At 36.8% G+C, this 72,089-nt stretch overlaps 3 protein-coding genes and 1 non-coding gene across 4 annotated transcripts; 3 read left to right on the forward strand and 1 right to left on the reverse strand.

Moving 5' to 3' along the window:
• Nucleotides 1-14,688: 14,688 nt before the first annotated feature.
• Nucleotides 14,689-17,217, reverse strand: LOC145164636 (uncharacterized). The gene is made up of 2 exons (XM_079083346.1): nt 15,373-17,217; nt 14,689-15,216 (listed from the first exon to the last, which is right to left on the reverse strand). Exons 1-2 carry the CDS (start codon nt 17,215-17,217, stop codon nt 14,689-14,691), a joined length of 2,373 nt encoding a protein of 790 aa, XP_078939472.1.
• On the forward strand, nt 16,583-16,689 carry LOC145168253 (small nucleolar RNA R71). Its single transcript, XR_013741820.1, has one exon. It is a non-coding gene; the product is annotated as a small nucleolar RNA R71 (small nucleolar RNA).
• A 10,989-nt stretch (nt 17,218-28,206) lies between the features above and the next one.
• On the forward strand, nt 28,207-29,648 carry LOC145167244 (nuclear transport factor 2B-like). The gene is made up of 2 exons (XM_079086377.1): nt 28,207-28,629; nt 29,351-29,648. The coding sequence occupies exons 1-2, from the start codon at nt 28,333-28,335 to the stop codon at nt 29,423-29,425; spliced, it is 372 nt and encodes a 123-aa protein (XP_078942503.1). The 5' UTR covers nt 28,207-28,332; the 3' UTR covers nt 29,426-29,648.
• An 11,734-nt stretch (nt 29,649-41,382) lies between these two features.
• LOC145162982 (uncharacterized) lies at nt 41,383-42,597 on the forward strand. The gene is made up of 2 exons (XM_079081925.1): nt 41,383-42,280; nt 42,374-42,597. Exons 1-2 carry the CDS (start codon nt 41,383-41,385, stop codon nt 42,388-42,390), a joined length of 915 nt encoding a protein of 304 aa, XP_078938051.1. The 3' UTR covers nt 42,391-42,597.
• Nucleotides 42,598-72,089: the final 29,492 nt, after the last annotated feature.

Below are 72,089 nucleotides of genomic sequence, written 5' to 3' on the forward strand. Positions count from 1 at the left end.
CTAAGGATGTTGATTGCTTCTACTGCCAGAATAAGGGGCACTGGAAGCGAAACTGCCCAAAGTACTTGCAGGATGTCAAGGATGGGAAAGTGAAACCATCCCATGCAGGTATTTACACTATATTTTCTAATAACTCACCATATTCTAACTCTTGGGTCCTTGATACAGGTTGTGGTATTCACATATGTTCTGATGTGCAGAGCCTAAGAAGAAGTGAGGATGTGGAGCACGGGAAGATAAACCTAATCATGGGGAATAGGAAGGCTTCACCTGTTACCAAGATTAGAGTTTATACTTTGTTGCTAAGTAGTGGGTTAAAGTTAGATTTGAATAAATGTTGTTACTCGTCTGAAATGGAAAAGAATATTATTTCTTTTCATGGTTTGTACAAATAAGGGTTTACCTTTTCGTTTGATAATGAATGTGGTGGTATTAATACTTTCTTTAATAATGTTCTTTATTTTAAAGCATTACCTTGTGATGGTGTGTATGAAACTGTGTCGGTTGTACATAACCTAGGAAATAATGTGTTGTGTATTGATTCATCTACTAGCTTGGATAAAGCATCATTGTGGCATTGTTGTCTTGGACATGTAAGCAAGAAACGCATAGGCCAACTCCAAAAGGATGGAGTCTTGGAGTCATTTTACCTAAAGTCAGATGATAGTTGTGAATCTTGTTTGCTTAGAAAAATGACAAAATCACCCTTCACTGGTTCTTGTGCAAGGGGTGAGGGTTTGTTGGACCTTATACATACAGATGTATGTGGACCCTTTTAAACCGCCACAAGGGATGATAATCGCTATTATCTGACTTTTACTGATGATTACAGTAGATATGGTTATGTCTACTTAATCAAGCATAAGTCAGAGACTTTTCAAAGGTTTAAAGAGTTTAAAAATGAAGTAGAAAATCAATTGGGTAGGAACATTAAGATGCTTCGATCCGATCGAGGTGGTGAGTATCTTAGCACTGAGTTCCTCGACTATCTTAAGGAGTGTGGGATTGTCTCACAATTGACACCTCCCAGGACACCACAGCTGAATGGTGTGGCTGAGAGGCGTAATCAGACCTTGTTGGACGTGGTTCGTTCCATGATGAGTCGAGCTTCGCTACCAATCTCTTTTTGGGGGTATGCCTTAGTGAATGCCACCCATATCCTTAATATAGTCCCTACAAAGAAGGTTGCCAAAACACCTCATGAGATGTAGACTGGGAAAGTTCCCAACTTGGACCACATCAAGATTTGGGGTTGCGAGGCTTTTTTGAGGCGCGAGACTCACGATAAGATCGAACCTCGAAGCGAGAGGTGTATTTTCATCGGCTACCCACATAAATCCTTTGGTTACCTCTTCTACAGACCCAGTGAGAAGGTGGTCTTTCTGGCAAGAAGAGGGGTCTTTCGTGAGAGAGATTTCATGAGCCAAGGAAACAGTGGGAGGCAAATTGACCTTGAAGAAAGAGTCAAGTGGTGAAGGAACCTCAATCCCTAGCAATCAACCTGAGGAGGAAACTCATGTTGATCCAACTGACGAGTCTGTACCTCTGAGGCATTCCACGAGAGTTAGGAATGTACCTGAGCATTAATATGGTTTCCATATTACTGCGGAAGGTGATACACTTATCAGTGATAGCACACTGGTAAATCTGGATGAACCTAACAGCTACACAGAAGCCATGGCAGGCCCTGAGGCTGCTAAATGGAAAGAGGCTATGGACAACGAGATACAGTCCATGTATGACAATCAAGTTTGGGACTTGGTTGACAATGTACCAGGTCGTAAGACAGTCGGGTGCAAATGGATCTTCAAGAAGAAGACCGACATGGATGGTAATGTACACACTTATAAGGCACGACTGGTTGCAAAGAGATTTTCTCAAACTCCGGGATTTGATTATGATGAGACATTTTCACTAGTAGCGAAGATTAAGTCTATTAGGTTTATGTTAGCCATTGCTACCTTTCATGACTATGAAATATGGCAAATGGATGTCAAAAATCGCTTTCCTTAATGTAAAGTTGGCTGAGGATGTTTACATGAATCAACCAGAGGGTTTTGTCAGTACAGAGTACCCGAATAGAGTGTGTAAGATTGAGAAATCCATCTATGGATTGAAACAAGCACCTCGCAGATGGAATCTTTGTTTCGATGAGAAAGTCAAAGAGTTTGGCTTTTCGAGAAGTGAAGATGAGTCTTGTGTATATGTCAGAGCTAGTAGGAGGATAGTTAGCTTCTTGGTGTTGTATGTGGATGACATACTGCTCATAGGAAACGACATCCCAACCTTGCAGGAGGTGAAGTCCTGGCTTGGGAAGTGTTTTGCTATGAAGGATCTTGGAGAGGCTGCCTATATCCTAGAGATAAGGTATTAAGAGACAGGAGTAAAAGACTAATTGGACTTAGTCAGAGTACCTACTTGGACAAGGTGTTGAAAAGGTTCAACATGCAGAATTCCAAGAAAGGAGAATTACCTATCCAAAGCAATGCCAAACTGAGCAAGGCTCAGAGCCCGAGTACAGAGGCTGAGATAGCTGAGATGAGTCGATTACCATATGCTTCCGCTGTTGGCTCGATCATGTATGCTATGACTTGTACCCGTCCTGATGTGGCCTTCGCTTTGAGCATGGTCAGCAGATATCAGGGGAACCCTGGCAAGGCTCACTGGACTGCGGCAAAGAATATTCTCAAGTACCTGCGGAGGACTAAGGATTGGATCCTTACCCTTGGTGGGAGTGATGACTTGAGAGTAGTTGGGTATAGTGATGCTAGCTTTCAGACTGATAGGGATAACTTCCGCTCTCAGTCGGACTGGGTCTTTACTGTAAATGGAGGGGCAATCACTTGGAAGAGTTCCAAGCAGGAGACGGTAGCTGATTCGACCTGTGAATCAGAGTACATAGCAGCGAGTGAAGCGGCAAAGGAGGCGATATGGCTGAAGAACTTCATCGGAGACCTTAGAGTTGTACCAACTATTAAGGAGCCTATGGAGATTTTCTATGACAGCAATAGTGCGGTTGCCTTAGCCAAGGGACCGAGACATCATGGCAGATCCAGACACATAGACAGAAAATATCACTTCATAAGACATAAGATAGAAGGACTCCTCGTGGCAAAGAGGGTATCATCAGAAGAGAATCCTGCAGATCCCCTCACGAAGGGACTGACAAGGGTTAGGCATTTACAGCATGCGAGGCGCATCGGGCTGAAGGATGATATTAGTTTTACAGATTAGATAGCTATTTCTGAAACTTGTAAAATGTAATCGACATTTGATGATGAATAAAAGGTGTGTTTATTTATGAGTAAGGTGTTACTGTCTTTTGTCAATTATTTACTATTGTTTCAGCTTTGCATGTTTTGACTTCGAGAATAAATTACTTTATTCGAACTTCCACAGTCGGTCATACGTCGGAAGTAGGTATGAATTAAGACTGTCATGAATTGGGCTTGTAGATGACTAAAGGTGTTTAGCCATAGCAATGGTTGCTACAACATTCATGAGTGCTCATAAGTTCTGAGTATTGGAATAAATCCACGCTCACTTGCATCACTTCATGGAATTTATCTCGAGTGATCATGAGACGGTAATATCATATAAGTCTTCAAACCTAGAGATATGAGTTGTTGCCTATGATTTGGTTGTGCATTGATTGCACGAAAACGCATCAGTAACTTGATGTTATAAAACGTGCCTTTGTGTATAATTCAAAAAGTAGTAGAACAAGTATATGCGTCGAAGTTTATCTGTTCCTTCTAGTCCTTGGAGGATTAAAAGCGATATTTGGGCCCCTCGATGATTTTGTTTTGACCTATGTACCGGGCCCGGTCAGAACCTAATTGATGTGTTCAATTTAGTTCTATGTCAAACAAGTCGGAAATCGGGAAACAAACTGCTGGACAATAAGTACGACGTTGTTCCATGTATTTGTCCGGTTGATATCATGAGAACAGAGGATTATATGATCACTTATCTAAAATGGCGCTTCATAGTTCAACAGAGTTTTAAGAGCTACGATTGCCGGTTGGTTCCTGAAGTAATATAGGCAAATATAGTTATTAGACTTATCTAAGGGGTAGACTGTTAGATAAGGTGTCTAAGTCCATAACTTTATTTGGTATATACTTGACCCGACCCGGCATGGTCCATTTGGGTTGCACTTCACCCGAACTATTTGTATGGTTAATCCTTTGAGAATTGTATGTTTATGATTTGTTAATATATTATAAGTTATAATATATTAATATGAAATCATATTATTTAATTAGTATTGATCATAAATTAATTTAGAATTAATTTGGTGATCAAAAAGGTGACTAATTAAATATGGGCTCTTGTATTTATATAAGTGTGGGCTAATACTCATTTAAAATGGGCTTGGCATGCATGGGAGTCCATGGATAGTCCATGGAGCTTTTAACCCATGGATCCTTGGAAAGGAAGAGTCATGGGTATTAGGGTTTACATGGATGTAACCCTAATTCCCCACACTATATAAAGGAGCTTATGATGCTTGAAATGGCACTAGTGGTGTGTGTGTAAGAAGGTGACCGATTTCTACAAGCAAACATACCCTCGTTTTTCTAAAGTTTGTGGTGATTTGTGACTTCCATTTGAGGCATCCACATTATTGGTGGTTGGCTCTCAAACTCCAAGGAATCAACTCACTATTGAAAGGTATGTAATTCTTCTAGCTTTTATGTTTAAAGTTCCCCATGCCATGCTAAATAGGTTATGAACCTTGGAAAAACAAATTTGCATGTATTCATAGTAAAACATAGATCCAAGGTTTCTAGGGTTGCATGTACACCATAGGAGTGTTAGGATGCTCAAAACCCAACAGTGGTATCAGAGCCTAGGATAGTTTTCTTGAATACTTGATGCAAACTGTTAAAAAATCAAAAAATTGAGCTGTCTGGACAGTGGACTCGCCGAGTCCATGGGGGGACTCGACGAGTCCAAGTGCAAATTCATCCTACCCTAAATGGAGGAGCAGTAACATGGAAAAGTTCCAACACAGGAAACAGTAGCTGATTCAACGTGTGAATCAGAGTACATAGCAGCAAGCGAAGTGGAAAACGAGGCCATATGGCTGAAGAAATTCATTGGAGACCTTGGAGTTGTACCGGCGGTAAAAGAGTCTATGGATATTTTCTGTGACAATGAGAGTGCAGTTGCCTTAACCAAGGAACCGAGGGATCATGGCAGATCCAGGCACATCGACAGAAAATATCACTTTATACGACATCATGTAGAAGAATGACTTCTCGTAGTAAAGAGGATATCGTCAGAGGAGAACCCAGCAGATCCCCTTACAAAGGTAATGAGTTGTGATAAGCACTTGCAGCATGCAAGGAGTATTGGGCTGAAGGACGATATTAGTTTTAGTGATTAGATAGTTGTTTAGAAACTTGTAATAGATAAAATGTAATTGACATTTGATGATTGAATAAAAGGAGTTTTATTTATGAGTAAAGTTACTATCTTGTGTCAATTGTTTACTATTGTTTCAATTTACATGTTTTGACTTCTAGAATAATAAGATTATTCAAACCATCCACAGTTTGTCATACTTTGGAAGTAAGCTATGAGATTAGACTGTCATGAATTGGCTTGTAGATTGTCTAAAGAGTTTAGACATAGCAAGAGTTTGCTACAACATTCATGAGTGTTCCTCAAATAAGATTTGAGTATTTGATTAAACCCACGCTCACATGAATCACTTCATGGAATTTATCACGAGTGATTGTGAGACGATAATATCGACTAATCTTCAAACCAAGATATATGAGTTGTTGATTATGATTTGATTGTACACTAATAATGCGAAACCACATTAGTAACTTGATGTTATAAAATGTGCTATTGTGTATGATTTAACAAGTAATTAGTATAAGCATATAAGTCGAAGTTTATCTGTTCCTTATATCCTAAGAGGATTAAAAGCGATATATTGGGCCCCTCGATGATTTTGTTTTGACTAATGTATCGGGACCAGTCAGGACTAAATTGATGTGTTCAATTAAGTTCTACGTCAAACAAATCAGATATCGGGAAACAAAATGCTAGACAATAAGTATGACTATGGTCCATTTATTTGTCCGCATGATATCTTGAAGAACAGAGGATTATATGATCCCTTATCTAAATGGTGCGTCAGGATTCGACAGCGGCTTTAGAGAGCTAAGATTGCTAATCGGATTTTGAAGTTGCATTTGCAATTATAGTTATTAGATTTATCCAAGTAGGATACTGTTGGATTAGGTGTCTAAACCCATAACTATAATTTTTATGTACTTGATCCGAAAGTAGCATGGTCCATTTAGATTGCAATTCACTGGAACAATTTGATAGGATGGATATTTGAGAAAGAGGTTATTTGTGATTTATTAATATATTATAAGTATAATATATTAATTGAGAAATCACATTATTTAATTAGTATTGATCAAGAATTAATTTGGAATTAATTTAGTGATCAAAAGAGACTCACTAAATTTATAGGTACTGATTAGGTAAATCAGTAATACTTATAGTTTGGACCAATGATCCATGTTGATTAGGGTTGGACTAAACCTTTATGAGAGTCCATAAAGGTTTAGCCCAAAATGCCTATGAAATGTGAAGAGTCATGGTGAATTAGGGCATGGATGAAACCCTAGGCTATAAAAGTAACCCCTAACTCCCTAAAATGGGTTCATGCACTCTAAAGAAGAATACTAGCCGATTTGTGTTTCCTAGCCTCTCTCTCACAAGCCTCCTTTTGTTCTTGGTGTGTTGTGAAACATTTGAGGCATCACATTTGGGGTGCTAAGCTCCTAAAGGTCAAATACCAACAAGCTACAACAGGAGGTAATCTTCTAACTAGTTTTTATGATTCATATATCAAGTTGTATGCTAGTTTAGGCTTCATGCTTTGGAAAAACAATATTGCATGTATAATTAGAGAAAAGTTAGATCCAAAGCATTAGGGTTGTATGTGCACCATAGGGATGTTAGAGTACATAAACCCATCAGATTGATGGATCGGAATGTCGTTATCTATATCAGGGATTATGCCCTTTCTGTTTTTCGAGTTCGGAGAAGGAGTGAGCGAGCTTGTGACTTTCAGAGTTGGGATGTAAACCCAACATGGGGCCAGTTGGTCACAGTGTTCGACGACGGTATGTCAGAGTGGGAATATGCAGGAGGATTGATATGGTATGTATGTTTTGTGATACGATCAAGGTCCGTGTTCTTTGGATATAGGCAGGCTAGGTACCAGATTGACGGTCAGGATTGCAAGCGAAGGATGTATGTTTTGGATAGTAAGTTGGTGTTTTGCTTTTGCATTTGCATGAAATCCTTAATGTTAAAGTGGTTATGATTGGGAATTTCATAGGTCTTCAGCTAAAATCCAGAATTATGTTAGGATTTGATTGGTCCTTATCTAGAAGATCACCCTGAGTGTGTTATGCATTCCAAGAGCTAGGGATGGTTTGTGCCCGGTTGAGCCGGTTGGAGACATGGTTGGCTTCAACAATAGTGGGTGGTAGTTTGAACCTTAAGTGGGGGAGAACTGAGTATTCTGCTTAGATGATTATCGACATGTTCGAGTTCATGATGTTGGAAGAATGGCTCTTAGGGATCTGCAGTGTGGGTATGTGGAATTTCGGTTCAGGATTTGGTTAAGGCAGGGGTATGGAGTAAGTGGCGATCGATGTATATGTCCAGGAGGTACATGGGTTGTCTCTCAGCAGAAAGTAGTTGGTCAAGAGCTTGTTTCAACTATGGGTTCCTTTTGGGGGTGCCAATGAATAGATAAGGAGTCGCTAGGATCACTCAGGTTGAGTATCGGTTGTGGAGGGAATTTGTCAGCTCGTTGTATGGATTTCTAATTATAATCTAGCTTGGGCAGAGGTCGATCAGGAAATCAGTTTCAGAGTTGGGTACGATCAGCTCCGTGCGGGTTTTGGTTCATTAGATCTAATGTCAATGCGTCATCGATTATTGGTCGTTTCGTTCATCATTCAGCGGAGATTCTCCGAAAGTTTGAAGCTGTGACAGTTGAAGTTCATGGGATATGTCAACCTATCATCAAGTTCAGTATGTTTTATGTTCCTTTGGTCTCTGGGTATGTTTACCCTTAATGGTGGTGTGGAATTTTGGTTCATAGCAGGCTCAGGTTTTGTTAGCATTCAGGATCACCTTGGAAATCTTCTTGAGCTAGTTGCGTATTGTTGGAATCTGTTTAGTCTCAATCAAGGTATGGGGTTAGGTTCCGATCGTTCATGAGGATGTCTTCTGTTAATAATTGAGGTTTGTTGTTTCGATATAACTCTGGTATTTCTTCCTTTTTGTATGAGGTTATGGGTTCCCTAAGGGTGCGCATTGTGGTAAATTCATTATTTTGCCGAGAGGGGTGTATGTGGGTTGGACAAGATAGCATTGGAGCACTTGGTTCGAATTATATGCATGGTTCTTTTTGGGTTATAGCCTTTGAATTGGAACAATAGTTTGACCTTTTATCCTATTCTCGGGTCGTGTGCGACCATGATTTCGTAGGGTTTTGCATTGGTAGCAGTTTGTTCTGTGAAAGGAATTGTGTGTGGTAAAAGAATATGGCATTGTTGCGCTCGGTTAGCGTTGAGAGGGACGTTGATTAGGTCCCTGCACGGCGATGGAATGAGGTGAGTATCTTTAGGCCCCCAGGGTGCTAGTCGTGAGTTTCCAGGCGAATGATGTAATGTCGACAAGATCGGTGTAATACTGGGGGCATTCCAGACTCATGTTGTAGGCTCGGAGGCAATCCAGACCTATGATGAGGACCTTGTAGGGTATTACAGATATAGGATGTGGGCTTAGTGATCATGATTGTTCTTTTCTTCCGCTTGTGGTACTTTTGGTGTTGGCGCATTGATGGAAGTCGGGAGACTCACGAACCAGGTGTTTTGGATAAAGTGAGCAGTTAAGGGTTGTTGAGAGTATCAGTCGTGCATTAGAAAGTCTTTGTGGAGTGTTTGCATTATAAATCTCATTGTTCGCAAGCTGTTATGAGGGGTTTGGTTGCCAAGGTTGGGTTTCAGTCATGTAGTGATGAGCACAAAAGTACCCACTAATTTTATAATTTATAACCTAACTAACTTAACCAACTAAAATGCACCTAGGCAGTGTACCTAGTCGAATTATAGAATAGTTGGGTAAGTTGAGTGTCGATCATAGGGAACGGTGTTGACTAATTAATTTACTTACTACCAAATTAACCTAATTATTAACAGCTTAAAAGGGTTTTATCTGATTTTACAAGATCAGATGAACTTTACTCAAATTCAATCAATTACTAAAAACACTCATGTTTAGTTCGAATCCACTTCTTCCTTATGGTTAGTTAACAATTATGGATTATCAAGTTGGTCACCAAATATTATATTATTAGCAATTTAAGTCCAAATTTACTAATATTTGACTAATTCATGTAAAACTATGCATGGTCACACATAATCAAACACAGAACCAGTTATAGATTATGGGTATGCTATGTAAGATTTATTATGCAAACACAATTATGGTCATAATTTATGTTCTCTAGCACAGCTAAATTTATTCACTTTAATTACAATCTAAGATTTTGGTCGATCCTAGCTCTAGTAATTTAGTGTTCACTAAATCACTAGGTTAACAAGTTCATGCAGTTTAATGATCACTAACTACACAGAACATGAATTCAAGCAACTAAAGAAACAATATTAACATGCTAGGTAGTCACAAATCGAACACAAGCAAATTACCAACTAACAATCCATGATAAATTAAGCTAAGCCATATATCAGAAGCTTCATCTAGCTAAACAAGAGTTGCTAGATTCAGCTACTCATAGTAGCAAAGAAACAAACACAAATCAAAGTATAAGACATGTTCAAGTATCAACAATTAAACTAATTATGAACCTCTACTCTTTTGGTGTTGAAAACCTTTTTCCAAGACTTTTCTTCTGCTAAAATTCGTCTTCTGAAACCCTTTTCTCCAGCCAAAAGCCCTTTAAGTTGTAATGAGCAAGAGAATTTATAATATCTGATTTTTCCGAGTTCACGTCGTGAACCATAAGGATTCACGTCGTGAATGCGAGTTTTACGTATTGGACAAGGACTCTTTCACCCGGATGCATATCTTCTAGAACACTCTGCTCACGTCGTGAATCATGAACTATTCACGTCGTGAGTACGTTTTTTGCTGAGTTTTTCATCCTTCTTCCCTTCAAGCCTCCAAAGTTCCAAGTATTGTCAGTTCTAGTCCCTTTCTTCGAAAATGCTTTATTTTGGCTGCAAATAACAATTTATCCTTATAAGTATCATTATTCTATGCAAATAACCAAAATATTAATAAAAATGTAAATAAATATTGCCTAAAAATATGTATAAATATGGCAATATCAAAATACCCCAGACTTGTTCTTTGCTTTCCCTCAAGCAAATCTAATTTTTAATTCAAACCTTAATCACCAACATCACATAGATCGATCCATCTCAAACTCAGCCATTATGCCAAGACCTCAACGCGTGCATTTGTGTCTAAAATGTTTCCTAAATAACCCCCCTCAATTCTAAATACTCACAATCCTCATAAACACGTGCCCACTTCTTTTGAACAATGCTCATTTTATGCATCCCTCCGAATCCATCCGCAGAAAACTTTCTAACCTCAAGGTATTTTTTTTGTAAAGCTACCCAAGCATACATAAACTAGAGAATTACAACTTTTAAGATACCACACTATGGAACTCTTGAATTCTTCACTTCTTGATATTTCGATCTTTGATTTCTTTCAATTCACCACCTTCTTTTTTCGATTTTTGGTATCTTCAATTTTTTTTTCTTTTGGAATTTTGATCTTTTGATCTTCATACTTGATAGCTCCAAAATTCTTCAACTTTTTGGTAATTTCTCTTTTTTTTTCACATGTATCTCACTTTTTTTTCTTAAATCCTACATGCTTAACCAAGGGTGCTTAACTTCAACCCTTATTGGTTAAGATATTAGTCTATGTGCAATGACTACATAAGCTTTCCTGGATACATTTCAAGTACATGCTGCTAAACATATTGCATTCCTCAAACAAAGCGAGGTTATGTTTTTGTCACATGATTTCACTAGAATAAAGGAGGCCACAAATGCACTATAACGTGTTTTGGCTTAACTAAACATTTGAGCTCTCATCAGATCATCCCAATGCAACACTAGCAACTTAAGTTCAAATTATTATTACTAGAACTAATATTAGATTATTATTTCAAACCTATGAAAAAAAAATTTAATTTCCTAAGATTTCTAGCAGTTTACTTTTAGCAATCTAAGCAATTATTTTTTCGACCTCCCACCCCACACTTATTACATACAATACCCTCATTGTATGCATAAACTAAATAAAAGTGATAAAAAAGGAGAAAAAGGAACAGACTCCCCTGGGATAGTGGCGTGATCGAACTCCATAAGTGTGGACAAAATGCGCATCTCGAATGTGAAACTTCTTCGAAATATGAACTTGAATCTTGATCATTGCGATATATAATAAGCGTCAATAAAATATGGAATCGAGGCTTCAAAATTCAACAAAGGTGGTGTAAATCTCCAAGCAAGACGAATAATGTGGGAAAGCATGCTCCACATAAAATGGTAAAGAAACCGAGCCAAAGTAATCTTCATAACAATCCCAAGAAGAAAAGTGGTGACCCATGTAGTAAAATGCATCAATGGGCTTCATCTTTGTGGAACAACATGATTCACGTCGTGAACTCTAAGTAGGACCACGACGTGAAACCGAGAAATCGTGGAAAGTAGAAACTCGTGAAAACTTGACTCACGACGTGAATTTTAGGGAGTCACGACGTGAGTACTGGACATACAGAAAACTGTTCTGTCTTCACCTCTTAACTTCAAACAAATGTCTTAATTGATTAAGACGTTGATTTTATGACTCTTCTCTACACTAATCCTCTCTCTTGACTCACCCCACACTTATTTTTAATTGTGGGTCTCGACTCTTAACTTCTCAGACTCTAACGACACTTGTCTAAACGAACACGGTTCTTGACTCGACTTTACTCCCTTCCCAAAACTTCTTAGCAAGCTATAATCAAACAACCAAAAGAAAATAAAAGTAACATAATAATAAACCAACAAGTATTTCAAAGTTCTCAAACAAATTAAAACCAAATAAACTAAAAACTAAAAACTAAATAAAATAAACAAGATAAGATCAAATCAATCATCCTCATCATCATCATCATGAGCTCCACTTGTACCCACTCCATCTCCTCCTTGGTTTCTATATTCACTCCAACGAGGGCAAATCGGGTAATGATTCCCCAAATGAGGAGGTTGCTCAACATGGAAATGTCGGACCATATTTTCCATTGTGCCCCCAATCCAATTCACACTAAGTGAAAGCTGATCAAAATAGCCTGTCATATCACCCCCAAAGTTGGGTCCGCCAATGGGTGCTTGTTGGTGCACCGGCTGTTCTCTCTCACCTCTCCCTCTCACACTCCTTCGCCTTGGCCGTGGTTGTGGCTGCTGCTCGGGTTGGGTCACCACCCTTATCATCTGATGCCAAACTACCCCAGTGAGATCCAAAGTTCTTAACAACCCGCATTGTCTCCAAATAACCCATGCTAAACTCATTCCCATTCATGCAAGTCATGGAACGAGTGATATCAGGAACAAGCAAACCATACGATCGGGCCAAACGTGTAATGAATTTCCCTCCACAGATAGGGCTCCCAGGACGAGAACTAGCAGCAGAATCAGCCAGAAAGCGTGCCAAAAAGTAAGGAATGTTGCAACACACTCCCGGCTGTAAGATACACCATAAGAAGAAGAGATTCTGCTTCGTTACTTTATCCCCATGCCTCCTGTGGTTGATGGAAAACGTGATAAATCGGTGGAGTAATCGGTGGATAGGGGACCGAATGCTGCTCTCCGGTGACACTCCGGAATTGAATATCCCGGATGCAATATTGTGCCAGAAATTAAACCCAGTAGCACCATCTGCATAACTTCTGACCGCCTCCCTCAAGAACATGCCAAACTCAGGAGTCATTGCCTCTTGGGGATTATATATCCCCACCCTCCAAGAAAACTCCACAAGGATGCATTCATGGTACTCTCCCCCGAGACGGAATACCAAAGCTCGCTGAAAATGAGGGTCTTGGACATTATCTTGGAATGTCACTGTCGAGAAGAACTCCACATAGAATTCCTTATAAACCCTCTCTTGAATTCTAAACAAGTTGTGCCACCCTTTACACGTAAATGAAAATCCATTTCCCAAAAATATTTTCGTGAGATACTGGGACATTTGATCAACAAGCCCAACCTCCCTTAACCTTGCCCAATTAACTGTAGGGGCAACAGCAAACTCACGGTTGTGTAGCCACCCCAAACGGTTGTTCCAGCGGTTCAAAATTTCTTGGGACATTGTTGTTCGGAAATTGTAGAACGGATGTAAACTTGACACCCCTGTCGGAATTTCTCTCTTGGGAGCCATTGCTGCAAAAATAATCATAAAACATAGCCAACAAAAACATCCCAAAATATTAGAATTAAACAGAACATGAAATGTCAAGTCCCAGGATTCACGTCGCGAATCCTTAAGAATTCACGTCGTGAATTCGTAAACAGAAGTTAGAATCGTTCAAGGCAGAAATCAAATCGGGCCAACAATGTCAATGGGGTTTACTCCTAGGGCGATTTCAAACTCATTACAAACACATGCAGCAAGAAATTCATAGATTTAGGGTATCGATTTTTAAGATTCAAGTGAAATGCAAACCCTAACCCCTAAATCTAGTAAATAAGTCAATAATAAACAATGTAAAGAAGATTAATTTACCTAATTCGGAGGGTTACGTAAGCAAAAGATGAATAAATAATGGAATCGGCTGCAATCGCGAAGGGGGGGACCAGAAAACAGCTTCTCACTTCGTGGGAAATAAAGAATGAAGTAGGTCAATGAGTTTTCTATCTTTAATCTGTGGTCCCGTGTGTTCAGGATTCACGTCGTGAATTCTAACGGGTTCACGGCGTGAGTCCGTTTGGGCTGTACAATTGGGCCATTTAATTACATCCAATATGGACTAAACTGAAAAATTGGGCCATTTAATTATATAGGACTGTGACATGGAGTGGGCTGGACTAATACTGTGCTAAGGAATATATTGTCCGTTTAAACCTGGACTCACGTCGTGTATCATAATGATTCATGGCGTGAATACTGTCTGATCATGAAATTAATTATAAACTCCAAATTTGTCTATTAACTAGATTTTTTAATTATAACCACTTAATTTTTAGGAACCCCACACTCAGTGTTATATTATGTATAAAGTGATTTGGATGATATGATCGATTTCCCTAAAACTAAAAATGCAAAAACTAAAAAGAAAACGCAAACCAAACTCGGGTTGCCTCCCGAGAAGTGTTTCTTTTTTATGGAGTCGTGAGTCGGACTCCGTCCCTCCTACGTTGAATCTTCAGATGAGTCCATCACCAGTTGGACCTTTTGCTCCTTGAAACGTCTCTTGTAAGCTTGAACTCGACGAATATACGCCTTTTTAGAATTCTCCTTTTTAGCCTTGACTTCGTCTCTGTCGAGCTTGCGTTTTATCCCTTTAGTCTCTAATTTGTATTCACACTTAAGCTCCATATTATCCTTCTATTCCTTCACCACTGGACTAGTCACCTTTGATGTAACTGCTTCTTCATCACTCGACATTTCATCATTTTCCTTGCTCACCCAAGATGTTGGTGTTTTGTAAGCAAACACCTCGAACACAAGTGGAACAGAAGCTCTTGGCTTAGTGCGCTTGCCTTGCTGAATTGTTTTGATTTCTTCTTCCATTAATTTCTCTAATTCTGCAAGCTCATCATCATCTTCTATATTGAACACTTCACCTTGAACGTTATTTCCTTGGAAACCATCTTGTATTCCAAAAGTCTCCTCTTCATCACCAACCCTCAATGTGAGCTTGGATTCACGAATATCAACAAGAGCTCTAGCAATATTCAGTAGAGGGCGACCAAGAATAATGGGGACATTAGCATCCTCCTTCATATCCATAATGACAAAGTCAACTGGGAAAACAAATTTCCCAATTTTAACCAGGATGTCCTCTACAATCCCTCTTGGGTGAGTCACTGAACGATTTGCCATGTGGATGGTCATCTTTGTTGCCTTCATTTTCTGAATATTTAACTTTTGGTAGAATGAAAAAGGCATCAAATTTATGCTAGCCCCAGAATCGGCTAAAGCATAAGTCTTCAAATTATTTCCAAACTCACATGGGAGAGTGAGGCGTCTAGGATCTCCCATCTTCTTAGGTATCTCTCCTAATACAACCCTTGAACTTTGCTCACTAAGAATCACTTTAGAATTCTTCTTCAATTCATGTCGAGTGTCTATTAGATCTTGTAGGAACTTCGCGTATTCTGGAATCTTTGAAAGTGAAATAATAAAAGGAGTATTAATAGGAATACCCTTTATTTGTTGAATAAACTCCAGATGTTCCCTTTCCAGTGGACTAAGATGTGCTCGAGACGGGAATGGCAAAGGCGGTTTATAAGCTGGAACAGATAAGGAATTTTTCTGTTCAGACCGGGCCCACGACGTGAGCATAGCGGGCTCACGACTTGAACAGGGTATTCCAGCAGATTCTTCGTTTTCGAGTTTTGTTTTTTTTGGCTTTGGATCAGATGGCTTTGGGTCCTCTTCTAAGGCTTCTAGGAACTCAGAGATCGCCTCTTCTTTAGTATCAATCACCATGACATGGGATTGAGTCTTCTTTTCAGGATGTTGGGGAAACAGCTTCTCATTCACCAAAGTTGTAAGTTGGCCAAGTTGAGCTTCAAGGTTATTGATGGAGGCTTGCTGATTTCTTAGTGAGTATTGCTGGTCAGTCATCATGGCTTGATGATTTTTCATCAAGGTCTGCTGTTCCATCATCATTGTTCTTTGATCCTTCAATGTTGCATCAGTATCATCATGTCTCTTCTCTGAAGCTTCCATGAAACGAACCAACATAGACTCCAAATCAGCTTTCTTCTCAGCTGGTGGTTGCTCTTTTTGGTAAAAACCCTGGCCCATCTGTCTGAATTTCTCCTCTTTATGTTTCTTGTACTCATCATAAGGCAACCACTCCTTCTTTGGCTTTCTCCAATCATCATCGTATTTATCTCCACTTGAATAGCAAACTTGAGCCCTTTTGTTCCCATACTCATCCAAGTTGCAATCGTTAGTCAAGTGTGGACCATTACATCGTTCACAACCTACTCTAATTGCATGAATTGATTGGTCCATTTGGGTCAATCTCCGGTCCATAGTATTGAGCATCGCCATCATAGCAGCCATCTCATCAGAATGTGCACCCCCACTGCCTTTTGCTCCATCTTGTCTTGGGTTGTGGTACTCACGAGAGTGTCTTGCGAATCCTTCAACTAACTCCTTGACCTCCCTTGGATTTTTCTTTGTCAATGGGCCTTGAGAATCAAGGAGTTGTCTTGTCATTACATTGACCCCATCATAGAAAATAGACATCTCTTGTTGAACATTGAGATCATGTTGAGGACAATTCCTCAACAACCCCTTGTAGCGCTCCCAAGCTTCGTATAGTGACTCCCCCGGCTGTTGCTCAAAGTTGGCTATTGCCTTCTTGAGTTTAGCTATCTTGGAAGGTGGGCAAAACTGATCTAAAAATTTCTCACGCATTTGAGCCCAAGTAGTGATTTTTCCCAAAGGAAGTGCTTTCAACCAGTCCTTTGCAGCTCCCTTAAAAGTAACGGGAAGCATCCTTAATAAGACGGTGTCGCTATTCACATTCGGAACATTAAAATAATCTGCAATGTCATTAACTTCATCTAGGTGCTTAAAAGCATCCTCATGATCTTTTCCATAGAATGGAATATCCTTCAGTGCAGTCAAGATATGTCCCTTCAGCTCGAATGTGGCAGTGGCAGGAATCGCGGGTTGTACTAAACCGGGACCAACATCGTCTCGAATTCGCTTCTTATAAGCTCCCATGGACATTTCTTCAATGTTTGCCATCTCGTCTCCTTGCTCGTCTTCGGGTTCACTTGTAAATAGTCCAAACTCGGTCTCAGATTCGTATTCGGATTCGTTTGGGATCGGTATTTGATCGATGCTCTCAACTTTGCTCTTGTCCTTTAAAGATGAACTTGACTCTCCCATTTTCTTCCCCGACTTCTTTGAGAACACTGACTTGAGTTCTTGTAAGGGTGTCTTCTTTGGTGTTTGATCTTCTTTCACGTTCTTATCTTTATTTTTGTGAAGGGCAGACTCTGGATCTTCAAGAGGTGGTACCAAAGGTGTGTTAGAGCCTCTGGTCATGAACTCCTACAAAATAAACAAAATAAAAACGTAAAACTGAACAAAAACTAAATAAAAATTGCTTACTGACTGTCCACCACGACGTGGTAAAGGCTACCACCTCGTGTTGTCGCAGAAAAACAAGCAGAAAAGAAAAACGAAAATAAAAACAAGAAAATACTCAACTCACGTCGTGAGTCAAGTACTGTAAAAAAAACTAAGCTGGAAAAGTAACTTTTTGCAGGTTTTACCCCACAAAAAGGATCGATTAATCTAAAGCAAATAAATAAACTATCAAATAAGCCGCTCCCCGGCAACGGCGCCAAAAACTTGATGTGCACAAAAGTACCCACTAATTTTATAATTTATAACCTAACTAACTTAACCAACTAAAATGCACCTAGGCAGTATACCTAGTCGAATTATAGAATAGTTGGGTAAGTTGAGTGTCGATCACAGGGAATGGTGTTGACTAATTAATTTACTTACTACCAAATTAACCTAATTATTAACAGCTTAAAAGGGTTTTATCTGATTTTACAAGATCAGACGAACTTTACTCAAATTCAATCAATTACTAAAAACACTCCTGTTTAGTTCGAATCCACTTCTTCCTTATGGTTTGTTAACAATTGTGGATTATCAAGTTGGTCACCAAATATTATATTATTAGCAATTTAAGTCCAAATTTACTAATATTTGACTAATTCATGTAAAACTATGCATGGTCACACATAATCAAACACAGAACCAGTTATAGATTATGGGTATGGTATGTAAGATTTATTATGCAAACACAATTATGGTCATAATTTATGTTCTCTAGCACAGCTAAATTTATTCACTTTAATTACAATCTAAGATTTTGGTCGATCCTAGCTCTAGTAATTTAGTGTTCACTAAATCACTAGGTTAACAAGTTCATGCTGTTTAATGATCACTAACTACACAGAACATGAATTCAAGCAACTAAAGAAACAATATTAACATGCTAGGTAGTCACAAATCGAACACAAGAAAATTACCAACTAACAATCCATGATAAATTAAGCTAAGCCATATATAGAACCTTCATCTAGCTAAACAAGAGTTGCTAGATTCAGCTACTCATAGTAGCAAAGAAACAAACACAAATCAAAGTATAAGACATGTTCAAGTATCAACAATTAAACTAATTATGAACCTCTACTCTTTTGGTGTTGAAAACCTTTTTTCCAAGACTTTTCTTCTGCTAAAATTCGTCTTCTGAAACCCTTTTCTCCAGCCAAAAGCCCTTTAAGTTGTAATTAGCAAGAGAATTTATAATATCTGATTTTTCCGAGTTCACGTCGTGAACCATAAGGATTCACGTCGTGAATGCGAGTTTTACGTATTCGACAATGACTCTTTCACCCGGATGCATATCTTCTGGAACACTCTGCTCACGTCGTGAATCATGAACTATTCACGTCGTGAGTACGTTTTTTGCTGAGTTTTTCATCCTTCTTCCCTTCAAGCCTCCAAAGTTCCAAGTATTGTCAGTTCTAGTCCCTTTCTTCGAAAATGCTTTACTTTGGCTGCAAATAACAATTTATCCTTATAAGTACCATTATTCTATGCAAATAACCAAAATATTAATAAAAATGTAAATAAATATTTCCTAAAATATATATAAATATGGCAATATCATGTAGTCTCGAGTCATGAAGTTCATTGTGAATGTCTCGAGTGATTTACCAGGTGGGGATACACCTGAGCTGATAAGGGAAGGATGCAAATGTGAAAATTCTTGGATTTCTCATCTTTGCTCGTAGGAGCAGTGGTTGGAAATGGTATGTGAGGGAGTCAAGGGTTTATTTAAGGCTTTTGGTACATCTTATGGACTTGGAATTGTTGGAGATTCGCGATTGATGTGTTTGAGTTCTTTTCCACGTGTTTGGTAGTGATCATACTCAGAGGACAAGGGTGGATTCAACGAATGGATGAATGTCAGTCCTGGAATATGAGTTCTGAAATTTAGATCTAATGGGTTCCCGGACTCGGGAAGTACATTGATAGAGTTGATTCGGTGTTTGTGGCCTTGAGACTCCCTGACTTTGTGGATCTCTCCAAACATTCGGTTTTAGACTAGAAGTTGTGGATTATGTTTACGTTGTCTGTGCCTCTCTGCAGTGGTTACCTAGCTGAGGCTCATGTGTGGAGCAGCCTTGTTTTTGGGTGAAGGGTTCAACAGCAGAGAATGGTTGTGAGTCCTGATTCCCCAGTGGAATCAGTAAGGTAAGTCAAGGTCGGAAGGGTTCCATATGGTTCGGATTGGGAGAGATATCGTACGATCTGCATTCCGAGATGGTTTTGTTGCATAAGAGTCAGTTGAGGTGTTGGATTTCCGGATTTTCGGAAGGTTGTGATGGCTTCGCCAGTGATTAAAGTTAGCAAGTCAAGGATAGTATGGGTAGTCAGCCGCCTGAATAAGCCAACTTTTAGTTCGGATCATGTTTTGGGGAGGATCGTTTGAGTGACCCGAGGTAGAGATATGGAAGCACTACCCTGGGTTAGTTACTGCAGCAGACTTCAAGGACGAAGTCTAAGTCAAGTGGGGGAGGATTGTAATATCATGGTTTCCAGGCATTTACTCTTTTAACCTTGTTGTGTTAATTTTTGGCATTTTGGTCCAAACGCTAGGCGTTTGGCATAGGACGCTAGGTGTTCAAACACTATGTGTTCTATGATGGACGCCAGGTGTTTGCACACAGATACCAAACCTTAATTTTTAAAGTTTTCATCCTATTTAAAGAACATTATGGCCTCAAAACCCTTCACCACTCCAGCCTCCATCCTTATTTCGAAAACCCTAAGTGTGTATGAGATTTTGAAGCCTTGGTTCATGGTATCATTTAGTGTTCTTGATAAGAGAAGGAAGATCTTTGGAGTATTGTGGTTTCTTGCTAGCTTGCGGATCTGGACTCTTGACATATTGGAGCATCATTTTGAGGTATAAAGTTCAGATCTTGATGTGTCAGTAGTTAGATCTTGATTTAGGGCTAGTTTATGTTCTTTTTAGTCCCAAAGACTTGATCTTTGTGAGTTTGGAATACTCCAGAGGTTTAGACTGTCCTTTCAAGCATAATCGTAAGTCTATAATAAAAAAAATACAATCGTGGGTCTTCATAATCTCCAATGCAAGAGTTTTGGAGCCTTAAAGTTGATTTTGAGTTAGGATCTTGGTGTTGGGCTCATTGTAGCCATGCATGACCATAAAGTTTGCAACTTTATGGCTTTAGACGTTCCATTATGATTGGATATGAAGTTTAGACATGAGATCTTAAGCCATTAAGATATTGGTTTGGAAGTTGGTAATTAGCGAGCAAACGCCATGCGTTTGCATGGGAACGCCCGACGTTCGGATGCCAGGCGCCATAAGGTGGAACGCCAGGCGTTCTCAGCAGAAGCCCAATAGGTCAAATTTGGGCCTTGGGCCATTAGGGGTTTTGGGCTTAGTGTAGTTGGGCTTGTATATTAAGGGCAAAATGGTCTTTTTCCCTCATCATGATGATAAATGGACTAGACCATGTAGGTTCCCATATTATCGATTGGATCGGTGCAGAAGATATTACCAAGAAGATAATCGTGTATGAACATGATGAACAAGATATGTGAGTAAAACTGTAGTAGATAGATAGAGAGATATAAAATATTACAAGAACACTCATAGGTTGGGAAAGATAACTCTCCCATGGTGGGAGAGATCCTACCACACTCTCTCTACCATACAAAGTCTACATAGTGAACACTTACTTAACAAATGACCATCACCTCCACTTTATATACTAGTGGAGGGAATATGCTTTCATACAAGGGAATATTCTAACCTAATAAACACTCAACATTGTAGAGCATTTCCATGCTCCAACAATCTCCCCCTAAATGCTCGGAAACGGTGAGGGTAAAGCAGTGATAAAAGGCAGAACATCCGACAGGCAAGTCCGGTAGGTCTGGTGCTGAAGCGTCTCGGAAAAGTTGAAGCAGTCGTGATCTCGGAATATGGCAATAGAATCTATAGCATCAAAGAACAAACAGAGAAACCCCAATCTCTAAATAAAAGTATGAAATCCCAATCTTCGAATGTGATCAGTCCCCAAAAACTAATAATGTTCACAGTCTCCCCCTCGATTGTAGAATCGAAGAGCACAATGTCGAATCACACAACGTCTTCAATATTCCAAAATCGAATGATAATGCACCAAATAATTTCTGAAGAATAACATGTTGAAAATGTGAAGCACCCAAAAATAAAGTCCGAATGATAAATAATGTGAATCTGAAGACATGGTCTAGCAATGCCAAAACTTTGATCGGAAGATCAAAAATAAGTGCCACGCCGCATCGCTAAAATAATCATCGTCTTCAAAATATCGCAAATCCAAACGAGCAATCATAATATCTGAACCGGATGCAAACACAAATGAGACATCCCAAAGTGTAGAGTCTGAAGATAAATAATCATAGTCCGAAGAACATCCGGTAATACCAAAAATTCGATCTGTAAAGATCAAAAATCAGTGTCACATCACACTACTAAATGAATCTTCGTCTTCAAATTTCTCTAACGTCAAAACTCCAATAATAAACCAGAATGGATGCTCATGATTCTCCCCCTATTTTTGATCGACCATGCAATAAGATAAAAAATGATCATGAAAGCGGGCAAGAGAATATGTCGGATATGATGGAGCATCGCACGCTCCCCCTTGATGTGAGCATCTACCCGTAAAAACGAGGATATAATTTTTCGGTCATGGGTAGACATGGTGATGTATCGCCAAACTGAACAAACACTGTAGAATATGTATGATAAACCCACTGCTGAAGAATCATAAATGCTGAACCGAAGTAATGCCGAAAACCGAAATGCAAACTCGAACTCCCAAATAATGGTACGAAACCATATATAAATAGTCCGAAGGGAGTAAAAATGCGAACCTCAGAACTGATCAATCTCTGAAGCACATAAATATGAGGCGGCAAATGCGAGTTGCTCGGTAGAGGTGAGACACAAATAATAATCTCTGAACCAACTGTGTCGTCACTCATAATCAGCAAGAAGAATGAAGCCTTGAACCATGAAGTTAAAATTGGTGTTAAAAAAAATAATTGGTTTTAATAAAAAAATGGTTTTAATAAAAATAATTGGTATAAAATAAAAATAATTGGTTTTAAAAAAAATAATGGGTTTTAAAAAAAATAATGAGTGTTAAATAAAATTAACTGGTTTAAAAAAATAAATTGGTTATAAAAAACTTGAAAATAAATGGGTTTTAAAAAAAATAATATAAAATAAAATGAATGGGTGAGTTTCTGAAGTTAAAAAAGTAAAAAGTGGGTAAGGTGGATCCACAATGAAAGTGGATTTAGATAGGAAAATGGGTTAGGAGTGGAAAATGTTAGGAGTAAAAAAAAAGGTTAGGAGTAGAAATTCTGGAGTGAAAAAAAATAGGGTCAAGAATGAAAAAGGGTAAAGATCCGAAATTTTATTTATTATTATTATTATTATTATTATTATTATTATTTTTCGGAAATTGTGAGTCCGGAGTGAAAGGGTGAATCCGGAATTTTTGAGTTCGGAAATTTTGAATCCGGAATGGTTGATTTCGTAATTAAAACGGAAGATGGGACAAAAGGTTAGAAGGGGTTGGCTCCGGAATGGATTTGCTATTGGAATGTGGATTCACAATATGGGTCCATATGGATTCAAAATGAAAAAGGTTCGGTTCCGGAATTAAAAAAGTTCTGAGTTCCGAAGCCAAAAAGTAGTTCCGGAAGGTGGGATATTTGTCTGGTCTCGGAATCAAAAGCAAGTGCGACAAAAAGGGATGAGACAAAAAAGTAAGCAAATGGCGGTGATAGGTATAATTAATAAGGAGAGAGAGAAAAAGCTGGACTGACAAAAGCTGGAATGGTGGACAGGTGTTGAAAGGTGGCAGATGGCATGCATGTGTTGGACATTGAACAAAGAGTAGATGAACCGGTGCTGTGAGCTGTGAATTAAATGCAGGTAGGACCGGAACTTTGTAATCTGTCAACCAATCCATGAATCTCGTGGACTACACTCGTTGACGTGTCGTTGCATGATTGTTGTGTGTAAGGCACGCGTGATTTGTAGAAGTGGTGCACTCGGTTCTCTGCAGTCTCCAAAAGTAAATAACTTTTAACGTATCTTGTTTGTCTTTGGATTATCCATTTTTACTGTGCACATAAATCAAAACAACCTTGAATCGGTCCGGTCCAAACCATACACCCGACATTTTCCAATATTCTTCTCGAAGATAAATCATGCAACTCACGTTTGTACCATAGCACATATTACTTGTACTCTCAGAGTTTTTATACCCAACAACACTAAAAGCCATTTCATCTTGGAAAAACAACTCCATAACACCTTTTCATCTCGGAAAATACATGCATCTAAGCATTGTAACATAGCTCAAATAACTTGTATATTCCGAAATAAGTATCCCAACAATTCTAAAAAATAATGTATTCCGAATCCATGACCGGTTGTTCAATCTCTTACCCCAAAATCATATTTTCGTCTTATTCTAAACACCTTTTTGCATGAGATAAAAAGATCAAACACCACCTTTTTAACATGAGACTTCATCTTCTTCAGCAAACATATTTTTCTTTTCATAAACTCAAATTCAACAGCAGCAAAAGTGTAATGAACCGTAGCAACAAATTTTTTATTTTTCTAGCAACATCACCAATAAAACAGTAAATAACTCACAGAAATTTTTTCAGTTGCGAAGGCTGAGAAAATCTTCATAAATGACCAAAATCTTCAAGATAATAAACCAATCGGGATCGTTCCCTTGAAATAATTGTGAGATCTCCAAGGTCTCGCTTTGATACCACTTGTAGGTTCCCATTTTGTCAATTGGATCGGTGCGGAAGATATTACCAAGAAGATAATCGTGTATGAACATGATGGACAATATATGTGAGTAAAACTATAGTAGATAAATAGAGAGATATAAAATATTACAAGAACACTTATGGGTTGGGAGAGATAACTCTCCCATGGTGGGAGAGATCCCACCACACTCTCTCTAATCTACAAAGTCTACATAGTGCACTCTTACTAAAAAAATAACCATCACCTCCACTTTATATACTAGTGGAGGGAATATGCTTTTCATACAAGGGAATATTCTAACCTAATAAATACTCAATATTGTAGAGCATTTTGGGTTTGGGTTAAACCCAAGTTATTGATTGGGTTTATTTCTGGTTTTAGTTTAGCGTGAGGAGCAGTGTTCGCCGCGGATCGAGTGTTATTTCAGTTATCATCATTAGAGGTGAGTTTTCCTCACTGTACTTATGGGTCGAAGGCACCAAGGCCGGGCCAATGGATTGATATCCTGGTTACCGCATGTTACTATGTTGTAGTGATTTGTTAGATTTGTATCCTGGTATATAAGATGTTGCTATGCTATAATGATTTGTTAGATCTGTATCCTGGTATATAGGATGTTGCTATAATGTAGGGATCTGTCAGATCTGCTTGCTGTCTGCTGAGTGGTTATATGTTATCTGATATGTATATGTCGACATATTATGTGTGGTTAAGTTGAGGCGGACCAGTGGAGACTGAAGGCCAAAAGACCCAGGGCAGCCCGGATAGACTGAATACATGTGAGGCGGACCAGTCAGGCCGAAGGCCCGGAGAATGGTCCAGATAGGGTGAAGGTCCGGTGAGGCAGTCCAGTCATGTTGAAGGTTCTGTGAGCGGTCTAGATAGTCTGTAGGCCGGGCGGCGTTCTATACAGGCTGAAGGCTCTGTATGCAGGCTATTGTACATTATCTGTTTGTGTGGTTGTACTTTGGGGGAACTCAATATGCTTCGTTCTTACAATTTTAGTTTATGGTTTCAGGTGCTTCAGATGATTGTGGCAAGGTGAAGGCATAACCGTACACATCCTTGATTTTACGACTGATTGGATCTTGAGAGACTCTGATTTTAAATAATGTTTTAGAAACAATGGTTTTGTAAACACTTCTTTTAGTAAATGGGTTGTTTTGAAAAGTTTAAATTTGTTGTAAATTTTACGATATTACATACGGTAAGCTTTTCAATCATGTCTTGCGAAGGTTCAAAACCTCAACTTGGAGTTGCATGACTTCGTAGCCCGACTCCACAATTTGTAGTAAGCTTTTTAGCCTCGTATTGTCAAGGCTTGTAAGGTTCATATGATCGACACGTCAGACTAGGGTACTTGATGAACCTCTACTATAAACCTCTCCCCACCAAGATGGTTCTCTCTCTCAGCCAAGAGAAACCATCTCCATCCTCACATACATATCTAACTTGATCGTCAGAGGCTGCTCTTGGGGCATAATCCATGGGGCGGTTCTAACAATTTTGTTACTTGATGGTAGCATAAATCAATTCTTAAACTCGCTAATGGAACCACTCTCTGATCTACGATCTAGATCAGACATTAAGACCCGCTGACCGTATTTCGAGTTCGCATCATAGTGAATAGTTAAAAAACTAGAAAAAAAATTACATAATCTCTCCCCGTGCTTTACAAAAGGTCACATGTTGAGTCCTTTACCTTTTTCTCTTGATGAGGATGCTCCTTATGTTTTCATTTTATTATGTGGCCGATCCCTAACTCATGTGAAAAGACTTTTATACCTTTTTCATATTAGTTAAGAAATTTTCACTAATTTAATTAAACAAAACAAAGAAAATAAATTAATCCCCACCCCACCTATAACCACTTCCATTCATTTCTAGATTGCCTCCCGTCACGCCTTCCACTCATCTTCATCAACCTTTCTTCATCTCCTTCGAAGTTGAACCAGACATACCGCTCACTTTCCTATTTCCTTTCGCTACATCGTTACTTCTAATAAACAAGATTCCCTCTACCATAAAAGATGACATATTAAGGGTTTCATCTCTATTTCCCTCACATAGGGATTTATCTTCGCCGTTGTAATCACCCAACCTTCAAAAATTATAGAAAACTAAATCTTTCACTGAAATCGAAAATTAATCCTAGGAAACCGATTTTGAGCACTTATGCCTTCAACATGCGGATTGATGACTCATCGGTTTGATAATTTTTCAACATTAATAGATTTTATAAAATTTATAGTTTTGAGGACTCGTCAATTTTATTAGTTTTGTGCACACATCAATTTTATTAGTTTTAAGCACTCATACATTCAACAAACCTTTACTTTTATCAGTTTTTGAGGACTCATGATCGATGTATTTATGTTTTGGTTTTGATATTTTAAAGTTTTGATTGTAGGTTTTTTATATGTTCTAGTTTTTCTTGTCAGTTGATTTACCAATTTTGTTATCTTTGTAGATTTTTAATTGCATGGTTTTGATATGATCGGATTAACTTGAAAACCAGTCATTTTAGTTACAGGATCTCCCATCCCTCCTCTCATTTTTAGGTTTTGAGGATTCATCTTTTTTCTTCTGGTTATGTAAATCTTTACGATTCATGTCACAAGAGTGCATCATTTTGAATTCTGTACTTCATCTCATTTTGTGGTTTAGTTTAGCTGGAAGGAGTGGCGCCACAGAAACCACACTCCCTTCATTGTCACGTAAGCGTGACACCAACTTTTACCACAAAAGTGTGGTTTTTTGCCACACCCAAGGAGTGGCGCCACACTTTCTTTTAATAATGTAATTTAAATAAAACTTCATTCTTATTAAAAAAAAAACATAAAATTTCATTACTTCAAAATAAAAAGAAAAAAAAACATTACATTGCATTGCATTACTTAAAATTAAAAAAAAATGAAATTAAAAAAATTGTACAAACTAAAAAAAGCCACACATGAAACGATTAAAATAACTTAAAAAAACACAAATAAAATAACTAAAACATACTACATGAAGTCGTCATCCGAGAACTCGTATTCCGAGTCAACCAGGGAATCCAAATTGAGGTTAATGTGTTGAATCCATAAATGTGTTCCACGACGTCTGTGCGAAGATTGTAAAATATTTTAGTGCAACATATCTCTACTATTCTATCCATGTACTCGTCACCACCAATTTCTATTGGTTGTGTCTTGGTGATGATTTCCTGCTCATCATACGCACATATCGTTCTTCATTCGTCTTCAATAATCATATTATGCAATATGATACATGTATACATGATTTCTTGAAGTTTTTCCTCTCCTAAATAAATTGCTTGTTTTTTCAATATGTATTAACGCTTCTTAAGAGTTCCAAAAGCCCGCTTGACATTCTTTTTAGCTCTTTATTAAGCTCTGTTGAAATTTTTTTGTCTAGAACCATGTAGACACGAAAATGATTTAACATACACAACATACTCAAGATCGATCCCATCAACAAAATAATAACAATACTTATATGACGTTCTATGCATTCGAAAAGAAGAATTTGGTGCAGATAAGTTATATATGTTGTTAAATATAAGTGAACGATTAAAACAATATTCATGTGTTAATCGAACCGGAAAAAAAAACATGTTAAATCCAGAGATCTTGAGTGGAGTCAAACCACATACCACTAAGAATTATGAGATGCTCAATTTGACTCTATTTAGGCTGTACCTCAATGAGCAAGAATAATGTGGTGTGATGGTGGGGCCTATCTAATTTTTGGCTTTTGTAATTAAAAAAATATAAAATAAAGTTTTAATATAAAAAATTAAAATGATACTATTCACATAAATTAGATTAAAGAAAAAAGTTTATGACTTTTATAAATCACATTAATCATTTATGTCAAAAAATATTAGAAATAAATTACAAATAAAAATAAAAACTATAAGAATCCATTTCATTATATTGCAACTTTTGGCTGGGCCCAAGCATACCCGGCTCATTGTAGCGTGATTTATCAGCTGGGTTGAGACTTGAGAGAGGGCGAAAGAAAGGGATAGAAACACAAACAGAGTGAAACAGAAAGAGGTGAACGAAGGCGGAGAAACAAAAATGGATCCAGACGCTTTATCGAAAGCATTCGTAGATCATTACTACTCGACGTTCGATAACAATCGCGCTGGATTAGCTAATCTGTATCAAGATACTTCCATGTTGACCTTTGAAGGCCAGAAGATCCAAGGCTCTCAGAACATCGTCGCCAAGCTGACCTCCCTCCCTTTCCAGCAGTGCAAACACAGCATCACCACTGTCGATTGTCAGCCATCTGGACCTGCTGGCGGTATGCTTGTTTTCGTCAGCGGAAATCTCCAACTTGCTGGAGAACAGCACGCTCTGCGATTCAGTCAGGTATTTCTTCAAACACCTTATTCTCGCAACTTAGTTTCAATTGCTTCAATCTGGATCTTAGTTTGTGCTTTTGATTCATATAATATTGAGAATTTAGGGTTTACATTACAATCTTAATTGAACCGTTTCGCGACCTAGATTTTCTGTCGTTGATTGGAGAGCCTCGATTAAATGTTTACAATTACAGATTGGTGATGATTAATACAGTTTCACTTCTATGATGAATGTTGATCTATCAAGTGTTAACACATAGCTAACAATTGTTTATATTTTCTTTCAAAATCTGAAGCACAATTTTCTCTTTATTTGAGTTCAGAAACTCAGTTCCATTATCAATTCTAATAGTTTTAACAACTTTCCCAAACTGATTTCTTACAAGATTGTAAAAAACCAAATTGTTAAAACCCTCTTCTCTAGACTTAGAAAGGTAGATCCACACAAGTAATTTATCAACATATGTTTCAAAAACTTGAAACCTTCATGGCTAGGAACTCTATAATAAGCTCCCTACACATCAATGTGAACTAACTCTTTCTACTCACAAGACTTATGCTCATTGACATGAAAGGGTTCCCTAGTGTTATAGAACTTGAAACTTTCAAATTTCCATTAGGGTGATCAATTTTTAAGTTTAAATCACTTATGTCATGAATAGTTGTACAAAGTGTTTGTTGAAAGTTTTTTGATAGTTGTTGATTGATTAAGTTCTTATTTGATTCAGATGTTTCATTTGATGCCTACTCCACAAGGAAGCTTTTATGTGTACAACGACATATTCCGCTTGAATTATGCATGAGAAAAAGATGTCATATTAAAACCCCAAGTGTGTTTTTTTAGATTTTCAACATCCATTTCTTGTCAAATTTCAAATATACTTTTTTATTATTATTAGAGTATTAAGATGATAATTCAATCATTTTAGTCTCTAGATGTTGCTTATCTTTCTAAACTTGAAGATTATGTTTGTTTTCATATGAAACTTGTTCTTATAATTGTTATCAATTGGGGTCTTGAATTTACTTGAATCATATGAAACTTGTTCTTATAATTCCATTGCATTTAGTGTTCTTCAAGCAAAAACATGAAAAAAATTCAATTCCTTCATGTTTGAAATTTATTAAATCTCATTTTCTTTGCAAAGGCTATCATTGTATTTACAAACGTTTTTATTATATGATTAAAATCACATTGATTTCATATATACGCTTTAAATGGATTTTGCCATTTTTGATTAAATACTATTTTTTGGACATAAGGTACACTAAACCTGATAATTACTATTTTTTTTCCATTAATTGTATTTGGCTCAATTATATATATATATATATATATATATATATATATATATATATATATATATATATATATCCCTAAAGTACCATGTAATTGTGCATTTATTTGCATCAATGAGAGATCAAAAATGTAATGGTGATAATTAAGCTCTAATATCATGATGATTAATGTTTTTCTGTTAATTAATCCTTCATTAATCTAAATATATACACCATTATAATCAATATTTTTGTATTAATCACTCGTTAATGCAAATACATGAACAATTAATTATATATGGTACTTTAGGGTAAATGTGAACAAAATCAGTTGCGGACTAGTCAGCTACTTTTTTTGGGCTGCTTTCGGTTAGAATGGTTTGGTCTGATGGTCTTTGCAGCACCCGAAAAAGAATATCAATCATTAAAATTATACAATATTTCATCAATATAAAATCTTACAAATTGTTTTTTAACATTATCTAAATTGTATACCATAAACATATGATTGAACAGAAATATCCGGTGGGAAATTCCAATAATTGTAGTTATCATAGTTGCATGTGTATTCTTGGTTGGGGATGTATTTACTTGCATAATTTGTCTGGAAAGCAAAAACGTTAATATTTGAAAGAATAGGTATACTCAAAATACCAAACTAAAAACACCCCTTGTACGTGCGAGTAGGAATTAGGTTATTTCATAAAAAATCTTTTTTAAAAGTTTGAAAGTTTAATGCGGAATTATTTCGTCCCAATTACAAAATATGGTTTAAAATTTCACAGTTAATTAGTACGAGGGTTTTTTTAGCATAATATCATAACAAAAGCTTAATTGAACTATACATGTATCACCTTCAAAATGTCCAATAGTGTGTTAAAAATCTGCAAGTACATGTCAAAATGAGTTAGGCTTAAGGAACCTAGTCAGTAATACCATAAAGTAATCATGGAATGGAAGTGGGAATGTCGATTCCCAATCCCTAAGTATAAATATTTTCGAAACTTTTTTTTAAAAGCATTTCTTTATCTCAAATCATTTCCAAAACATTTCAAAGTGGTAGAGGTAAAGATGGAATTAGTCTACTTCATAAAAGTAAATATGCATATCCATTAGGTTCACTTTCCTACATAAGTCCAATGGTCAGTTGTCGATGGCTAATCACCATCCTCTATAGAAGGTTTAAGATAAACACATGACCATTAAAGGTGTTTTGTTGCAAAGCCTATCCTGAAGCCATGAGCTCCCATAAGAATATTGAATCCTTTATAAGCGAATTTCACCATCTACCTATCAAAAGAAAATTTCATTCACCCTCTATTAAGTCATGGGGACTCTCAAACCCATACCACTTGCAATGCACAAGAATGTTTCAAAATTATATTTTTAAATCATATAGCCGTTTGCATTTCCAAACATGTCCAAAATAGATTTCATGTTATGCACATATATATGCTATAAGGCCAGAGAGCAAGTAATACATATAAGTACCAGTAATACTTTTAAACATGTAAAAACATGGTTTAGGGGACATGTACTCTAGGTATGTAATCATCCCGTTTCAATGTTAAGCAAGCAACACACTCCTTCCTCAATTCTAAGTTTCTAAAATACCACCTAGTTGCATATAGCTATGTCCCTTCCACCTCAAGTTTATAAAGGTTATATCGCTACTCCTTTCTACACATGTATATAGTTTAATATTTTCAAAACACATAAAAAGTCTATTAAGTCACTTATTAAGTTCTTGTTTCCAAAACATAACGTATTTGCGTAATTTGGGTCGAAAGTAAAAACATGAATACCGGAAAGAATAGCTATACTCGGACTGAAAGCTAACATTTTAGAAATAATGCTTGGAAACATGAAATACTTATAGGAAAAGTTACTAGAGATTTAAAAAAATTGATTGTTTGGGCCTGTTTAGACCGACTTAAAGATTGAATCGAAATTGACTCAAATTCAGTTTTTCAAAAACCATTTGAAGACTGGTTATAGACAGATTTGGGACCGGTCCTATCTTGTTTGAAGTTTTAAATTTCGGGCCGAACCGAGACTGCATGTCTAAACTGGTTTTCTAAATTGGGCCCAACATGGCCGAATACATAGGATGGCGGCTAATAACATATATTATAGGATTATGCTCTAAGAAAAATCTCCATAAATATTAGATAAATTAATAATTTCAATTAAAATAATAGCTTATCAAGTTCATATAAAGTTTGTATACGTATTTTCTAAGAAACTTAATTTAGATTTATATTTGTCTAGTGTAGTTGCTTTCTTCTTGCATGTTAAGTAAGTTCAATGTTATCTTAACTTTTTGGAAAGCATCAATCACATCCAATATATTTATATAATATATTTATATGTTGTAAAGGTACATGTTCTAAAAAACTTGTGTACGTACACATTTCAAATGAGAAGCCATGGAAGATATTAACTTTGATACATAATCTGATTAAAATGAGAAATGTAATCATAAGCGAAATTAATATAATTTCCTTTGCAATTGAAATTGCTAGACAAAATTTGAATCGTTTTCAACCCTATTCATCTTCATTGTGTATGATTCTATCTCAATCGGACCAACTTATGTTAAGTTTGACCTTGGTTATATAAAGCCCAAAATAGATAAATAATTAAGTGAAATTCATAAAATCAAAACTTAAGCTATTAGGAAACATTATTACATGACTATATTATATAAGTGGCCCCTTAGCTTTACAAAACGTGATATGTTTAATCCTCGATTATTTTCTTGACGAGCTGGTCACTGTGGTTTTGTTTTGTTCTGGTTGGTCCATAATCTACATAGACTATCATTAGGGACGAAGCCCCTGAACGAACGGAGGTCCGGAAGCAGAGCCCCTGGAAGCGGGGTCCAAGGGGCAGAGCCCCTAGATGGGGTCGAGCTGAAATTTGTTTTTCCTGAAAAATAACTCGGTTTTTTACCCTTCTTGTTGAACCCGAATTTATGACAATTTTGTTGGTCGCTAAAATTGTTTAAGACAGTTTTGATAGTTTTCAGACAAAAAACTACTTGGTGGCAGTTTTTGGATATAGATGGTTAATAACCATTTTTTGGTCGGAATTCTAGAACTAACGAAATTATATCTTCTCATTCTTTATTCTTGTTCTCTATCATTTTCTAAGTCTTATCTAATTGAGGATTTGGAAGTATCATCCAAATACTTCAATTTGAAAGTGATAATCACGATTCTCAGAATTCTAAGTGCTATTCTTACCCTAAATTTCTAACATGGCCAACCAGGTCTCGGTTCATGCATGCATGCAATACGGACAAGCCCTAAGTTGGATTTGATGAATTTTAAAGGTTATGTACAATTACTAAAGCCATGAAATTAGTCATCATCCTGGTTTCCTCCATAAGACAAATAGTGGTTGGAAGAATCAAATCTCATAAATGGAATAATTAAATACCAAACCAATTTCGGGCAATCTAATTTTGATCTTAATCTAATTTTGATCTTGGTAAAGATAAATCAATTTTATTATTATTATTATTATTATTATTATTATTATTTTGCAATTAATTTGATCACATTTATCTTCCTCATTACCATTATTCAATAATTTTGGATTCAAACGAAGTGATATGTGGATTACACTCAACAATCGATTTTATGATGATACCCACAAATTAAATTCGAATTAATACATGCTTTGAGTGTTTATCAAAATTAGCCACAAAATAGTATGTGCACATTCGAATTAATACTCGTTGTGTTACTATATAAAGTCAGGCTTGCTCTATCAGACCGACAAGTAAAAACCCATTAATGACAAGTTTAATTTTTGATTTGTCGGTCTCATATGCAATTCTAGTTCTACTTGATTTCGGTGAGCATATGTAACCTTTATGTCATTTCATTTTGTAACATTGTTATAAATGTTCGGGAATATCTATGTCTCTCTTCATTCTACACTCTCACTTTCTTGAAGACCATCGGTGGAGGCACATGTTTAACAATGGTGAAGGGAGAAAAGAAGATGAAAAGTGTGAAGATGACTAAGGATGGCAACACATTTTTACAATGGTGAAGGAAGACAAGAGATAAAAGCGTGACGATGAATTGAGGATGGCGTAGGGTTTTGTAGTAGGTTTAATCAGGTATTTTTAAAATTAAATTAAACTATAAGTAATTAAATGTAATAAAAAGTATAGTTAGGTGTAAAATAGTAATTTTAAATCAAATTTATAACAAAATGAAACTAGACGGACAACCCATGCACATAATTGAAACAACAAGAAAAAAAATGAATGATTGAAGGACAAAGTCATGTCTGAAAAGGGACTAAGGCGGTTAAAGAAGTTCCAACATAGAAAAAACCAAATAAAATCGAGGTAAAGATAACTATGCCCTCGTACCCTTTGAGACTAAAGAACACATAATAAGATATATATATATATATATATATATATATATATATATATATATATATATATACACACACATAGAAAGGGGGGGGGGGGACCTAGAAATCATGGAAACATTTTGGAAGGTAGATGTACAAATTCATGTACTTGATGTTATAAAATAGGTTCTTTGGTATGCAAATTTTCTCAAGGAACTTTACATCAAAGAAAATTCTAAAAGGTAACAAGACAGTAAATATTTATGACAATATTTCTACAATAGTAGAAAAAGAGGATTCCTCTAAAGTGAAAAGATCTCGGTATTTTCATGGTTCCTTGTAAATTGGGAAACCTTAATGTCCCGAGAGCCATGATACACCTCGATGCTTCTATATATGTCATACCATATTATGTTTATTTAAACACTCATACTAGCACCATAAGAACCAAGACGACCATTCAATTACTTGACCGTTTTATAGTACACCCAGAAGGTGTACTAAATGACGTTTTGATTCAATTTAATGAACTAGTATTTCCGATTGATTTCTATGTGCTATGGGGGATGATGATGCCCCCTACTTTAGCTCTACTCCTTTAGGTAGATTATTTCTAAAAATTGTTAAAACAAAATTGATGTTTATAATGGTACACTTTATATGGAGTTTGACGGGGAAATCATTAATTTAAATATTTTGATTCCACGTGTTACCCGACCGATGTTTCATCTTTTGAATTTTCTAGATGTTCTTGAGCCTTTAACCAAGGAATGCTTTAAATTGTATAACCTCGATTTGCTAGCTATAATGTCAACACTAATTTGGATGAAGAAACAATGAATAAAGTTACTAAAAACTTCAAAATGGATGATAAGATTTTGAAGATCATCGTGTGCTTAGTTCAAAAGAATAAAGCTAGGCATTATATCCTAAAAAGAAAATTACTAATTTCAAAGAAATGATTATCTTTCCATTATGCAAGCACAAGAAGTTAGAGTTGAAAAAAAATTCCCCGATCACTTAAAGTACACTTATTTAGGTCAAAAAGAAACATTAGAATTCATCATTTCAACCAAGCTGACAATAACATAAGAAGATGACGAATAGTCATAACCCTACAACATTATAAATAAGCGATCATATGGACCATTTCATACATAAAATGGTTGATTCCAACATTATGCATACATAGAACCATCATGGAGGAGGACTCCAAACCAAATCGTGAAGCCCAAAGAAGATTAATCCTTCCTATGATGGAGGTGGTGAAGAAAAAGATTTTGAAGTTATTAAATGCATAAGTGATATACGTGAAAGATCTTTATGCCAAAGATTCGTTATAGAATGATATTTGCTAATGACATATGATCCTATAAGGTCACAACTTATAACAAGTTACTACTAATTGATTATTTATTAAAGTAATTTGATTATTAATAAATATAATCAACACTTGTATTTAAATGGAAAATTATTATTTTATGAAAATAATATTTTACCAACATGTTTGGAATTGTTGTTTTTTGGAAATAATAATAAAAGCGAACAAAAACTAATTATATTAATATGATATGAATGTATAAGTCATGTATAATTAAACATACACTTTGAGTAATCATCTACTTATATATGTAACTATCTAGTTAGGGTAATAATTTATTTAAAGACAATCTAGTTTTGACTTTGCTAGTCAAAACCGTGGGGTTCATAAGCCTATGCTTAGATTGTGTGTTGGTTTTTGTTCTTACAAGTCGTGCTTGTTAGAAGAGATTATGCCTTCTTTAAATGAATGGCTTTGACTTAGTACATATTTGTATGCATATAAAGAGAGATTAGCTAGTTGTTTTGGTTGCTCTTTTTCTCTTTATGGTTGAGAGCATGTAGTGCTCCTCCTTTCTCAATCTATTACATTGTATAGTGTAGTTTTGGGTGATTAAGTTTCTTCTCCTTTTAAGGTTTATTTGGTATAAACTTTTAAGGCTTTAGAACAACTTATATACATGTGAAGACTAGAATGTTTTAGTGGTTTACTATTGCTTAGTGGATACTTCTAGAGAGCTTCTACTTTAGAGCTTTCGCTACACTTCATCAACTTCCAATCTCCCATAATAATCAGAGTCTTCAAAGGTTGTAATACTTTTCCTTCTATAGTTGATTTAATCTTTCCATGCTTTGCAAAATGATCCTTAGTAGGTTAAAATGGTTTTAGGTTTATTCAAATCTTAAAATGCTTATGTTGTTAATCTTGTAGTTTTGACTATATAATTAGACTATTTTTGAATAAAACCCAACAATACGTGATTTCCGATAGAAAGTGGGTAAGTATCATTCAAGTGACACCAAAGATAATTTTTATAATCATGTCATAGAACAAGCTAGGTTAGTTGGTCCCTACCTATTTTGTAAAACAGGTAGAGAGTTTTTATTGATTGCATGAGGCTCAACGCCTCAACCTAAAAGACCATTTCCTACTTCCTTTCATTGATCAAATATTGGAACTGTTGGTGGTTAAGTTCCATTATTTTTTCGAAGACATGTATTTGGGTTCCACCAAATACCTGTCGTACCAGATGACGAAGAAGATACATCATTCACTTGACCATTTGGCATATTTGTGTACCGGAAAATGCCTTTTTGGGCTTTATAACTCCCTCCACTTTCCAGTGGTGTTTGTTAAGCATTTTCTTGATACATGGAGGAGATAATTAAGGTTTTTATTGATAATTTTATTGTATATGACAATTCGTTTCAAGAATGTTGGAAAAATCTATGTAAATTTTAGAAGTGTATTGAAACAAATCTTGTATCAACTATTAAAAATGTTGTTTCATGTTTGATACAAGGTTTGTTTCAATACACTTCTAAAATTTACATAGATTTTAGTTATTGTCTATCCTTTGAGCCAAACAATCAACGATGATGAATTTATTTCCTTGAGTGATTCCTTCCCGAAGTAGCATATTTTCACTTGTCAAGCAAGTACCATGTGGTATGTCGATGTTTTAAATTATTTGGTGATGAATACCCTTCATTATTGTTTTTCCCCGTTTAAAAATATAAGATAACTAAGGAGTGAATATGGTACATTTGGGATGAGTCATATATTTGGAAATATTACTCCGATCAAAATTTGAGAAGATGTGTCAACCATAGTGATGTACCTTCTATTCTAAATTTCTACCATGTTGATGCATGTGGTGGACACTTTGACCCAAAATGAGCTTCGTTCAAGGTACTTGACTCATGATTCTATTAGACGAGTATATTTCTTGATGTTTACATGTTTTGCAAAGCATGTTAGCGGTGTCAAAAAGTCAGAAATTTGAGATAAAAAACCACATATCACTCACATCTATTCTTGTTTATAAAAATTTTGATTTATGGGGCATTGAATTTGTGGGAAACTCCCCTCCTCCTTTGAAAATGTTCTTATTCTTTTAGCTTAGGACTAATGGGGTTTGATACATAAAATATAGATTTTTTCACAAAAACCGACAACAGAAGCTTTAAAATTTCTTATAAATTTCAAGTATATGACAAAACCAAACCATCAAGGATCCTTTTTAAGAGGTTAGAATGATATTAAAACAACCATAGAGTGTTTAGAAATAACAACCTTTGATGCCTTTGTACCCTTTTGTATTTGGGGTGTTAAAGTATATGGCAAGAACAAGAAGCTTGATCTTCTCTACAAGTAATCCACCAACAAGAATAAGGTACCAAAATTGCTAGATTTCTTCATGTATGACATTGTTCTTTAAGCCTTAAGTGCTTGAACAATTAAGCACTAAAAGGAAGACAAAAAGTAAAAACCAAAATCCAAGTAACAACTTCAAAAGTGGAGAGAGCTTCTAGCTTGGATGCTCATGGCTTTTAGAGAGAATGAGGAGAAGTTGAAGACCAAAAAAACTAGAAACTTTTTCATGCATAAGAACCTCTTTATATATCCCATGCAAAGTAAAGGCTTTTGTGTATAATACTCTAAAGTATTGGCTACTAAGAGGGGTATGGGGGACAAGAGGATGAAGGTTGAAAAGCAACCTCCATCCTTTTATAAAGTTTCAGCCATACGGCCTAAAGAGGACAAAAAATGTTTTCTAGCTTTTAAACTATGGTAGATTAAGTCTTTGATTTAATCATGGTTAACCAAAGTGTCCAAAACTTTGTAAATGACTTATTTATTGATACCATATCATATAATGACTAGTTTTCTACTTCTTATAATATTGTTTTCATAAAACAATAATTTTTCTCTAATTAAACACAAGAGTTGAATTTATTTATTAATAACAAATTAGTTAATAAATATTCAATAAGTACCAACTTGATTAAGGTGTGACCCTATAGAATCATATGTCATTAGCAATGTCACTCAATAATGATTCTTGAGCATATAGGTCCAACAATCTCCCACTTGCATAAGATTCATTAAAGACTTTCATAGACAGTAGTTGACGTCTAGCAACGAGCTATTGCCCCTAACAACACACGAATGGGTACCATTAATAAACATCCAATTCTAGGAGCTCACTAGCTACAATTGAAGTATGAGGTAAATGCATCAATATTCTATTTGTTTCAGACATCATGTTGGATATGAGACATGGAACGTAATCATTCTCATTTGACATCCAATTTTAAGTAAGGCGCCTTAGATGTCTAACTCTCAATACATAGGACGAACAAATCCCATCTTGACTGCATACACACTCTCATATAGTTCATGTTTTACCCAACGAAAGGTTTTATAATTGTACAATGACGAACAATGTTTAACCATGTTAAAGTATAACAATCTCCATACTTAAGTGTTGGATAAGGTGTCTAAGTCCATAACGTATTTGGTATATACTTGACCCGACCCAGCATGGTCCATTTGGGTTGCACTTCACCCGAACTATTTATATGGATAATATTATGAGAATAGTATGCTTATGACTTATTAATATATTATAAGTTATAATATATTAATATATGAAATCATATTATTTAACTAGTATTGATCTTAAATTAATTATGAATTAATCTAGTGATCAAAAGGTGACTAATTAAATAATGGGCTATTATATTTATATAGTGTGGGCTAATACTCATTAGGTAATGGGCTAAGCTTGCATGGGAGTCCATGGGTGATCCATGGAGCTTTTAACCCATGGATCCTTGGAAAAGGAAAAGACATGGGTTATTAGAGTTTACATGGTTCATAACCCTAATCATCTACACTATATAAAGAGGCTTGTGGTGCTTGAAATGACACTATGTGTGTGTGCATAAGAGTGGCCGATTTCTAGAGCTTGTATACTCTCTCATAAAGTTTTCCAAGTTTGTGGTGTTTTGTGATTTCCATTTGAGGCATTCACATTATTGGTGCTAGGCTCTCAAACTCCTAAGGATTCAACTCACTACTAAAGGTATGTAACTTTTCTAGTATCTTTTATGTTTAAAAGTACCCCATGCCATGCTAGATAGGTTATGAACCTTGGAAAATTATTTTGCATGTATTTTAGTCAAACATAGATCCAAGGTTTCTAGGGTTGCATGAACACCTTAGGAGTGTTAGAATGCTCAAAACTCAACAGTGGTATCAGAGCCTAGGCTTGTTTGTTTGATACTTGATGCAAAATAGCTGAAAAAGTCGAAGTTTTTGCTGTCTGCACAGGGGACTCGTCGAGTCCCCCAATGGGGTACTCGACGAGTCCAAGCACAAATTCATCCTACTCGTCGAGTAGGTTACTGCACTCGACGAGTAGGAGGCTATGACTGCAGTTTTTCGACTTTTGCTGCTGGAAATGGACTAGAAACATTACCCTAAACTGTTTTGATGTTTTAAAACCTGTTTTAGATGGTGTAATGTTTGTGCTAATCCATTTACAATGACCAATATCAAATTTACATGTTTATATGTGTTCATATGTTCTTGAAATTTTGATATGATATTCATATTCTTATGAATTATTGTTAGATCATAGGAATTATTTGCTAAATTGTTTATTAATTAATTCTTGATCATTTATGTGTTTTAATGGAGTCCATAATTTATCCTCAAGTTATGGATTTCCAAATGTCACTTTCTTTTATGCACATTTAAAACACATAAGTTACATGAAAATGAAGAGTCTTCATTTTTATGAACCTTTAATTCTTAAGTTATGAAATGAAAAGTTTCGAATAGTTTCAAAACTTGTCCTCAAGTTTTGGAATTTGTAAAGTTGCACACACTTTAATATACTTTAATTCCAACCCTTAGAGTTTTAAAAGTTAAAACTCAACCCTTATACTATTTATAACATTAATGGTTAATAATTATTATATGTATAAGATTAAGTCGTTTTACCGTTAGTAGGCCTCATTCACGAAGCCGGTCTATAAGGGGGGTATAAGGTTGTTGCCTATAAAATGGCAGCTTAATGAGTGTCCATTCTCACCCACCGCTTCCTTGATCGGTGGAGGGTCGTTATTCGAACGGGTAGGACAATGACTTTAAATTCTCATTAAAAGTATAATGATTATTATAAAGTAACTAAATGTTTTTATAAATTCTCAATCTTAGTTACTTTAGGAAAATGTGAAAATGGTGCTAACCCATGAAATTCACATTTTGTACCTTACCAAGTCGTTGGTGGAGCGTGTGTGGTTAACCGGCACACTAACTTGGACTAGTAAGGATCACGAAGAGTGACTTAATGTTTATCATAGATCGGTGGAGCGTGTTTGGTTAACCGGCACATTGATTAGGTGATAATATTAAGGGTACCAAGTTAATTTGCATGGTTATTCACACCTTGTTTTGTGATCCTCAGCATCCCAGTCACAAAACTTGAAGGGCACAATCGAGATTGAAACATGCCATTGAAAAGTTCAATGAATCTCAAAAGAATCTAGGAATTTCAAAACCAATTAAGACTAATAATTCATTTCGTTTTTCATGGTGGAAATTGATGAATCGTCATTCACCTACCTTCAAATATGTTATGGCTTAGATTACGGCATCCCTCTTCTAAGTTATAATATATTGTGTTGGATCCTAGCCTTAATATTACATTTGGGTGTCTTATTAAGGATTTGATATGTATCTAATCTAAACTTGTTTTCTTCTTTTCAGATGTCTTCCAACAACAATGCTTCGGGCTCTAACCCTACTGGCTCCTTCTCTCTCATGAACCTTTGTGGGAGAGTCATCTTTGATGGTTCCAACTTCATGGATTGGATCCGAAACATCAGGATGGTTACTCGTTACGAGGACAAGGAATATGTCCTCGATAAGGAGCTAAAGGAGCTTGCTAAGTCCACTGCTACTCCTGAGGAGATCGTTGAATACATGACACATGAGAGAGATGCCACCAAAGTCGCATTCATCATGATGGCCACGATGACAGCCGAACTCCAAAAGTCCTATGAGGACTATTACCCTTTTGAGATGCATCAGGATCTGATGGAAAGGTACCATCAGAGTGCTCGTAAAGAGCGGTATGAAATAATCTCCTCCATGATAACAACACGTATGAAGGATAGCGAACCAATCACGGGCCACATGCAGAAAATGCAAAGTTATGTGGACCGTTTACTGAAACTGAATGTGAACTTCCCAGAGGAGTTGGCAATTGATATCATTTTGGACTCCTTACCCTCGTGTTATGATCAATTCTGTATTACATACCACATGAACAAGGAGGAAGTCACACTCAGTAAGCTTCAAGGACTTCTGAAGACCGCCGAAAGTAGTCTTAAAAGTAAGTCAGTTGCTACTCCTACTCCTACAACTACCCCTGTTTTGGCTATCGGGCAAGGCAAAGGGACGAAGAGGAAGCACCCTTCGAAGGGTACCAAGGGAAAGTCTATTGAAGGCTCCTCATCTGGAACCAAAAGTGGTTCTATCACTCCTTCTGCCATCCCTAAGGATGCTGATTGCTTCTACTGTCAGAATAAGGGGCACTGGAAGCGAAACTGTTGTAAGTACTTGCAGGATGTCAAGGATGGGAAAGTGAAACCATCCCATGCAGGTATTTACACTATATTGTCTAATAACTCACCATATTCTAACTCTTGGGGTGCTTGATACAGGATGTGGTATTCACATATGTTCTGATTTGCAGGGCCTAAGAAGAAGTGAGGATGTAGAGCACGGGAAGATAAACTTAATCATGGGGAATAGGAAGATTTCACCTGTTACCAAGATTGGAGTTTATACTTTGTTGCTAGATCGTGGGTTAAAGTTAGATTTGAATAAATGTGTTTACTCGTCTGAAATGGCGAGGAATATTATTTCCTTTCATGCTTTGTACAAACAAGGGTTTACCTTTTCTTTTGATAATTAATGTGGTGGAATAAATGCTTTCTTTAATAATGTTCCTTATTTTAAAAGCATTACCTTGTGATGATGTGTATGAAGTTGTGTCGGTTGTAGATAATTTAGGAAATAATGTGTTGTGTATTGATTTTTCTACTAGCTTGGATAAAGCATCTTTGTGGCATTGTTGTCTTGGACATGTAAGCAAGAAACGCATAGGCCAGCTCCAAAAGGATGGAGTCTTGGAGTCGTTCGACCTTAAGTCGGATGATAGTTGTGAATCTTGTCTACTTGGAAAAATGACAAAATCTCCCTTCACTGGTACTTGTGCAAGGGGTGAGGGTTTGTTGGACCTTATACATACTGATGTATGTGGACCATTCAAAACCGCCACAAGGGATGCTAATCGCTATTATGTGACTTTTATTGATGATTTTAGTGGATATGGTTATGTCTACTTAATCAAACATAAGTCAGAGACTTTTGAAAGGTTTAAAGAGTTTAAACAGGAAGTAGAAAATCAATTGTGCAGGAACATTAAGATGCTTCGATCCGATCGAGGCGGTGAGTATCTTAGCACTGAGTTCCTCGACTATCTTAAGGAGTGTGGGATTGTCTCACAATTGACACCTTCCAGGATACCACAGCTGAATGGTGTGGCTGAGAGGCGTAATCGAACTTTTTTGGACATGGTTCGCTCTATGATGAGTCGAGCTTCGCTACCAATCTTTTTCTGGGGGTATGCCTTAGAGACTGCCGCCCACATCCTTAATCTAGTCCCTACAAAGAAGGTTGCCAAAACACCTCATGAGATGTGGACTGGGAAAGTTCCCAATTTGGACAACATCAAGATTTGGGGTTGCGAGGCTTTCGTGAGGCGCGAGACTCATGATAAGCTCGAACCTCGAAGTGAAAGGTGTATTTTCATCGGCTACCCGCATAAATCCTTTGGTTACCTCTTCTACAGACCCAGTGAGAATATGGTCTTTGTGGCGAGGAGAGGGGTCTTTCGAGAGAGAGAATTTATAATCCAAGGAGATAGTGGGAGGCAAATTAACCTTGAATAATTCAAGAGTCAATTGGTGAAGGAACCTCAGACACTAGCAATCAACCTGAGGAGGAAACTCCTGTTGATCCGACTGACGAGTCTGTACCTCCGAGGCGTTCCACAAGGGTTAGGAACACACCTGAGTTTTATTATGGATTTCATATTACTACGGAAGGTGATACATTTATCAGTGATAGTACACTGGTAAATCTGGATGAACCTAACAGTGTAAAGGAAGCCATGGCAGGCCCGACGTCTGCTAAATGGAAGGAGGCTATGGACAGCGAGATACAGTCCATGCATGAAAATCAAGTTTGGAACTTGGTTGACAATGTACCAGGCCGTAAGACAGTCGGATGCAAAAGGATCTTCAAGAAGAAGATCGACATGGACGGGAAGGTGTACACTTATAAAGCGCGACTGGTGGCGAAGGGTTTTACTCAGACTCAGGGTATTGGTTATGATGAAACCTTTTCGCCAGTAGCAAAGATTAAGTCTATTAGGGTTATGCTAGCCATTACTGCATTTCATGATTATGAAATATGGAAAATGGATGTCAAAACCGCTTTTCTTAACGGAAAGTTGGCTGAGGATGTTTACATGAATCAGCCAGAGGGTTTTGTCAGTGCAGAGTACCCTAATAGAGTGTGCAAGCTTGAGAAATCCATTTATGGATTGAAACAAGCATCTCGAAGCTGGAATCTTTGTTTCGATGAAAAGGTCAAAGAGTTTTGCTTCTCGAGAAGTGAAGATGAGTCATGCATGTATGTCAGAGCTAGTGGGAGTATAGTTATCTTTTTGGTACTGTATGTAGATGACATACTGCTCATAGGAAATGACATCACAACCTTGCAGGAGGTTAAATCATGGCTTGGGAAGTGCTTTGCTATGAAGGACCTTGGGGAAGCTGCCTATATCCTAGGGATAAGGATATTAAGAGAAAGGAGTAAAAGACTAATTGGACTTAATCAGAGTACTTACTTGGATAAGGTGTTGAAAAGGTTCAACATGCAGAATTCCAAGAAAGGAGAATTACCGATCCAAAGCAATGCCAAACTGAGCAAGGCTCAGAGCCCGCGTACAGAGGCTGAGATAGCTGAGATGAGTCGATTACCTTATGCTTCCGCTGGTGGCTCGATCATGTATGCTATGACTTGTACCCGCCCTGATGTGGCCTTCGCTTTGAGCATGGTCAGCAGATATCAGGGGAACCCTGGCAAGGCTCACTGGACTGCGGTAAAGAATATTCTCAAGTACCTGCGGAGGACTAAGGATTGGGTCCTTACCCTTGGTGGGAGTGATGACTTGAGAGTAGTAGGGTATAGTGATGCTAGTTTTCAGACTGATAGGGATAACTTCCGCTCTCAGTCGGGCTGGGTCTGTACCCTAAATGGAGGGGCAATCACTTGGAAGAGTTCCAGGCAGGAGACGGTAGCTAATTCGACTTGTGAATCAGAGTACATAGCAGCGAGTGAAGCGGAAAAGGAGGCGATATGGCTGAAGAAATTCATCGGAGACCTTGGAGTTGTACCAGCTATTAAGGAGCCTATGGAGATTTTCTGTGACAGCAATAGTGCGGTTGCCTTAGACAAGGAACCAAGAGATCATGGCAGATCCCGACACATTGACAAAAAATATCACTTCATAAGACACAAGATAGAAGAAGGACTCCTCGTGGCAAAGAGGGTATCGTCGGATGAGAACCCTGCAGACCCCCTTACGAAGGGACTGACGAGGGTTAGGCATTTGCAGCATGCGAGGCGCATCAGGCTGAGGGACGATATTAGTTTTACGGATTAGATAGTTGTTACCGAAACTTGTAAAATGTAATCGACGTTTGATGATGAATAAAAGTTGTGATTTATTTATAAGTAAGGTGTTGCTATCATTGTCAATTATTTACTATTGTTTCAGCTTTGCATGTTTTGACTTCCAGAATAATAAATTTATTCAAATTCTCCATAGTTCTTTGTCAAACAAATCAGAAATCGGGAAACAAACTGCTGAACAATAAGTAAGACATTGTTCCATGTATTTGTCCGGCTGATATCATGAGAGCAGAAGATTGTATGATCACTTATCTAAAATGGCACTTCATAGTTCAACAGAGTTTTCGATTGCTACGATTGCCGGTTGGTTCCTGAAGCTATATAGGCAAATACAGTTATTAGACTTATCCAAGTGGGAGACTGTTGGATAAGGTGTCTAAGTCCATAACTTATTTAGTATATACATGACCCGACCCGGCATGGTCCATTTGGGTTGCACTTCACCCGAACTATTTATATGGATAATATTATGAGAATAGTATGCTGATGACTTATTAATATATTATAAGTTATAATATATTAATATATGAAATCATATTATTTAATTAGTATTGATCTTAAATTAATTATGAATTAATCTAGTGATCAAAAGGTGACTAATTAAATAATGGGCTATTATATTTATATAGTGTGGGCTAATACTCATTAGGTAATGGGCTAAGCTTGCATGGGAGTCCATGGGTGATCCATGAAGCTTTTAACCCATGGATCCTTGGAAAAGGAAAAGACATGGGTTATTAGGGTTTACATGGTTCATAACCCTAATCATCTACACTATATAAAAAGGCTTGTGGTGCTTGAAATGACACTATGTGTGTGTGCATAAGAGTGGCCAATTTCTAGAGCTTGTATACTCTCTCATAAAGTTTTCCAAGTTTGTGGTGTTTTGTGATTTCCATTTGAGGCATTCACATTATTGGTGCTAGGCTCTCAAACTCCTAAGGATTCAACTCACTACTAAAGGTATGTAACTTTTCTAGTATCTTTTATGTTTAAAAGTGCCCCATGCCATGCTAGATAGGTTATGAACCTTGGAAAGTTATTTTGCATGTATTTTAGTCAAACATAGATCCAAGGTTTCTAGGGTTGCATGAACACCTTCGAAGTGTTAGAATGCTCATAACCCAACATTAAGTTCACCAATAAGCATCTCAGGTCGAAAGATATAAAAGAATTTTTCTGTTTTCAAGATTCAATTATGATAACGATCAATGAAGTGATTCTTGACGTGGGTCATATCCAATAGTTGTTCTCTAACAAGTACATATGAATTTGGATGCAATACTTTGCTATTTCGCCACTTGAAATCAACCAAGCCGATTCATATTAGTGTTAGTTCACAGTTGCTCCCACAACAATGACTGACAATGGACAATTTTGAATAATTACATTATTCAAGGATTAAATAACATGCTAACGTAGAACACAATAATATTAAACACAAAAGAGATATCTCAGATATCAAAAGAGATTACATGTCATTGCTACATAGTTCTGAATATCTAGATATTAGTAAAGTACAAATTTTAAATCCAATCATTAGCTAATCGAAGACCGATTCTTTTGCATGACTCTCAGACTTGTTTTGAGAAAGAGCCTTTGTGAATGGATGTACTAGATTATCATTTGTATGAACCTTCTCAATGCGTACATTCCCCAATTCCAATTCTTGACGAATGAAATTGAATTTCCGTCTAATGTGTCTAGTCTTGTTGGTAACCATCGGGTCTCTTGCAATAGTGATAGCACCAATTTTGTCACAAAGCATCTCAATGGAATTTTTGATGCTTGGAACAATGTCCAGATCACTGATGAATTTCTTCATCCAATCAACTTCATGAGCTGCCTCACACGCATCTATATACTCTGATTATGGTGTAGAAAGTGCGACCACTTCTTGCTTTGAGCTTTTCTAAGGCAATCGCTCCTCCATTAAAGGTGAACATGTATCCTAACTGTGATCGTGTGTTATCTCGATCAGTATTGAAACCAACATCAGCTTAACATCTTACAGTAAGCTCTTCTTCAACTCCTCCGTAAATCAGAAACATGTCTTTAGTCCTTCTTAAATTCTTAAGTACGTTCTTGACCGCCATCCAATGTTTTTCACCAAGATTAGCTTGATAACTACTAGTTAGACTAGTGGCATAAGCTACATCCGACCTTGTACATGTCATAACATACATAATTGAACGTACTGTTGAATCATACGATATGCACCTCATTTTTTTATCTCATCTTCAGTACTAGGACTGTCAGCCTTAGAAAGAATGGTGTCAGACACTATGGGTACAATTCCTTGTTTCGAGTTATCCATTAAAAAGAGTTTTAAGAATTTGTCAATGTATGTGCTCTGACTCAAGCCAATGAGTCTTTGGGATCTATCTCTATAGATCCTAATGCCGAGTATGTATGCAACATCCCCCATATCTTTCATTTGAAAGGACTTACTATGGTAGGCCTTAGTCTCATTCAATGTTGGGATATGTTTCCCGATCATTAATATGTCATCAACATATAGAACTAGAAAAACAGTATGGTTCCCACTTGATTTTATGTACACACATGGTTCATTGGGACTTTCTGAGAAACCAAACTTTTTGATGTTCTCATCAAAACGATGATACCAGGCACTAGATGTTTGTTTCAATCCATAAACGAACTTCTTTAGTTTGCACACCTTCTTTAGGTTATCTGGTCTAACAAAACCTTCAGTCTGTTACATATAGACATTTTCCTTAAGATATCCATTAAGGAAAGCGGTTTTGACATATATTTGTCATATCTCATAGTCATAATATGCAGCTATGGCCATGATAATCGTAATAGATTTGATCTTAGCAACTAGCAAGAAAGTATCTTCATAGTCAACTCCTTGAACTTGAGTATACCCTTTCACGACAAGTCGTTCTTTGAAAGTTTATATATTCTTGTCCATGTAAATCTTCTTCTTGAAGATCCACTTCCTTCCAATAGCCCTGCGGTTAGGTGGTAAGTCAACCAAGTCCCATACTTGATTTTCATTCATGAACTGAATTTTAGCTTTCATGGCTTCAAGCCATTTATCAGACTCTGGGTCTGCAGTAGCTGCCTTGTAATTGATGGTATCACATTGATCCATCAAGAAGACTTCCTCTTCAGGAATGACAAATACAAATTTGTCGGGTTCTGTGACAACCCGAAATTTCTATTCTATACAACCATTCGATTCAATAGAAGTCAGAACAGTTTCTGCTAACTTTCAAGCTTTTTGGAATAAGTTTGAGTATTTTAAAGTTAGTACTTCAGGAGATAACAGGAGAGAGGATGCCCTAGGGTTTATTGTGAAACAATAATATTCCAAAACTCTAAGAGTTTGGAGTTTACGGCCTAAACAAAGGTGTTTACGGCCGTAAACCCTAAAAGGGGGTATAAATATGACACTTAGTCATTATTTACCACTTTTAGCATTTTCAAGATCCAAATCTCAATTCTCTCTCAAGTATCATCCAACATTTCTTCAAGATCTTCAACTTGTAAGTGTTTATTACCCTAATAAGTTGATATATACCTTAATCTAGTGATCTAACATGATTCCATCCGTGAAATCATTCCAAAAGTGTAGATCTTCAAGTTTCACCAAGAACACCAAGAACACACTAGTGTTCTTGGACTTTTAGCACCTTTTCAAGCTTCTACTTGTAAGTACTCTTACCCTAGTGTGTTATAGGGCTTGTTATACTTCTTAATCAACTAGAAAACACCAAGAATCAAAGGATCAAAGGTGTTTACGGTCCAAGAACACCTTGGACCGTAAACCCTAAAAAGGGTGCCAAAGTGTGCCCTAGCCCTTACAAAGCTTTGGAAACTAGCCTAGACCCCTTCCTTAATGTGTTTAGGACTTGAAAACATCAAAAGACCATAAATCATTTGGGTTTACGGCCGTAAACCCAAAGACAAATGGTCCAAGGACCGTAAACTCCCTAAAGGAGTGAAATGGTGCCCTAATCTCTTCCTAAGGCTTATACATGAAGTAGGAATGCTTCTTAGGACTTGTAAAGCTTCAAAACTCAACATGGTAAAAGTACCATGAGTTTACGGCCGTAAACTCATGGGTTTACGACCGTAAACTCAATGAGTTATGGTCACAAAACCGTAAACTCCAATAAAGGGTCCCCTTGAACCCTAAACTCAATAGCAATGTCCTACAACACTTAGATGCAATCCTTAGGACTTATAGCACTTAAATAAGGTGTTTTACATGTCCTAGGATGTCTTAACTTTGTTAATTAGTTGTTTAAAGACTAATTGGATACATATATGTGATATTATATGTTAACTAGGATCATCGTGTGTGTAAAAGTCTTCACTTGACACCTAGCATCCTATACATTCCGTTCATCCAAACCACTCACTACAGGTGAGTTCATACCCCTTAATTAACCTTTTAAATGTTTTTAAATGCTTTTATGGGGGGGATACAAGTTGAACTATTATAGTTATTATATCAATCACATGTGATTAATAAGTACCAAACAAGTGGATTTCTTACTTTTCAAACTGTTTTACTTCAAACTGTTTTACAAACTCTTTTACATATCAAATACTTTTATTAAACTCTTTTAACTTATATTCTGTGTATCTATATGGATATAATTATATAAGTAGGATTGAAAGGACTTAGGACTGATAGCTCACCTTACTTCATGTTCCTTGTTTGGTTGTGGACTTAGGGTATTCGGGTTATTTGTCCGAAGGTCGTTTGAATCCTAGTTATATATCATGTATATGTGTATAGATATAAAAGGTTACTTCTTTCATTCAGTTCAATGCCTTTGGGTAGCAAAGGTATACAAACATGTTCATATACACAAACAACATTACTAGTAAACTATAATAGGTATAGTTTAGGAAGATACTATTACTAGAACAATGAAACATACAATGAGTCAGTTTATTCATGAGTAATACATAGTGATGAGAAACAAACATAATACATAGTGATGAGAAACAAACATAATACATAGTGATGAGAAACAAACATAATACATAATGATGAGAAACAAACATAATACATAGTGATGAGAAACCAACATAATACACAGTTATGAGAAACAAAACATACAGGCTAGACAGAGAAAGAACACACAATACAGCTAGCACATACATATACATATACATATACATTACTTACAGTTATGTGAGCCACTTAACGGGGGCATGGCACTACCTGTCATGACCCGTTTTGTATCCAGAATCTCCTTAAGTGGAGAGCGTATGAGTTTGTGTATAGATCTATACTGGATTGACTATCCTACACCTTGCTGCTCGCTACAGTGGGACTTGCAAGTCTACGGGTGCCAAACATCATTTCTTACGACGTCTTACATCGTCATTTTTCTATAGAGTCGGTAGCAGGATACAGGCCGATCGCATGGTACTTTAAATAACAATTGGTTTAAAGTAATTAGTACAGCAGTAGTTACTTAATACAACACTACAGTACTATTTCATTTTCCCTTTACATTTACTTTGTGATATTCACACAATAAACAATAATGTAAAAACTATATTTTTGGTTAATGATAGTCAGATTTTGGGAAAATACACACTCTTACAAGAGACACACACACATATACTAGATGCCTTGGTAGAAGGCTACTTTTAGTAGGAAACATAGGGTTTTCTAGGAGAGTTCAAACAATTACAAACTTTTACAAAACTTATACATTACAGACTTACAAACACTTTCATACAAATATAGACACTAATATACTTATAAACTCACCAACTTTAAAGCTGATAAACTCTTTCAACCTCACCGAGGGAGGTTCAGCTGACAGGGTCCTACCCATAATGGTCCGTAGGGTTGCTCGGAACACCGAGCAAGGTCGAGCGACTATCGACCGAGTCGTGGAGATTGACGCCAACTCTGGCGTTAACACTGTCCGCATTCGCCAACTAGAGTCTATTCATGAAAGGACTCAGGTCCGCAAGGCAGTTCTACAGAGGGAACTTGCTGAAACCTAAGCTGAAGTCAGGGAACTTCGAGCTCAGCAAGCAAGATCTGATAGGCGCGTGAGAGACATAGAACGTCTTCTGTCGGATTCAAGAACTCACTCTAGTAGTTCTCATCGCCGATAGAATCTCATCGACTTCTCTTTTGGATATAACCTAGTTATGTAAAAACTCTAGTCTAATTTCCTATCCTTGTAAATCTTAGACCCGTTAGGTCTTGATTAGGTAGTAGTCTGTCAAAATTTTCCATCTTGGTTGATGTAAGACCTACTTCCAGGTCATTTTTCTCGAACTCATTACATCTGTAATTCCAGTATTATTGACAAATATCTAATCTCATGGAAATTATATCCAAATGCTTTCGTTTACAATCAATCGTGTTATTCATTTGTGCGGTTGGACTATGGAGAGTTAGTCCATGAGTCATTCTTATCTAATTCCTATTAAATTCTTATCAATATCTTCGTCTTTGTAAACTTATAGTTGAAATATGCCTCCACGTCGATCAGCAAGACGCAATCCTCCCGCACCGACACCACCTGCTCCTCAATTTGATACGGCAGCCCTGAATGCTGCTGTAGCTGCAGCTGTGGCTACAGCCATGGCTCAATATCATTCATCTAGTTCCACTGGAGGAGGAACTCCGGTTCAATCTACTCATGGTGAAGCTCCTGTGCGTTTGAGAGAGTGCTCCTATAAGGACTTCACAAACTGCAAGCCATTGTCCTTCAAAGAGACTGGTGGAGTCATTGCCCTCTCGCAATGGTTCGAGAAGACCGAATCGGTTTTCGAAATCTGCTCCTGTCCAGAAGGGAGCAAGGTCAAGTTTGTTGCTTGCACCTTCGAGGCAAAAGCCCTAACATGGTGGAATAGCCATGTCAAGTCACTATCCCTTATAGTGGCAAATGCTATGGGCTGGGAAGCCCTGAGAGAGCTAATGGTTGAAGAGTACTGCCCGAGGGGCGAAATCCAAAAACTGGAGGAAGAACTGTGGAGCCTAACCATGAAGGGCTCCAACATAGTCTCCTACACCGTCAGGTTCTGTGAACTGGTGGCCCTCTGTCCCAACATGGTTCATACAGAGGGGAAGAAGATTGAAAGATACATATGGGGGATGGTGCCTCCATTCCAGGGAAATGTTTTGGCTTCAAACCCCACTACATTCGATAGTGTCAAGCGATTGGCACAGCGGCTTATAGACCATGGGGTTCGTACCCTGGCCGCAACAACGACCCTGGCCATCTCAGAACCCGCCAGAACCGCTGATTCCAAGCGGAAATTCTGGGATGACAAGAAAAAGAAGAAGGCTGCCAAAAAGCAGCAGATCGTGGCAGTTCATAGTGCGATAGCACCTGCCACTGCTGTTGCTCCAGTAAAGCAGTACGCTGGAAGTTTGCCCAAGTGCAACAAGTGCAACTTCCACCACGTAGGAGCCTGCCGGGAAATGCAGTGTTTGAACTACAACAGGAAGGGGCACACTGCTCGTTTCTGCAAAGCTCCGGCGAGGCCAATCACCCAAGTCCCCGGCGCTGGTGTGAGCCAAACTTGCTACGGTTGTGGCAAGGTGGGCCACTACAAAAGGAACTGCCCGAAGGCAGGGAATGCCGGTGGAGTGGGAAGAGTTCTGGCCATAGGCCACGAGGAAGCGGTTGCCGACCCCACAGTGGTCACTGGTACGTTTCTCCTCGATAACTCTTATGCATGCATTCTGTTTGATAGTGGAGCGGAGAGGAGTTTCGTGAATCAAAAATTTGCTCATTTACTTAAGCAAAAATCACGAGCACTTAAAGAACCGTTCACGGTAGAAATGGCTAATGGAAAGACAGAGAGCACTAGCAGTATATTCTTAGGGTGTACCCTAACACTAGATAGCCATTCATTTTCGATCGACCTCATGTCGGTTTCTATTAAAAGTTTCGACGTCATTATCGGCATGGATTGGTTGAGTCTTCATCGTGCCGACATCATGTGTTACGAAAAGGCTGTACGCCTTAATCTGTCGTCTGGCGAAACTCTAGTAGTATATGGCGACAAACCCGGCACGAACCTTCGTATCATCTCGAGCATTCAAGCTCAGAAATTCTTGCGAAAGGAATGTCGCGCATTCCTTGCTCATGTGGTCGATGTGAGTCAAGAAATGAAAGACATTCAGAACATTCCAGTAGTACGCGACTTTCCCGACATCTTTCCAGAAGAACTCCCAGGATTACCTATGCAACGTCAAGTCGATTTCAGAATCGACTTAGTTCCAGGGGCTACCCCCGTAGCCAAATCGCCCTATCGTCTAGCACCTACAGAGATGCAAGAACTGTCCTGTCAACTTAACGAACTGCTCAGCAAGGGTTTTATAAGACCAAGCTTCTCACCCTGGGGAGCTCCAGTCTTGTTCGTCAAGAAGAAAGATGGATCGTTTCGTATGTGCATCTACTACAGGGAGCTCAACAAACTGACCATCAAAAATCGTTATCCTTTGCCTCGGATTGACGATTTATTCGATCAACTTCAAGGGGCGAACTTCTTTTCAAAAATCGACTTAAGGTCCGGATATCACCAACTACGAGTGCTAGGGGAGGATGTTCCGAAGACAGCCTTCCGAACTCGTTATGGGCACTACAAATTCGTAGTGATGCCGTTCGGATTAACAAACGCGCCCGCAGTATTCATGGACTTAATGAATAGGGTGTGTCGTCCTTACTTGGATCAGTTCATCATTCTCTTCATCGATGACATACTTATCTACTCTCGTTGTGAGGAGGAGCATAGTCAACATCTGCGACTAGTCTTAGAAACCCTGCGTGCGGAGAAGCTTTATGCGAAGTTCTCAAAATGCGAATTTTGGATCTGAAGAGTCGAATTCTTAGGGCACGTGGTTAGCAAAGAGGGAATACACGTGGACCCTTCCAAAATTAAAGCCATTGAGAGCTGGTCAGCACCGAAGACGCCTACAGAAATTCATCAATTTCTAGGCCTCGCTGGCTACTATCGCAGGTTCATTTAGAACTTCTCCCGCATTGCGAAGCCTCTTACGACACTGACCCAGAAGGGCGTGGCCTTTGACTGGGAAGAGAAGCAAGAGAGAGCGTTCCAAACGCTCAAGCGAGCCTTGTGCACCGCACCAATACTATCCCTCCCTGAAGGGATAGAAGACTTCGTTGTCTATTGCGATGCGTCGAATCAAGGACTCGGATGTGTTCTGATGCAGCGAGGTAAGGTCATTGCCTATGCCTCGAGACAGCTGAAGACACATGAGGTCAACTACACTACACACGATCTTGAACTAGGAGCAGTTGTGTTTGCTCTAAAGATCTGGAGACACTACCTGTACGGTACAAAGAGCACAATCTTTATAGACCACAAGAGCCTACAACATATATTCGACCAGAAAGAGCTCAACATGAGACAATGACGGTGGATCGAGCTACTCAGTGATTACGAATGTGAAATTCGTTATCATCCGGGTAAAGCCAACGTAGTAGCTGACGCCCTAAGTCGGAAAGAATATTCTGGTCGTAGAGTCAAATCATTAACTATGACTATCCATTCGCACTTGTCCACACAAATTAAGGAGGCTCAGCTCGACGCTTTGAAACCTGAAAATGTGGTGGGTGAATCCCTGAGAGAGATGGATAAGAACTTGGAGGTTAAGGGTGGCAGAGCTTATTTTCTCATGGATCGGATCTGGACCCCAAAACTTGGTGGTTTCAGAGACTTGGTCATGAATGAGGCGCACAACACTCGTTATTCCGTCCACCTAGGTTCAGATAAGATGTATCTGGATCTTAAAAAACTATACTGGTGGCCTAACATGAAAGCAGAGATTGCTACCTTCGTAAGTAAATGCCTTACTTGCGCAAAGGTCAAGGTCGAATACCAGAAACCCTCCGGTTTACTACAACAACCGGAGATACTTGAATGGAAGTGGGAGCGGATCACAATGGACTTCATAACCAAGTTGCCCAAGACAACGGGTGGACTTGATACCATATGGGTCATCGTCGATAGATTGACCAAGTCCGCACACTTCCTGCCTATCAAAGAAACAGACAAGATGGAGAAGCTTACAAGAACTTACATTAGGGAGATTGTACGACTGCATGGTGTTCCCATATCCATTATCTCGGACAGAGATAGTAGATTCACTTCGAGGTTCTGGCAGTCGCTACAAAGTTCCCTAGGAACTAGGCTGGACATGAGTACAGCCTACCATCCACAGACAGACGGGCAAAGTGAGAGGACTATCCAAACCTTGGAAGATATGTTGCGAGCCTGTGTGATCGACTTTGGGAAAGCATGGGATACTCATTTACCCCTTGTCAAATTTTCCTACAACAACAGTTATCACACAAGCATAAAGGCTGCTCCATTCGAGGCCCTCTATGGCCGAAAGTGCAGATCCCCTCTGTGCTGGGCTGAGGTGGGTGATACCCAGTTAGCTAAAGGACGAGTTCCTGAAAGCACTATCACGGGTCCGGAGATCATTCGGGAAACGACAGAGAAGATCGTTCAAATTCGTGAACGATTGAAAGCCTCTAGAGACCGACAGAAAAGCTACACTGATAAACGAAGGAAACCGTTGGAATTCCAGGTGGGCGACCGTGTTCTATTGAAGGTCTCACCCTGGAAGGGCTTGATACGCTTCGGAAAGCGTGGAAAGCTAAATCCAAGGTACATAGGGCCTTTCGATATTCTCGGAAGAATCGGCCCTGTAGCTTACAAACTTAACTTACCACGCGAACTCAGTAACGTACATTCTACTTTCCACGTCTCGAACTTGAAAAAGTGTCTGTCCGACAAGACTCTTGTAATCCCACTCGACGAGATCGAGATCAACGAGAGCCTCAACTTCGTGGAAGAACCAGTAGAGATCATGGACCGGGAGGTCAAGCAAACGAAACAAAGCCGTATCCCGATAGTGAAGGTTCGCTGGAACGCCAAGCGAGGACCTGAATTCACATGGGAGCGAGAGGATCAGATGAAACTGAAATATCCTCGTCTTTTTACTTAGTTATTTGTAACTACTTATTTGCTTAAATTCTAATTTCGGGACGAAATTCATTCTAATGGGGGGATGATGTGACAACCCGAAATTTCTATTCCGTACAACCATTCGATTCAATAGAAGTCAGAACAGTTTCTGCTAACTTTCAAGCTTTTTGGAATAAGTTTGAGTATTTTATAGTTAGTACTTCAGGAGATAACATGAGAGAGGATGCCCTAGGGTTTATTGTGCAACAATAATATTCCAAAACTCCAAGAGTTTGGAGTTTACGGCCTAAACAAAGGTGTTTACGGCCGTAAACCCTAAAAGGGGGTATAAATATGACACTTAGTCATTATTTACCACTTTTAGCATTTTCAAGATCCAAATCTCAATTCTCTCTCAAGTATCATCCAACATTTCTTCAAGATCTTCAACTTGTAAGTGTTTATTACCCTAATAAGTTGATATATACCTTAATCTAGTGATCTAACATGATTCCATCCGTGAAATCATTCCAAAAGTGTAGATCTTCAAGTTTCACCAAGAACACCAAGAACACACACTAGTGTTCTTGGACTTTTAGCACCTTTTCAAGCTTCTACTTGTAAGTACTCTTACCCTAGTGTGTTATAGGGCTTGTTATACTTCTTAATCAACTAGAAAACACCCAGAATCAAAGGATCAAAGGTGTTTACTGTCCAAGAACACCTTGGACCGTAAACCCTAAAAAGGGTGCCAAAGTGTGCCCTAGCCCTTACAAAGCTTTGGAAACTAGCCTAGACCCCTTCCTTAATGTGTTTAGGACTTGAAAACATCAAAATACCATAAATCATTTGGGTTTACGGCCGTAAACCCAAAGACAAATGGTCCAAGGACCGTAAACTCCCTAAAGGAGTGAAATGGTGCCCTAATCTCTTCCTAAGGCTTATACATGAAGTAGGAATGCTTCTTAGGACTTGTAAAGCTTCAAAACTCAACATGGTAAAAGTACCATGAGTTTACGGCCGTAAACTCATGGGTCTACGACCGTAAACTCAATGAGTTATGGTCACAAAACCGTAAACTCCAATAAAGGGTCCCCTTGAACCCTAAACTCAATAGCAATGTCCTACAACACTTAGATGCAATCCTTAGGACTTATAGCACTTAAATAAGGTGTTTTACATGTCCTAGGATGTCTTAACTTTGTTAATTAGTTGTTTAAAGACTAATTGGATACATATATGTGATATTATATGTTAACTAGGATCATCGTGTGTGTAAAAGTCTTCACTTGACACCTAGCATCCTATACATTCCGTTCATCCAAACCACTCACTACAGGTGAGTTCATACCCCTTAATTAACCTTTTAAATGTTTTTAAATGCTTTTATGGGGGGGGATACAAGTTGAACTATTATAGTTATTATATCAATCACATGTGATTAATAACTACCAAACAAGTGGATTTCTTACTTTTCAAACTGTGTTATCAAACTGTTTTACTTCAAACTCTTTTACATATCAAATACTTTTATTAAACTCTTTTAACTTATATTCTGTGTATCTATATGGATATAATTATATAAGTAGGATTGAAAGGACTTAGGACTGATAACTCACCTTACTTCCTGTTCCTTGTTTGGTTGTGGACTTAGGGTATTCGGGTTATTTGTCCGAAGGTCGTTTGAATCCTAGTTATATATCATGTATATGTGTATAGATATAAAAGGTTACTTCTTTCATTGAGTTCAATGCCTTTGGGTAGCAAAGGTATACAAACATGTTCATATACACAAACAACATTACTAGTAAACTATAATAGGTATAGTTTAGGAAGATTCTATTACTAGAACAATGAAACATACAATGAGTCAGTTCATTCATGAGTAATACATAGTGATGAGAAACAAACATAATACATAGTGATGAGAAACAAACATAATACATAGTGATGAGAAACAAACATAATACATAGTGATGAGAAACCAACATAATACACAGTTATGAGAAACAAAACATACAGGCTAGACAGAGAAAGAACACACAATACAGCTAGCACATACATATACATATACATATACATTACTTATAGTTATGTGAGCCACTTAACGGGGGCATGGCACTACCTGTCATGACCCGTTTTGTATCCAGAATCTCCTTAAGTGGAGACCATATGAGTTTGTGTATAGATCTATACTGGATTGACTATCCTACACCTTGTTGCTCGCTACAGTGGGACTTGCAAGTCTACGGGTGCCAAACGTCATTTCTTACGACGTCTTACATCGTCGTTTTTCTATAGAGTCGGTATCAGGATACAGGCCGATCACATGGTACTTTAAATAACAATTGGTTTAAAGTAATTAGTACAGCAGTAGTTACTTAATACAACACTACAGTACTATTTCATTTTCCCTTTACATTTACTTTGTGATATTCACACAATAAACAATAATGTAAAAACTATATTTTTGGTTAATGATAGTCAGATTTTGGGAAAATACACACTCTTACAAGAGACACACACACAGATACTAGATGCCTTGGTAGAAGGCTACTTTTAGTAGGAAACATAGGGTTTTCTAGGAGAGTTCAAACAATTACAAACTTTTAGAAAACTTATATATTACAGACTTACAAACACTTTCATACAAATACAAACACTGATATACTTATGAACTCACCAGCTTTAAAGCTGATAAACTCTTTCAAAATAACTTGTATTCTCAGATCGCCAGTAGACAGGTACCGGAGCCAGGTTTTTGAGAAGATGGAGCTCGTTCAAGACTCATCTTTTATTTTGATGTATATTTTTGGTGTCTATAAAACTTGACAGAACACACCTGTATTAAATTATATTGTTAATGCAATGGATGATGTTGTTTCTTGTTTACTACTTTGCATTGTTGTGATACTGTACATGACGTCCTCCACCCCCGAACGTTTTCGCCGTTCCGGTTTTGGGGTGTGACAGGTTCCTGACGAGGTCTACTGGAGCGTTGTACAGTTGGTGTGGTTTCCGACATATGAAGGATAATTTCAGGTTCAACAATGCTTTGTTGATTATCATTCTCAACTAAAGGTTGTGTCTCTCAAAATTCTTTGAGATCAATGGGGCTCCCACTTGATTTTTTCAAGATAAAGTTAGTTTCAAGAAACACTGCTTTTCGGGCTATGAACACTCAGTGCTCTTCTTTCTGGAAGAAGTAATGACCCATGGTTTCCTTTGGGTATCCCACAAAGATACAGTTTTGAGATCTAGGATCAAGTTTGTTAGAAGTCCAACTTTTAACATATGCTCCACAAACCTATATCTTTAAGTAAGACATTGATGGAACTTTTCCATGCCACAACTCGTAAGGAGTCTTACTAACCGTTTTAGTTGGGACCATGTTTACAATTTGAGCTACGGTTTCAAGGGCATAACCCCAAAGTGAATGAGGAATGGAAGTATGACTCATCATCGATCATACCATATCAAGTAGAGTACGATTTCTCCTTTACGAGGAACCATTATGTTGAGGTGTTCCCGGTGGAGTGAGTTGTGACACTATGCCACAATTCTTAAGATGTTCATCAAACTCATAACTTAGATATTCTCCACCATGATCTAATTATATGGTTTTAATATTTTTACCAAGTTGATTATGTACTTCATTTTGGAATACCTTGAAGACATTGAATGCTTCGTGTTTGTGTTTCATGAGATACACATATTCAAATCTACTAAAGTCATCAGTAAATGTAATGAAGTATCTTTCACTGCTTTTGGTCATTATTCAAAAAGGTCCACATACATCAGTATGTATGAATCCTAATAAATCTGAAGCTCTCTCACCAAAACCGGAAAAAGGAGATTTCATCATCTTTCCACATGGACATGATTCACATATATCAAAAGACTCTAGGCCTGCTAACTCTAATACTCTATCCTTTTAGAGCTTAGAAATGCAAGTTTGTTTATGTGCCCAAGTCGACAATGCCATAAATAAGTTTTATTTAAGTCCGACTGTGTTTCTTATTTAAGTTGTACATCGAATTGTCCTTTTGATATGAACCATTTAAATCGATTTCATATATTCCATTATTGGGACTAGTCTCAAAATAGAACACATTATAACACAATTTTTTTTAGAATCAAAGTCAAACTTATAAAAAACATTGTTCATACAAACAAGATGTAGAAATAATATTCCTAGTTATACTAGGTACATAACAAAAATTGTTCAAAATAAGATCAAGATGATTGGAAGCAAAAGATGATATTGTCTTATGGATTTGACAACTACTCGAATGCTATTGCCCACATGGAGTTCCAAATCACCATCTCTGAGTTCTCTAACATTCTTTAGTCCCTGCAAATCATTGCAGATGTTAGTGCCACTTCGAGTATTGAATACCCAAGAATTAGTACGAAATGCATATAATTCAATCACATATATACCTGAGGTGCCAACCTGGTTGGCCTTGATCTTCTTAAGTTCCTCTAGGTACTTGGGACAGTTACGTTTCCAATGACCCCTTTCACTGCAGTGAAAGCAATCAGAGTCAACAGCAGGCTTGGGTTTAGGATTTGGTTTGGTAGCAGGAGGCTACCCTTGACCCTTTCCTTTGCTGTTGCCTTTCTTGGCAGCTTTGCCTTTCCCCTTACTGGTATTATTATCGTTTTTTCTTCTTGGAGATTTACCCCTCGTGGATCATCAGCACATGATTGTTCCCAGATTTCTTGATGTTTGCCTCGACATTCTTGAGCATGTTATGAAGCTCATTAATGCTCCTCTCCCAATAATTCATTGTATCACGAATTGGTTGAATGACTTAAGAAAAGAGGCTAGGATCACATCAGTCATTAGCTTATCCCCAAATAGGAATCTAAGGCGGGCAAGCTGCTCAACATAAGCTTTCCTTTTGAGTACATGTGCACTCACAGAAGATACCTCAACCATTTTGTAACCAATGAAGACATTCAAGGAGTTAAACCTCTCTTGCTTAGCCTGAGCTTGAAACATGAGTCTAAGTTGTTCAATCATTTCAAATGCTTCATGAAACTCAAAAGTTTTCTGAAGTTTAGGAGTCATAGTTGCAAGCATGATGCAAGCCACTTCGGTCGAATCTTTTACATGTTCCGCCCGAACATCTTTCAATGCTTTGGAAACATTGACCAAGAGCTCTTCTCAGGTAGGTTCATCAAAGACATAGTCCTTTTTTCTCAAGCTTGAGGACAATTCTTATTTGTCTGAACCAATCAAGAAAGTTAGGTCCGCTTAGTTTTTTTTCAAGGATGGACAGGATGGTTAGTGATGAGGTGGTTACAGTTGAGGTAGTCATCTACAAAATAATAAGATTCATTTTAATATCTTTGATATAATTTATTTTAAAATTAATTACTCTTCAAATTAAATTTTGAAAAGCTAAGATCCACATCACCCAAATAACTTGAGGCGGTGACCCACAACACAAGTGATTTTGTTGATCGGTAGGTTGCAATAACCAATTACAACTCTTATGTAATTCTTTGATTTATGGGATCCAAAAAAATTACTTTGTTTTTAATGGCATGTTCATCCCATCTATGCCTCAAAACTCTTATGCTTAGGTGAACTTTATCATATACGAAATTTATCAAATCATCCATTTAAAAAACATATGAGTTATATTTCACAATTGGTTAGGCGAACTTTATCCCGTAAGTAAATATAAAACATCTTGACCATTTTTGACAACCTAAATGAATAAGGTGACCATAAAATTCACAAGAATTGCACAAAAATCCCAATTGATTTTTAAGTGGACTGCATAGATTTTAAGTTTTGAAAATAAGTGCTTTTATTAATGTTTTATTATTCTAGCATTTTAAAATATTTTGTATCATGAATATTTCATGCATAAAATATTCCATGATACATTTGAAGTGTTCCAAATTTTATAAAGCTGAATTTATTTTATATATAATTTACCAGTTAAAATTTATATTCAATTTTTTTATTCGACGTTATAACCATTGGAACCGGTTTTTAACTTTTTAATAAAACAACATTTTATTATAGATTGATGGAGTTTAGATTAAGTTTAAAATTTATTTTAAAGATTTTTATATCTTTAAAAGTTTGGCTATTTTAGATTTCCAAAAATTTAAAAACTCTTTTTAACTAAAACTCAATTTTTGACATCTTATGTTGGAAACTTTTATATAAAATTCTAAACCCCAAGTTTAATATTATTTTTTTTGTGAAAATGTTTTTAGCATGACAAACATATTTATATACATACAACATTTTATAATAACCAAAATAAACATCATAGACATGGATTTTAAAGTGTATAAACAAAATCATTTTTCTAGTAATATTTATTGTTAGCCATCACAACAAATATTAGTCATTTCCTAAAGGACTTAATAGGACACTTCAAGGTCTTCAAAAGACTCCATGTCTTCATATCTTCATAATAACTTCATGCACCATCTTGTTACATTTTTATAAAATAAAATACAAGTACTCTAAAACTAATTTATTACATATAAAAATAAACAAATGAAATGATACTTATTTATCTGTTACATCATCATCATATGAATAAATAAATAACAACTACAAATGTCCTAATGGCTTGTTTATATACAACAAACATTACAAACATATCAACAAACAACTCTTTTTTTTCTAAGACAACTTTTATATAACCAAAATGCATGAAAAAATGGTTATATATAAAAAATAAACACTTTTAACAACAAGTTTCCAAAGAAAACAAATATGGACGTTTCTTTAGCCAAAAATAAATACATGTTTGTTTTCCAAAAATAAAGATTATCATAACATGAAAAATCATTCTAACATTTAAAAGATGGCTTTGAAACCATTGATTGGTTTTAATATTGTTGAAAATAATAAATATTTTTATTACAATCTCATGTTTATTATTTTTCATTTATGGATTAATTGTAATATAATTTTGGAAGATGGGGAAATTGTGTTCAAATTAAATTGTGTTGGTTTGTGGAAGTAAATATGTAGGTTAAAGCATGCGGGTTTTATCCATGGATCGAATCATGTCCGGATCCATTTCATATTCATGAACCGATGTACAAAGTGAGAGAGAGAGAGAGAGAGCGAGTGAGTGAAGGGTTGTTCATTCAGTCATTTTTCATATCAAATTTGTTACGGTTTTCTCTCGTTATCTCTCTATCTCTCTCATCTTCTCACCTATAAAGTTTAGGGTTTGTACGCAGTTCTTTGTATAACTTTTAAATATGTTTTCGCGATTGATATAAGATAGGTTGAGTGATTAATCTGGAGAGTATATTAGGGTTTTTGTAGTGAGTTTTATGTTGTAAGTATCTTGAAAACCTTATGTTTCTTAATCATCAAATGATATAAGAAATGATGATGTTGGGAAAGTTTGATTTGTCTATTTCAACATGGTATCAGAGCTGTAAGGATCTTGTTCTCGATCCTGATGTTCGTCTGTCATTTGGTGTTGTTCCTTCTACAATCTATTGAAAGGTATCCTTCTTTTGTTCTTAGTTTTCTTCACAGTTTACATTTGTGTCTAGATCTGTGAAAGTATAGGGTTCTTGTTCTTTTAGGGTTTCCGCTTAAATTTCCTTAAAAGTGAAACATATTTTTTTGTTAAGATCCTGGTACTGCGAGATTTTTGGTTTGTTCTTGCAGATCTGTGAACCTGTTCTTTACATGTGGTGCTGTGGTAACGATCTTTGGTTGGGTTTCTGAAGAACAATCGATCAATCCCGTTAATCTGAAATAACTCTCTTGAGGTCGGATTTCATCACCGATAAACTCTTGAAGAGAACGGATTCAGGGAGTCGATTCTTGATCATCTCTACTTGTTGCACTGTGAGGGTTTCTTGTTCTCTTCTCCTTCTCTTTTAGCTATAGACGTGGGAGATCCTGGTTGTCTTGTGTACACCAGTTACTGTTTTTTTGTTTGTTTTCTGTTTGTTCTTGGCACTGTGTTGATTGTCTTGGTCCCCGACATACTGTGGTGACCATCTGGACTTTCAATCAACATAATTGTCTGTTTTCTTTGTAAATTTGTTCTATTATCTTTGGTTCACTTTATCTGTCTGGTGTGTGTTTCCGTTCATTATGACTAGTGAAACTCTTGCTGGGAGTGGTACTCCCAAAGATAGTCCTATTGATTTTGATGATCCCTTGTATGTTCATCCATCTAATAATGCTATAACCTCCATTATTACTATTAAACTAACTGGAAATGAAAACTATCGTTTGTGGCGTAGTGCTATGACAAGAGGTCTAAAAGCTAGAAATAAATTAGGGTTAGTAGATGGTACTCTTACTCTTGAAAAAACTGAATCTTCTAAAGCTTCTAAATGGGAGCGTGTTAATGCTGTTGTATGCAATTGGATATTAGGATCAATCTCTGAAACTAAATATGCTAGTCATGTATATTCTGATAAAGCCGAGGATATTTGGAATTAATAAAGCCTATGTTTTAGTAATCTTTAATGTTCATCAACATATTAATACCTTAAAACAAAATGGATCTTCCCTTTCTGATTATTACAATAAATTTGACTCGTTGTGGAAAGAGTTTGATGGTTTAACTAGTTTAACTGAGTGTGTATGTGAGGCTGCTACTAAGCTTAGTGATCACTCTAAGCTAATGAAAATAATGCACTTTCTTAGTGGCCTTGATGATGTCTATAATCAGGTCAAAAGTCATATCCTCTTAATGGAGCCCTTACTAAATGTTAAATATGCTTTTTCTATTCTTTCTAGAGAAGAGTCACTCCAAAAGAATGGCTCTCTAGTTTCCACTCGTTCTTCAAAACCATAGGTTTCTATTTTTAACAGTAAGATTAATGATTTTAAAAGGGGACATGGTCAAAATAGGTCTAGAAATCAGGGGCTACAATGCAAACATTGTGGTCTTAAAGGTCATTCGATAGAAAAATGTTATAAATTGATTGGATATCCAAAGGATTTTAAACCCATAAGTGAAAATAATAATAATCAAAATAAGTCTTTTTCTGTGAATTCCTCTTCTGTTGGATCTAACAACAACTCCATAGTTTCTTTTGAGTCTATTCATGGAAGTGATGCCCACTACCTAACTAGTGAACAATACAACAAGTTTCTTCGTCTCATCAATGAGAACTCTGATAGTGAGGATGTGATTGCTACTGCTAATATGGCAGGTACATCTATGTTTCAGTGCTGTAATTCCTTTGTTAATTCTAATATTTCTCAAAGCTGGATTGTTGACTCATGGGAAAACCAACATATGATAGCCTCTGAGTCTCAACTTAGAGATGTAGTGGATGTGTCTAGACTTAACCTTCTTGTGAAACATCCAAATGGTTCTTCTGCTCCAATAAGTAAAATAGGAAACCTCTAGTTGTCCTCATATCTCACCTTATTTGATGATTTTGTTGTTCCAGATTTCAATGTTAATCTTTTGTCTGTACATAAGCTTTGTAAAGATAGTGGTTGTGAAGTAGTTTTTTATGAACACAATTGTAAAATTCAGGATTCACTATCAAAGGAGATTGTGGAGAATGGTAGAGAATTTGGGGGACTGTATTATCTTGACTGTATCCCCTCAGGTATTCCAACTAATATAACTAACTCTAAGTGTTATGTTTCTAAACTTACCTGGCATAGTAGGCTTGGTCATCCAACTGATCAAGCATTGAGTTCTGTAAAAGAAAAGATAAAACTTGGTAATGAGACCCTTCCTCCTTGTGACGTCTGTCATAAGGCAAAAAAGACAAGAGAGTCCTTTCCATATAGTCAGCATAATTCAACTAAACTAGGCGAATTGATTCACATAGATGTTTGGGGACCATATAGACTTGCTTCAGTTGAGGGTTTTAAGTATTTTTTGACTATTGTGGATGATTTTACTAGGGCCACTTGGGTTTTTCTTTTAAAGTCAAAAAGTGAAGTTTTTGATTGTTTTAAATCATTTATTAATATTCTTCAAAATCAGTTTAGTGTTAAAATCAAAGGGGTTCGTTCAAATAATGGAACTGAATTTGTTAATAATCAAATGAGTTATTTCTGTTTTGAAAATGGTGTCATACACTGAATATCTTGTGCTTACACTCCACAACAAAATGGGGTTGTGGAGAGAAAACACATGTATATTCTCAATGTAGCTCGTTCTCTTCTCTTTCAATCAGGAGTTCCTGTTAAATATTGGGGAGATGCAATTCTGACTTCTGTTTTTTAATCAATAGGATGCCTACTTCTGTTTTAAATGGCTTATCTGCTTATGAACTTGTTTTTAAAAGAACTCCTAGTTTAGATCATTTAAGAGTTTTTGGTTGTTTATATTTTGCTGTTAAAAAAAATGTTACCGATAAGTTTTATGAACGTGCTGAGAAATGTATTTTATTAGGGTATACTTCTAATAAAAAGGCTTATAAACTTCTTAGTCTGGATACTAATACTTCTTTTGTATCCAGGGATGTCAAATTTTATGAATCTGTCTTTCCATACAAATTAAAGTCAACTGCTGTTGATAAAATTTCAAATAGTTATGGCCCTAGTGATCCTTTTTCCTGTGAGGTTTTTGACACTAATGAATACCTTAATGATTCTATTAATCTTGATGAGATGAGAGTAGAATCCCAGTTGGATGGTGCTGATGCAGCCACCAACCTGGATGATGTCAGTACTAGTGAGACTATCAACCAAAGTGGCGAGGCAATTATGCCTCCTACTGGTTTTTCTGTTCCTTCTTCCTTAAGTGTATTTGAGGAAAGTAGTCAGTTACACTCTACTCCTCCAATTGAGTCACATATGCCAGTCAAGTTTGCTGATTATATTGTTGAAGGAAAATACAAATATGGTATTGAGAGAACTATTAAATATTCTTGTCTTAATTCTGAAACTAAATGTTTTATTTCTAATATCAATAAAACAATTGAACCCAAAGATTATAATGAAGCATTGTCTGATCCAAACTGGATGAAGGCAATGAATGAAGAAATGGAAGCATTGCATCGGAATCATACTTGGGAAATAACCAAACTACCTAAAAACAGAAAACCAATTGGTTGCAAATGGGTTTTCAAAATTAAGTATAATTCAAATGGAGAATTAGAAAGGTATAAGGCACGTTTAGTTGCTAAAGGATATAATCAAAGAGAGGGTATAGATTTTGAAGAAACTTTTTCTCCACTTGCAAAAATTGTGACTGTTCGTATTGTTACTTCATTATCTGTTCATAATTCCTGGCCCCTATACCAATTGGATATAAATAATGCATTTCTTTATGGTGACCTCTCAGAAGATATATATATATATTATATATATATATATATATATATATATATATATATATATATATATATATATGTGTGTGTGTGTGTGTGTGTGTGTGTCTTCCACTTGGATATTATTCTGATAATGATTCTAGGGTTTGTAAACTTACTAAGTCTTTACATGGTTTAAAGCAGGCTCCTAGAAAGTGGAATGAAAAACCTTGTGCATCTTTGTTTATGTTTGGTTTTTAATAAAGTATTAGTGATTATTCTCTGCTTATTAGGAAATTTGAAAATTCAATAACTGTTTTATTAGTATATGTTGATGATATTATTTTAACTGGAAGTTATGAGACTAAACTTCAAAAGGTCAAAGATTTTATAAAAAGTCAATTTTTGATTAAAGATCTTGGGATTCTTAAATCTTTTCTAGGAATAAAAGTTGTAAACCTTGATAATGGGTTGTATTTGAATAAGAGGAAGTATTGTCTTGAGCTACTGCATGAATATGGTATGCTTGGTTGTAAGCCAATAAATACACCTTTAGAAACTAATTTTATAATAAATTCAGGTGAGTTTGATAAAGGAGACGAGTTGTTAATTAATAAAACTGAGTTTCAAAAGCTTATTGGGAAACTGATATATCTTACTATTACTTGACCTGATATTTCCTATGCTGTTCAGGTTCATAGTCAATTTATGCAGAAACCCATAAAATCTCATTTGAAAGTTGCTTTTAGATTATTAAGGTATTTGAAAAATAGTTTTGGAAAAGGAGTTGTATTAACTAAGTCAAATGGTTTTGAGCTGAAAGGGTTCGTTGATGCAGATTGGGCTAAATGCCTTATTACGAGAAAGTCTGTAACATGTTATATGGTTTATTTTAATAATTCTTTGATTTCGTGGAAGAGTAAGAAACAGTCTACTGTTTCTAGATCATCTACTGAATCTGAGTATAGAGATCTTGGCTCTATTACATGTGAAATAATTTGGATTTTGAAAGTATTATTTGAGTTGGATATTAAAGATCTTACTCTTGTTTCTTTTTTTTTTTGTGATAATGACTCAACAATTAAGTTAGCTCTTAATCCTGTTTTCCATGAAAGGACAAAGCATTTTGAAATTGATCTTCACTTTGTTAGAGAAAAATTTTCTAATGGAGTGTTAAAACTAGTTAAAATAAATTCTTCTGATCAAAATGCTGACATTCTTACTAAATCTTTAAGTGTTAAACAACATGGTTTTTTGTCAAATAAAATGGGTCTTGTTGATGTTTTCAGAAAAGAAAAATAATAAATATTTCGATTGAGGGGGGATGTTGAAAATAATAAATATTTTTTTTACAATCTCATGTTTATTATTTTTCTTTTATGGATTAATTGTAATATAATTGTGGTAGATGGGGCAATTGTGTTCAAATTAATTTGTGTTGGTTTGTGGAAGTAAATATGCATGTTGAAGCACGCGAGTTTTATCCATGGATCGAATCATGTCCGGATCCGGTTCATATTCATGAACCGAGGTATAAAGTAAGAGAGAGAGTGAAGGGTTGTTCATTCAGTCATTTTTCAGATCAAATTTGTTAGGGTTTTCTCTCGTTATCTCTCCATCTCTCTCATCTTCTCACCTGTAAAGTTTAGGGTTTGTACGCAAATCTTTGTATACATAACTTTTAAATATGTTTTCGTGATTGATATAGAATAGGTTGAGTGATTAATCTGGAGAGTAGATTAGGGTTTTTGTAATGAGTTTTATGTTGTAAGTATCTTGAAAACCTTCTGTTTCTTAATCATCAAATGATATAAGAAATGATGATGTTGGGAAAGTTTGATTTGTCTGTTTCAACATATACATAAAATAGAGAGTTTTGTTCACAAAAACCGGCAAGGGAAGCTTTAAAATTTCTTATAAATTTCAAGTATATGACAAAACCAAACCATCAAGGATACTTTTTAAGAGGCTAGAATGATATTAAAACAACCATAGGGTGTTTAGAAATAACAACCTTTGATGCCTTTGTACCCTCTTGGATTTGAGGTGTTGAAGTAGATGGCAAGAACAATAAGCTTGATCTTCTCTACAAGTAATCAACCAACAAGAATAAGGTACCAAAATTGCTATATTTCTTCTTGTATGACTTTGTTATTTAAGCCTTAAGTGCTTAGAAAATTAAGCACTAAAAGGAAGACACAAAGTAAACACCAAAAGCCAAGTAACAACTTTAGAAGTGGAGAGAGCTTCTAGCTTGGATGCTTACGACTTGTAGAGAGAATGAGGGTAAGTTGAAGACCAAAAAAACTAGCAACTTTTTCATGCATAAGAGCCTCTTTATATATCCCATGCAAAGTAAAGCCTTTTGAATATAACACTCTAAAGTATTAGCTACTAATAGGGGCATGGGGGACAAGAGGATGAAGGTTGACAAACAACCTCCATCCTTCTATAATGTTTCGGCCATATGGCCTAGAAAGGACAAAAAAATGTTTACTAGCTTTTAAACCATGTTAGAGTAAGTCTTTGATTTAATCATGGTTAGACAAAGTGTCCAAAACTTTGTACATGACTTATTTTATGATATCATATCATATAATGACTAGTTTTCTACTTCTTATAATATTGTTTTCATAAAACAATAACTTTTTTCTAATTAAAAACAAGAGGTAAATTTATTTATTAATAACAAATTACTTAATATATAGTCAATAGGTACCAACGTGATTAAGGTGTGACCTTATAGGATCATATGACATTAGCAATGTCACTCAATAATGATTCTTAAGCATATAGGTCCAACAAGGATTATCTCTCCAAATGGATGGAGGAAAAAGCCACACTAATAATGATTCCAATGTTGTTGCATAATTGGTAAAGGCTAATATTCTTTTATATATTTAGGGTGTGTAGAGCCTTCTTAAGTGATTAGGGATCAAATTTTTGCAACTAAATGACAAGGGTCGTTTTTAAGAAATATGGTGTCATGCATAAGATGTCAACCATATATCATCCCCAATGGGCAGGGTGAGATTTCAAATCAGTATTTGAGAAGATGGTCAAACCAAGCTATAATTATTGGTGCCTTCTTTTGAATGATGTTTTATAGGCATATTGGGCCACTTATAAAATGCTTATTGTAACACCCGTTGCCATGAATTTCCTTTTTCAACCCTTAGTATTTTAAATTATTGCATTTAGCCCCTTACGCTGGGTGTACCAGGTTGTACGACGGGCGTAAGTCAACATGAAAGTTGTGGTGGAGGAGGAGTACGTTGGACGTACATGTGGGTACGTCGGGCGTACTCGTGCAGTCCTTAAACCCTAAATTTTTAGGGTTATGTTCCCTATTTAAACATCTTAATCCCCCTTGGACCTCCTTATGAACATCCTCCATTATTATAAACCATAAAATCGAAACCCTAGCGCTTGTGAGTGAGATTTGAAGCTTGAGAGTGATCCTTGAGTGTTCTTGGTAGTGAAGGAAGATCATTCAAGAAGTGTGGTGCATTCAAGCCTTTTGATCCAGAATCCACATCTCTTTGTTCATCTTTTGAAGGTATAAAGTTAATACCTTGGAGCTTATTTTGCTAGATCTTGTTTAGGCTTGGATTTATGTTCTTTTTGTCCCAAAAACCTTGATCTTTGTGAGTATGGAATACTCCAGAGCATATGATTTGTCCTTTAGGATGTTTTAGGGTGCTTAGAGTCATAAAAATGTTAGCTTAGTCATTTCCTTTCTTCCATGCATGTGTTATGGAGTTTTTGGTAATGTTAGAAGTTAGGGTTTTAGGATTAAGATCTCTTTAGCCATGAAAAGGCATAAAGTCAAAGACTTTATGGATTATGACTTCTTGTTAGGGTCAGATATGAGGTTGGTGTAAGTGTCTAAATGATTAAGACCTTGAATATGGAGTTTTGGGATCAGCTACCCCGAGCATAATCTTGGCTACGCCCAGCGTAGCTAGTTGTGAGTCCAATCCTTTCCAGCCAAGTGCTCTACACCCAACGTAGAGCCGAGTACATTACGTGTACTTCTACACGTTGACTTTTGACCATTTGTGCCTTAGGTGGACTTGTGAGGGATTTGAAGGGGCAAACCGGTATTTTGCCCTAAATGTGTATTAGAATTGTCTTGGGATTAGTGGAGTATGGAAAATTACCTTAATTATTAATTAGGGTTAATTGGTGTAATTATTAGGCGGAGTCTAGTTCTGTCAGTTTGGGTATGAGTATTATTAGTCATCTGTGTGAGGTGAGTCTCCTCACTATTCTTACCTATGTGGTAGAATATATTTATAGTTGTGATGAACAGATAGGCCTATGTGCTATTACTGTGATATGAGTTACTGTGTGTGTGCTAAGACTTCGAGTAGTCTCTAGGGTTGTCGATAACCCACCGGACGTCCTGTTTTCCCACTAAGACTTCAGGTAGTCTC

This window comes from Lactuca virosa, chromosome 3 (assembly GCF_052849685.1).
Source record: "Lactuca virosa cultivar CGN04683 chromosome 3, Lactuca_virosa_CGN04683_v6, whole genome shotgun sequence".
NCBI classification, from domain to species: Eukaryota; Viridiplantae; Streptophyta; class Magnoliopsida; order Asterales; family Asteraceae; genus Lactuca; species Lactuca virosa.

Coding starts and splice junctions, on each gene's coding strand:
- LOC145164636 (XM_079083346.1), bottom strand. CDS start 17,217: ATGGGAGAGTCAAGTTCATCTTTAAAGGACAAGAGCAAAGTTGAGAGC. Junction 15,217..15,372: donor TTAGTGAGCAAAGTTCAAGG/GTTGTATTAGGA, acceptor TTAAATATTCAG/AAAATGAAGGCAACAAAGAT.
- LOC145162982 (XM_079081925.1), top strand. CDS start 41,383: ATGTCTTCCAACAACAATGCTTCGGGCTCTAACCCTACTGGCTCCTTC.
- LOC145167244 (XM_079086377.1), top strand. CDS start 28,333: ATGGATCCAGACGCTTTATCGAAAGCATTCGTAGATCATTACTACTCG. Junction 28,630..29,350: donor ACGCTCTGCGATTCAGTCAG/GTATTTCTTCAA, acceptor TATTTGATTCAG/ATGTTTCATTTGATGCCTAC.